Source organism: Megalobrama amblycephala, linkage group LG16 (genome assembly GCF_018812025.1).
Source record: "Megalobrama amblycephala isolate DHTTF-2021 linkage group LG16, ASM1881202v1, whole genome shotgun sequence".
Classification (NCBI taxonomy): domain Eukaryota; kingdom Metazoa; phylum Chordata; class Actinopteri; order Cypriniformes; family Xenocyprididae; genus Megalobrama; species Megalobrama amblycephala.
In genome coordinates this window covers 4259462-4331550 of record NC_063059.1, presented here as the reverse complement: position 1 = coordinate 4331550, position 72089 = coordinate 4259462, and the positions used below count along the sequence as shown (strand labels likewise).

General features: G+C 38.5%; 6 protein-coding genes across 6 annotated transcripts; all 6 read left to right on the top strand.

Moving 5' to 3' along the window:
* Positions 1 to 2445: 2445 nt before the first annotated feature.
* LOC125249515 (olfactory receptor 52K1-like) lies at positions 2446 to 3292 on the top strand. Its single transcript, XM_048161823.1, has 2 exons — positions 2446 to 3190; positions 3288 to 3292. The coding sequence occupies exons 1-2, from the start codon at positions 2605 to 2607 to the stop codon at positions 3290 to 3292; spliced, it is 591 nt and encodes a 196-aa protein (XP_048017780.1). The 5' UTR covers positions 2446 to 2604.
* A 14159-nt stretch (positions 3293 to 17451) lies between these two features.
* Positions 17452 to 19416, top strand: LOC125249050 (olfactory receptor 52K2-like). The gene is made up of 2 exons (XM_048161240.1): positions 17452 to 17647; positions 17821 to 19416. Exon 2 carries the CDS (start codon positions 17879 to 17881, stop codon positions 18806 to 18808), a length of 930 nt encoding a protein of 309 aa, XP_048017197.1. The 5' UTR covers positions 17452 to 17647; positions 17821 to 17878; the 3' UTR covers positions 18809 to 19416.
* A 15199-nt stretch (positions 19417 to 34615) lies between these two features.
* or55e1 (odorant receptor, family 55, subfamily E, member 1) lies at positions 34616 to 36492 on the top strand. Its single transcript, XM_048162046.1, has 2 exons — positions 34616 to 34669; positions 35266 to 36492. The coding sequence occupies exons 1-2, from the start codon at positions 34633 to 34635 to the stop codon at positions 36273 to 36275; spliced, it is 1047 nt and encodes a 348-aa protein (XP_048018003.1). The 5' UTR covers positions 34616 to 34632; the 3' UTR covers positions 36276 to 36492.
* A 3830-nt stretch (positions 36493 to 40322) lies between these two features.
* Positions 40323 to 42192, top strand: or55c1 (odorant receptor family 55, subfamily C, member 1). Its single transcript, XM_048162047.1, has 2 exons — positions 40323 to 40468; positions 40617 to 42192. The coding sequence occupies exon 2, from the start codon at positions 40644 to 40646 to the stop codon at positions 41586 to 41588; it is 945 nt and encodes a 314-aa protein (XP_048018004.1). The 5' UTR covers positions 40323 to 40468; positions 40617 to 40643; the 3' UTR covers positions 41589 to 42192.
* A 13382-nt stretch (positions 42193 to 55574) lies between these two features.
* On the top strand, positions 55575 to 56566 carry LOC125249513 (olfactory receptor 52K1-like). Its single transcript, XM_048161820.1, has 2 exons — positions 55575 to 55610; positions 55886 to 56566. The coding sequence occupies exons 1-2, from the start codon at positions 55575 to 55577 to the stop codon at positions 56564 to 56566; spliced, it is 717 nt and encodes a 238-aa protein (XP_048017777.1).
* Positions 56567 to 62394: 5828 nt separating this feature from the next.
* Positions 62395 to 64014, top strand: LOC125249060 (olfactory receptor 52K2-like). The gene has a single exon (XM_048161251.1). The coding sequence runs from the start codon at positions 62809 to 62811 to the stop codon at positions 63742 to 63744; it is 936 nt and encodes a 311-aa protein (XP_048017208.1). The 5' UTR covers positions 62395 to 62808; the 3' UTR covers positions 63745 to 64014.
* Positions 64015 to 72089: the final 8075 nt, after the last annotated feature.

The following is a 72089-nucleotide window of genomic DNA, read 5'->3' as shown; positions in this document are numbered from 1 at the left end:
GTTACATGTTACTCTCTGTGACACATTAGATCAGAGGGTTCTCTTCATCTGTTACTAATATCTTGGAGGCCCCTCCGAGCAACTCCTTATTGAACACCTTAAGGGGTGTGACGTCTTCACCCCTTATATTCATGGCACAAGATAAAACCCCTCTCTTCCTGTCTCCTGCTCTTCTTTTCTTTTAAGCAGAGGATGGTAAGAAGCTAGAAGCCACCCCAAGCTGGATAGTTCCATTCACCAAAGGATGCCATCGCCTTGAAACCTCCACAAATTGCGTATTCAACTTGAGAGACATGCAAGTCCTTAGTCAGGATACATTGCCTTACCCCTTTTAAAGTGCCTTTAAAACTACACTGATGGTTTGCCCGCTCAGTCCAACAATGTTGAGAGCCCACTCCAGTTAATAAAGTCCAGAGGGGTGGCCTCTTCCTGGGCGCTGGCTTTTAGAAGAATAAGATTGTTATTTCATGGCGAATTAATAAACCTCGGTTAATTGATTGTAATATTAATTTTATTACTGAATTTTATTAACAGATATTTTATTCATATTTATTTTGTAGAGCTGCGGGCTGGGCGACACCCAGCTTTGTTCTGTCCCACCGCGCTCTGCGTGTGTACGTGGACAGAACGCGAAGCTCGCTAGGTTTTACGGAGGCCAGCAGAAGGGAAAGGCTAGCCTACGTGTAGAGCCGGTATCTTCTTCCTGGGCGCTGGCTCACGTGTACTCGCTGCGGGCTGGGCGATCCACTAGTCGGTAGACGTGTTGTACCCACTCTAAGTGTCGGCTTGCAATGCCATTCCCGCCACTGGCCGGATACGTGCATACTTCTTACTCCAGTCGTGTTCCCCGCTTGGCGAACCCTGTCGAGCTCCTCCGCCTCCCCCTTCGGCTCGGACATTGCGGAGTGTCTGATGCCAGGCCTACATCCGTCGCTGACGCTGTCTGTTGGCTGGGGCCCATATGTCGTGACCCCTCTACGTGAGCGGTCCCATATGTGTATTTTCCACGGTTTAAAACTCCCTACGGGCCGAGTCCGTGTCTTTCCCTTAGCAGAGCCAGCTCTGCTGTCACCTGTCAGATGAGTCTCCCCCTAACCAGGTGGAGCCATCCCAGGGACTCCATATGCGTACTGCCCCCCGGGCCAGTCCATATGTGTATTCCCACGTAAACTCCTCCCCCATTGGGTAGGTAGTGGTCTCCGCAGCGTCCCTTCGGGTTCGCTTCCCCAGTGTGTCTAGTTTACTTAGTGGGTAGTGGTTAGACAGCAGTAGACTCTCTCGGTGTAAGCTCGCCCCCTTCACCGTTCCAGCCGGTGCTATGGGCGGCTGAGCTTGCGCTGGGCACTGGAAGGGGGTTCGTAACTGTGGCGCTTTAGTTGGGATCCCAATTCGTCGGTCACTACTGACGTACGTCGAACGTGACCGACTGAAAGGGAACGTCTCGGTTACGTATGTAACCCTCGTTCCCTGAAGGAGGGAACGGAGACGTACGTCCCGTCGCCACAGTTTCTGTACCCTCGCTGTAGCGCGGACACCAGTTGTCTCCTCAGCGAAAAACAGAGTGCGATTGCATCTGCTTCCTATTTATATACACCTGTCGGGGGCGGTGCGCATTATGCAAATATCGCACGCCAATTCCATTGGCTTGTTTTAGTTTACACGAAGCTGATAGGGCTCTCTAAGCGATATCCCAATTCGTCGGTCACTACTGACGTACGTCTCCGTTCCCTCCTTCAGGGAACGAGGGTTACATACGTAACCGAGACGTTACTAGTTTATTGTTCAGTTAACTTAATAGAATGGCACAGAAATATAATTACATCACTACACAAAAATAATATATGGTTTATTAAGTTGTAGATAATGACTAAAAGACATTTACTGTACATTCAGTTAATCATTAATTACTAGGTTATATTTGTTTATTTATAGCGTAAATGTTTCAAATATTTAATAAATTGTAAGTAATTGCTAATATGCCTTACTATATGTTAAATTAATCATTATCTACTATTGTGTCCATTCTTAACTAATGCATAATTGTGAACAAGTAAATCATTAATTACTAGTTTATTTATGCTTAACTAATGCATAATTCTGACCCTTACAATGTAAAGTTAATCATTAATTACTAGTGTGTTCATTCTTAACTAATGCTTAATTGTGAACAAGTTAATCATTAATTAATGCATAACTAATGCATTATTCTGGACCCTTAAAATAAAGTGTTACCTATTATTATTATTATCATCATCATCATCATCATCATCATTGTTATTGTTGCTGTAAAGTGCATTGTAATCCAATTACTTCTAAAATCATAGTGATAAATGACATCTGAAAATACCATTAGCTGTATTTAGCAATGATTGAACACAACACAGAGATGTATTTGTCTTATTAGAATTGTATGTTGTATGGTGTTTGTGTTGTTTACAGGGAAACCTGACCAACATAATTTAAACAGAATACTGTGAGTGCAAAGACATTTTTACAGCATGAAGGACCTTCCTGCAGAAAACGATTCATTCACAGACTTCAGAATGATTGGTTTCTACAGCCTAAGAGAATGGAGGCCTTTTTTTATTTATCCCTTTCTTTCTGATGTTTTTATTGGCTATCACAGCAAATACTATTCTCATATATTTAATCACCACTCAAAAATCTCTGCATTCTCCAATGTATGTACTAATTGGTCTTATGGCAGTTGTAGACTTGATATTGCCTATATTTTTTGTACCTAACATGCTTCTGAACTTTTTGTTTAATTGGAGTGGGATATCTTTAACAGGTTGTTTGATACAGATGTTTTGCCTTCATTTTGTTGCAACATTTCAGTCTACTTTGCTTTTGTGGATGGCACTGGATCGTTACTTTGCAATATGCAAACCTCTTAATTATCACAAATACATGGAAATCTCTAACTTTCTAAAGTTTGTTGTTATACCATTAATCAGAAATATATTCCTGGTGGTCACCACAGTCTCTCTGGCTGGAAAACTGTCATTTTGTTTAACAAATTTGATCGATCACTGTTTTTGTGAGCACATGGCATTAGTTCAGTTAGCATGTGGAGATACATCTATCAATAACATTGCAGGACTTTTGACTGCTTTCCTTATACCAACTGCAGATTTTATTCTTATCAACCTTTCTTACATTCTGATTTTTACCTCTGTGTTCAAATCTGGCAAAACTAAAATGAAGGCTTTAAACACCTGTATTACACACTTTATTGTTATGTCATTTACTTTGACTTTTGCCTTGATTGCATTTTTGTCGTACAGAATAAGAAATAATTTTTCTACTAGCAGCCGTGTATTTGTGAGCACAATGTACTTACTTTTTCCAAGTTGTTTTAACCCAATTATTTATGGAGTGAGAACAAAAGAAATAAGAGAAACATTTCTAAAGTTTGTAAAAACTGAAAAGGGGTTAGTCTTGTAAAGAATAAAATAAATATTGGTTGTTACTTTCAACATGGTAGTACACTGGAGAGGCAGATACTGTTTTGATAAAATAATAATAATGAGCATCAATAAACTGATAGAACACGGATAAAATTCACAGAAATTTTGACCCAGACAGTGAAAGCCTCTTCAGTGGCATTTCTACTTTTGGTAACACTTTATTTTACAGTGCCGTAGTTACACATTACTACATGTACTTACTATAATAAGTATAAATATAACAGTAAATTATGCAAAATTACAAGTAACTAACCCTAAACCAAACTCTAACCCTAACTGTTACTCTACAGTAAGTACATGTAGTTAATTAATATTACTCAGTACTTATTTGAGTTATTACAATGTAACTACGGCACTGTAAAAAAAGTGTAATCCTAGTTTTTTAAACATTTAGGTGGATATCATGAAATTCAAATATTTGTCATTTCATCCATTCAGCCAATTACCAGATGAATAAAATGTACATTTACTTTCATTGTACATTTACTTTTTAGTTTTATTTAGTAACATATTTATATACTTCCAGCCCCAGATCCAGATACACTTTTACACACACACACACACACGTTTGTTTTGCTATCAAAGTGAGGACATTCCATAGGCATGTTTTTATACTGTACAAACTATACATTCACCCTACACTACCCCTAAACCTATCCATCACAGAAAACATTCTGCATTTTTTTTTTTACATTTTCAATAAAACATTGTTAAGTATGTATTAAAGCTATTTTAAATAAGAGGACTCATGAAATGTCCTCATATTTCATGTTTACGTCGTAATACCAGTGTAATACACATTATACAAATTTGTGTCCTCATAAATAACAAAAACGCGCACAAACACACACACACACACACACATTTTGGGTTTTCACGTTTTATGGGGACTTTCCACTTTCCAAAAAAAAAAAAAAACTAAATGTAATTTCAGGAGGAGTGAACCCATATAATCTTTCAATTAATTGCTGGAGCATATAAGCAGCAGCCACTCACCTTTCTTCGGGATCAGCTGTTTTGGCATCCCTCCACCTCCTCAACATAATTTAGGCATCTTGCTACCATACTCATCTTCCAAGCATTAGTAGTCCCACTAGGGGGTACAGCTGTGGTCAGAATTATTGGCACCCTTGGTAAATATGAGCAAAGAAGCCTGTAAAAACAAATCTGCATTGTTAATCCTTTTGATCTTTTATTTAATTTTTTTTTTTTAAATCACAAAAAAATCTAACATTTCATTGAAGTAAAATAATTGAAAAGGTGGGCAAAATCTCTTTATGAAATAAATGTTCCCTTTCAAAAGCTACACTGCATTTTATTCAGTGCTATGGGAAATGTCTTTAATGGTGACCAGCTGTGAATATGTGTATAAAACGTCAATGAAATTGACCTAGATTTTTGATAGCCTTTATAGTGCTGTCATCAGAATGTGCCACGTCAGAAGCTATAATTAGATGAACCACATGTGCGTCTGCAGGTCTTTTGTCTTTTGTCTTCAGAGGCCATACTGTGAAGTGTGTGTGTGTGTGTGTGTGTGTGTGTGTGTGTGTGTGTGTGTGTGTGTGTGTGTGTGTGTGTGAAAACAGCTCTGTTTTTCTGTTCAAGTGATTTTATAGCTTTGTAAGAGAAGATGCTTTTTTGCTAAACCTGAAAAGTATTAAAAAGTAGCATTTAGAAGTTATATTAAACAATAATATAATTTTCTACCATACACAATTAAATGCACCTAGCTAACAACAACTTGCTTTGTTCTGGTTTCACCTCACTCCAGTCTAAACTAACTGATTTTATAGGTAGGCCTAATTTACTACACAATGTCATTTAAATAACCTGAAAATATTCTAGATTATTAAGGCTAATTTTACTAACCACTCTTGCTAAAGCACACTTATGTTCTCATTTCAGGGCTGTTCGAGTAAATGATTCATTATAGACCATGTGGACAGATCAGTTGTTGTCATGATTCATTAAAATGAATCTGTTCAAATGAGTCATTAGGTCGCGAATTGGACATTAGCGGACATTGACGCGTCGCGTGTGAATCGCGACTGTCATTAGGACATCGCAAAAGATTTGTCAACACAGAAAACACTTCACCATTGGATAGGATTTTCTTTTTGTTTACTGAAAGTGTGGTTTATGTGGTATATATATATATATATATATATATATATATATATAAGCAAATGGTGTGTTCCTCCGTGTCGTCCAGTCTCCAAATCGGACGCACACCAGTATTGCTTTGTTTGTTTGAGGGGAGAGCACACTGCCCTTGCGTTGGAACAGGGCGAGTGCAGGCATTGTGAACTGTTCACAGTTAAAATGCTTCATGCTCGTCTGCCATAGTTCCAAGGGCCAGCACCCACAGTACAATTGTGGGGCTCACGAATGGATTTGGCTGACGAGCGGGAGACGGGTCCTGCCCTTTGTCACCTGATCCATGCATCCCTTCACGTGATCTTGAAGCGCAGTCCGGTGCTTCTTCGGTTCACACGGGGGATGACAATTCTCTTTTCGAGCTTACTGCATGATACCTGTAACGAAGTGACGGGACTCAGGCAGAGATCCATTTGCAAGCTTTATTACAAAAGTAAGCGTGGTCGTACAGGCAGGGTCAAAGCAGGGGCAAACAGGGACAGCAAGGGACAGGCAGAATCGTGGTCAGGATACAGGCAGTAGATCAGGGCAGGCAGATATCGTTCACAGTCCAAATAACAATAACCAGTCCAAAGGCAGAAGGCAGAGAATCATAAACCGGAAACAGGCAGGATCAATAACAGACAGACAGACAGGATACAAACGCTCAGAATTGTCACAGAAGTAAACAAGACCTCGCAATGTGTGTGTGTGTGTGAGTGAGAGTCCTTTATAGTCCAGGTAAAGAGCTTCAGGAGTATGTGGCAATAGGTGATTGGTGGAGTGAGTGCATGTGATAGGCAAGGGAGGATTATGTGAAATGGAGTCCAGAGTGAACAGGAACGTGACAGAATGTCCCCCTCCCGGAAGGCACGTCCTCGCGCAGTAGATGATACAATCGGGGAGGGGGGGTGGGTGCCCTGGAGACCTACTGGCAGGTGATGCTGGATATGCAGACGGGTATCAAGGTGTCCAGGGCAGGTCCAGGAACTCTAGGCACCATGGCAAGTCAGGAGCCTCGGGCGGCCACGGCGGGTCAGGTGGCTCAAGCAGCCACGGCAGGTCAGGTGGCTTGGGCGGCCATGGCAGGTCAGGTGGCTAATGAAAATTAGCTTATCAATGCATATCTAAATTCGCGCCTAGCCACCTATGGTATTTTTTTAGAACTTAGAAAAAAGATGCTGCAGCCAATGAGCAGCCGGCGGGGGCTGGTTGCAGGACGACTCAACCTCCGCAGACAGTTTTTAATGTTTATCAGACAATAACTACTCAAGATTTTGCTTTAGTATAATTTTCGGGACAATTAGGGTTGGGGATCTGAGGACTGTCTTTATCTCCAAAAAGGCTGCATGAGGGCAGTCTCCTCTGGGGGGAAGTGGTTGACACCTCATTACACGGTGCTCATTTCCTTTCGGTGCCATCAGGGCGCCATTCTGCCATTCTCCCGCCACCTTGTGTGCTTCAGGAAGCAGTGGTCTCTGGTGAGCCTATATCTCAGTGTCCGTCCGGAAACATAGAGGCACTGGGATGCCTGCCCCCTCTGCGAAGGGTCTCACAGCAATCAATTTGCCTGTTTGCTGCTTCAGGGCACCAAATTGGTCACTTAACACTGTGAGGTCTGAGGTATCGCCGGCGATACTACCGCATTTTTTTTCTTACCAGTATGAAAGAGACTCAAAATACTCCGTCAATGTTGCACATACAATTAAGAGTTATACACCATTTTAATCTGTGGAATATCTTCTTTTATTTGTGTACATTCAGAGTAAAAACAAAATGTTGTGCTTTTCGCAAAATAAAGAAAACTAACATTATGCGTGATCTCTCGTCTCCCTCTGAAGGAAGTCCAATCTGATAGTTCTCAGAAAATGAACTGTAACTTAGTGAATACTAACGACACAAAAATGAGACTTATGTCTAAAAAAACATTGACATGTCAGGTTTTAAATTGTGCAAGTCAAATCGAAAACAAATATTCTCTGTTTATATAACCTGTATGAAAAGGGAGCCATGTCAGAAGTCCGTGATTCAGCTCATTATCTGCTAATACGGCCACGCCCACGGAGCCAGCGCTATTCTGACACAAATTCTGATTCTGATTTATTGTCTTGAAAAGTGTTTTGAATAGCCATAGTTATTGATCTCTGGCCTCTGTTAGTTCGGTTAGTTCCTGGATTGCCTATTCTTCTTTAGCAGGCATTTGTGGACTAAAGGTGTACAGAGCACCCTCCGGCTGCAAGTATGAATTGAAAACACAGTATCCAGCGCTCATAGTGATGACAATAAATACTGAATAAATATTACTCCTCTGTATAGAAAATTGACAAACATATGAGAATCCATCAATATTTCTCCAAATGTGCATGCTTTTAAGCTAAAAGCCTATATGAAATGCCATAGAGGTAACATAATTGTTCAGACACTTTGCATCACAGAAATACATTATATTTTAAAGTATATAATAGAATACCATTATTTTAAATTGTAATAATATTTCACAGTATTGCTGTTTATGATGAGGTGAGACATTATTACAGAGGGTTTTTTTCACAGCCTACCTGACTGAAAGGCCTCATTAATATGCAAGTCATTTCAGGTCATTATTATGTGATTCTTTTGTCTTCTCAGGTGTAAATGGCCCATTATTCATGCAGATTCATGCCTCCACGCATACTGTGTTTCTTGACAAAAAGTGTCTTACAAAAACTAAATCAATATATTGTTTTATATGAAGGAGTAGGCAGCATAATTTTTACATAATTCTGAAGCAAAACTCTAGTCTACAACCTCCAATACCCAAAAGTCTTGTGAACCCAGATTTAATATAATTTTTTTGGCCTTATTTCAGTGACTTAAGTTTTTTGTTTTTTCAATAACCACGCATAAACATTATTCCTTCAAAAATACAAACATGTACATACATGTTCCTCACATATTATTGTAGCCTAGTTTGTCCTGAATACAGTGTAATGACACTTTTGTCATTTATATGTTTATGAACAACTGAAAAAAGCACAAATGTCAGGGCATGTCAAAACTTCTCCAAGCCCCAAATCAGCCTCAGACTCCAGAGGGTTAAGCCCTGGTTCTGCCAACCACGCCACCTTGTATGCTTTGGGGCGCAGCGGTCTCCAGCGAGTTCTAGTTACGGTTGTTCCCTGCCAGTCATCCATTTCAGGGCACTGAACCGGCTACTCAGAAACTCTGGAGGCCAGTCTCGAGAGACTGGTTCCCTTAGTAGATTTTGACAGCATGGAAGACTGCCAATATATCTCAATGGGTCCTGCAATTGGGGGTTCCTGTCCTCAGTAGTAGGCCCTGAGCAGGCTCTGATTATGAAACAGGAGATAAAACTCTGCTGGGGAAGAGAATCATTAAAATGTGTTCCTCCTTCCGACAGAGTCGGGGTTTTACAGCCAGTATTTTATCGTTCCAAAAAAGGATGGGGTGGTTGAGTCCAGTTTTTGATCTGTGCGCTGAGGCGAATCGGGACATAATCAGGTCCGAGGACTGGTTTTTCACGATAGATCTTTTGGACGCATACTCCCATATTCCATCCTTCCTCAACTCAGGAAGTTCCTCAGGTTGCTTTTGGGGACAAAGCATACCAGTACTAGGTTCTTCCTTTCGGCCTAGTCTTGTCACCCTGTGTTTCTGGCTCAACCTGTGAGCAGATGGCGGATCGGCATTGTTACGTCCTCGGACGTATGTAATATTCTGCGATTAGTGTTTGTTTTTCTTTTTTTCTTTTTTTTCTTTCGAGTTTCCTTGTCATCTCTGCTCCAGGTTCCGGCTTCTAATTGTCTGGGAAAGTGGATTGGCTCCTCGCTGGTGATCGCATCCTTTAAAAGCGCGCTTCTGTGCAATGCAGGGGAGGCGCGGCTCTGTGTGTGTGTTCTGCGGGAGAACGCGTTGTTGTCAGCGTTTCTCCGGCCTGTTGTGAAATGATCTTTAATACTACAGCTTGTGTACGATATTGACCCACTGTTTTCCGACCATATCTTTCTTGGTTATTTTCTTATGTTGTTGGTATTAAAAGGTAATCTGTAAACGTCACCATCCAGTAGACGCTTATTTATTTGCTTAACGTGTGTCGGTATTAAAAGGTAATCTGTAAATAGAGTTATGCCACATTTTGTAGGGAGTGGGCACCTATTCTTATTTAGAGTTTTCTCCTGGTTTTGAGCAGATTTTTTTGTTAATTTTTTCTTTGTTAGGTTAAGGTAGATCATTAAAAATAGTTAGTTTCTGTTTTGTTTGTTGTTTTGGTTTATGCCCATTCCTGGACCTATTACTGGATGGATGATTAAGCTTCTACAATAAACAAAAAATCTCTCCTTACGTGACATTCTTCATTTATGTTGCTTCCCCACCCCTAGACTGGGACGTAACATAAATTGGGGGCTCGTCTAAAAGACTTATCATCATACTCGGTAAGTCTTCTCTCTTTTGTTTGTCGCCTGCTTTCTTTTTAACGTGAGAGGAAGGAGTATAGAGAATGGAGTTTGATTTGACCTCGTTTACGCTGTCCCCTTCTACGGAGGGGTTTAATCGCTGTAAGAAAGTTGATCTGATCAAAATAGCTGATTTCTTTAAAATATCTGTTTCACGTTATGCTACTAAAAAGGAAATTAAGGCCGTGTTGCATCGAAAATTGGTAGAATATCAGATATTGCCCGATGTAACTGTTTCAAGTGAATCCGAGGAAGAGGCGGTCCCGTTAGGTGAAGAAGAAAAACCTTCCCAAATTGCGCAGCCTTGCAGTCCTGTTTTTGTACCTCCTGATCCAATTTTAGCGGTTCATCTGAAAGAGTTGGAGTTAGAAGTAAGGCGGCAAGAGCATCAAAATAAACTGTTACGTTTAAGAGAGTTAGAAATGGAAATGGAGATGAGAAAACGGGGCATTGATATTCATGGGGATCCAATGGAAGATGTACATATGCAATCTCCGGGGTTACCTTCTTTCGCTTCTCTGCCAGCCGCGACTGGGGCAACTTCGAGTCCTGCAGCCCCTGTAGCAGGTTCTCATGCAGTTCCCGTTTTTGATGTAGGGAAACATGTTAAATTGGTACCACCTTTTAGAGAGGCTGAAGTAGACTCCTACTTTATTGCATTTGAACGAGTAGCAGCAGCCCTTCAGTGGCCAAAAGAAATGTGGGCTCTGGAGGTATGTGCATCCCTGCCTGTTGATACCAGTTTAGATTATGATGTAGTAAAAGCGGCTGTGTTGCGTGCATATGAGCTGGTCCCCGAGGCTTACAGACAAAAATTCCGAAACCATAAGAAAGCAGTCGCACAAACATTTGTTGAATTTTCAAGGGAAAAACAGGCTTTATTTGATAAGTGGTGTGCTGCCTTCAAAGTGAACACATTCCAGCAACTTCGTGAATTAATGTTGTTAGAAGATTTTAAAGGTTGTCTTTCTGATAATCTTGTAATTCATTTGAACGAGCAGAAAGTATCTTCGCTCGCAGAAGCCGCTGTCCTTGCTGATGAGTTTGTGTTAACTCATAGGGTGGTTTTCCCCCATGTTGTTCGGCACGAGAAAGTTGTGGGCTCGTCTGCTGCAGTGCCGGGGAAAGATGTTGTTGATGCTGTTAAAGTTGTACGCGGGAGAGCACAGGGAGGTCGGCGACCTTCACCAGTTAATACAGCACAAAAAAGAGTGTGTTTTTACTGTCTTGATTCGGGTCATCTCATTGCGGATTGTGAAGCATGGAAAAAGAAAAATCAGACTAAGTCTAAAAGTTTTGCTTTTGTAAAGTCCGTCTCAACCACACCTGCTGAATCGACTAAGTCGTCGATATATGAACCTTTTCTGTTTACTGGATCAGTAGCGTTATCTGATGACTCTGTTTTTAAGCCAATAACTATGCTCCGTGATACAGGATCCGCTCAGACGCTTATGTTGAGTACAGTGCTGCCGCTGTCTAATGAATCGTACACGGGAACTAATGTGTTGCTCCGAGGTGTGGAACTCGGCTGTATTAAGGTTCCCTTACATACTGTGTGTTTAAAATCTGAACTTGTTTCAGGATGTGTGCAGGTGGCCGTGCGATCTCAGCTTCCAGTGGATGGGGTTGACCTCATACTGGGCAACGATTTAGCTGGAGGTAAGGTTTTTTCGCAGCCTGTCGTTGTGGACACTCCCAGTGTGTTAGGTGAACTAACAGAAAAAGCTGAGCAATCCCCCAGTACATTCCCAGTCTGTGCCGTAACGCACGCTCAAGCTCGTAAGCTCCAGGATGTTGTTGATCTGTCAGATTCATTTTTAGCATCTGATGGTGAAAGAGTGGAAGCTAAAGTTGTCGTTCAGCCTGAAATGTCACCTGTAACTGAAAGTGTTCAGACAAAACAAGTCGCTCCAGATCGGGAAAAAGCAGTTGGCCACGTTGCAAAAATCTGATCCTTCACTAGGTGCATGTGTTGCAGCTGCAATTGACAAGAATATTCTTCCCGAGTCTGGAGTTGCATTTTATTGGGATAACGAAGTGCTTATGCGTAGATGGAAAAAGGATGACAGTTTTTGTCAAGTTGTTGTTCCCTCGGCGTATCGTGCACAAATACTTAAACTAGCTCATGATCATGTACTGTCTGGTCATTTAGGCATTAGGAAAACATACGAGCGAGTACTCCGCTACTTCTTTTGGCCAGGGTTGAAGTCCGATGTCTCCGCTTACTGCCGTTCGTGTCATGTATGCCAGCTGACCGGTAAGCCCAATCAGACCATACCACCTGCTCCTTTACATCCAATACCTGTGGTGGGAGAACCTTTTGAGCGTATTATTTTAGACTGCGTTGGCCCACTCCCAAAATCAAAAGCCGGGCATCAATACATTCTCACCTTGATGTGCGCTGCGACTCGCTATCCGGAGGCGATTCCGTTGCGCACAATCAAAGCGAAAAAGGTGGTCCAGGAATTGATTAAATTCTGCTCGGTTTTTGGGCTACCAAAAATTATACAAACCGATCAAGGATCGAATTTTACATCGAAAATATTCGCCCAAGTTACTCGCGAATTAAACGTGCAGCATATACTATCTAGCGCCTATTGCCCAGAAACTCAGGGAGCGCTAGAACGTTTCCATCAAACCCTGAAAACTCTACTGCGTAAGTTCTGTGTGGAAACAGGAAAAGAATGGGATGAGGGACTACCTATGCTGATGTTTGCAGTCCGTGAAACCACACAAGAATCCCTGGGATTTGCACCTGCTGATTTGGTGTTCGGGCATACTGTTCGCGGTCCTTTGAGAATGTTACGCGAACAGTTACTGGACGAATCTGTTTCCCCTATGCCTGTTCTAGATTATGTGAGCAAATTCCGTGATCGGTTACGACGAGCGTGTGCCATGGCAAAAGAGAATTTAGTCACGGCACAGAACAAAATGAAAGCTCACTTTGATAAAAAAAGTGTTAAACGAAACTTTCAGCCTGGAGACTCGGTGTTGGTCTTTCTTCCAGTCCAAGGTTCAACCTTGCAGGCGAAATTTGGTGGTCCATATGAAGTTGAGAGTCAGCTTAGTGAAACTGACTATGTGGTGCGTACTCCAGATCGTCGAAGAAAAACACGAGTCTGTCATGTGAATATGTTAAAGCCTTACTATATAAGAGCTAGTGCTGCTGAGGATGTCCCGTCTGTTGCCGTAGTAACACCTGTCGGCCACGTTGAAAATGATGCAGTTAACAGTTTTGAACGAACTGCTAGACTGAAAAATTCAGAAATGCTGTTAAACATTGAACAAATGTTGTCTTACCTTCCTGACCAGCAGCGTCAAGATATTATGGTGTTAATTAAAGAATATCCCTCTTTATTTGCAGATACTCCCTCTCAAACTACTGCAATAGTCCACGATATTGAAATTGAGAGATCAGCTCCCATACGTCAACATCCCTATCGTGTTAATCCTGTAAAACGGGAAATAATGAAAGAGGAGGTGAAGTATTTGCTTGATCAGGGGCTTGCTGTTCCCAGTTCCAGTCCGTGGAGCTCACCTTGTATTCTTGTGCCTAAGCCTGACGGAACATATAGATTTTGTACAGACTACCGTAAGGTTAATAGTGTCACAAAACCTGATTCTTTCCCTATGCCCCGTATGGAAGACTGCATAGATCGAGTAGGAGCGGCCCGCTTAGTCACGAAACTCGATCTTCTAAAAGGGTACTGGCAGGTGCCGCTGACTGCCCGTGCGTCTGAAATATCGGCCTTTGTGACGCCAGATAACTTTCTAAATTACACCGTAATGGCATTCGGGATGAGAAACGCTCCCACTACCTTTCAAAGGTTAATGCAGAAAGTATTGTCTGGAATTAAAAGTTGCGAAGCCTATTTGGATGACGTTGTTGTATATTCCAATAGCTGGGAAGAGCACATTAAGACCTTACGGGAGATCTTTACCCGGTTGAGTGAGGCTTCATTAACCATCAACCTAGCCAAATGTGAATTTTGCAAGGCTGTAGTAACATACCTTGGAAAGCAGGTAGGACATGGTCAAATTCGTCCGGTAGATGCGAAGGTTGCTGCCATCCTTCAGTATCCTGCACCTAAGACCAAACGAGAGTTGCGCCGTTTTCTCGGAATGGTGGGCTATTACAGAGCATTTTGCAAAAATTTTGCATCTGTTGTGGCTCCGCTTACTGACCTGTTGAGCTCCTCTAGAAACTTTATCTGGACTCCATCATGTGAAAACGCTTTTAAAGCGGCAAAAGATTTGTTGTGTTTTTCTCCAATTCTCGCTGCCCCTGAATTCACTCGCCCTTTTAAACTTGAGGTAGATGCTAGTGCTGTGGGAGCCGGAGCAGTGCTTTTACAGGAGGATGACCGTGGAGTTGACCACCCCCTGTGTTACTTCTCGAGGAAGTTTTTAAAGTCTCAACAGAACTACAGTACTATTGAAAAAGAAACCCTTGCTTTAATTTTTGCACTTCAACATTTTGAAGTCTATTTGGGCAGTAGTTCTCTCCCAATTGAAGTGTTCACAGATCACAATCCCCTGACTTTTCTGTCGCGCATGTCAAATCATAACCAGCGTCTGATGAGATGGTCATTAATTGTGCAGGAATTTAATTTAAAAATAAGGCACAAGAAAGGAACCGACAATGTTATCGCTGATGCTCTTTCCAGGTCAGTTGGTACATAATTTTTTATTGTTGGATATTACATTTCATTATTAAGTACTAGAGTTTATTTCTTATTGGTGGGGGTGTTACGTCCTCGGACGTATGTAATATTCTGCGATTAGTGTTTGTTTTTCTTTTTTTCTTTTTTTTCTTTCGAGTTTCCTTCTCATCTCTGCTCCAAGTTCCGGCTTCTAATTGTCTGGGAAAGTGGATTGGCTCCTCGCTGGTGATCGCATCCTTTAAAAGCGCGCTTCTGCGCAATGCAGGGGAGGCGCGGCTCTGTGTGTGTGCTCTGCGGGAGAACGCGTTGTTGTCAGCGTTTCTCCGGCCTGTTGTGAAATGATCTTTAATACTCCAGCTTGTGTACGATATTGACCCACTGTTTTCCGACCATATCTTTCTTGGTTATTTTCTTATGTTGTTGGTATTAAAAGGTAATCTGTAAACGTCACCATCCAGTAGACGCTTATTTATTTGCTTAACGTGTGTCGGTATTAAAAGGTAATCTGTAAATAGAGTTATGCCACATTTTGTAGGGAGTGGGCACCTATTCTTGTTTAGAGTTTTCTCCTGGTTTTGAGCAGATAGGGAGTCAGGGAAGTCTGATGTATTTTTGTTAATTTTTTCTTTGTTAGGTTAAGGTAGATCATTAAAAATAGTTAGTTTCTGTTTTGTTTGTTGTTTTGGTTTATGCCCATTCCTGGACCTATTACTGGATGGATGATTAAGCTTCTACAATAAACAAAAAATCTCTCCTTACGTGACATTCTTCATTTATGTTGCTTCCCCACCCCTAGACTGGGACGTAACAGCATCGATATGTCATCCTTGCCTGCATGAAAGTATGGGGGGTTATGGCTGGGTTGAGGCTGGCAGAAATCATCAGCGGGATCCAGTTACTGCCCAGCTGGAACAGTGCTGGAATTTCTGCAGAATCGATTCTCTGCAGGTTTATCCCCCTCCACTCTAAGGGTTTATGTGGCTGCCTAGCTGCTTACCATGCACCTTTGGGTGGTGTCTTTGGGGAGAAACCTATTGGTGTATGATCAGGAGTATGGTGGCATTGAAAGCCCTTTAATAGGGTATCCCTACAAGAGGTCTGTGATGCGGTGGGCTGGTCCTTTCCACACATTCGTCAGGTTTTACAACCTAGATTTGGGCTTCACCCCTGGGTCCCAGTTGCTTTGTCTTAGTTGTGCTTGCCTGATTTCACACAAGACAGGCACTGGTCAGTATGGCTGCGTGGGTATAAACGATCCCACAGCATCATTCTCGACGCAACGCGAGTTCCCTTGAAAGGGAACGTCTCAGTTATGACTGTAACCTTAGTTCCCTGAAGAGGAGGCGAGACATTTTCTGTCTATAAATATATCAAAATGTTCCCTTGTCTATTAAAACATGTAAATATTAAAGCATCTTTGGTGTTTCCATGGTTTCTACAAAATAAATCCGAGGGTAACGCGGGTATGACGCAATTGACAGGCAACTACTCGCACGTCCCAGAGCCTTGGCTAAAATTTATGCAATTTTCTCACTATTTAAAAATAGTTGCAAACATTTGGGATATTGTAAGTACTCAAGTGAACAAAATATATAACACTGGCCTAGTGGTTTTTGGATATTCTACTGCAAAATTCTTACATATTGCACCTTTAATGTTTACTACTTTTACACTCAAAGTACACTTAAATGTATACTTTTATATACAAAAAGTGGGCCAATTTAGTCTCAAGCAGTATTGAAACAGTACACTTATAAGTTTACTACTAGTACACGTTGATGTTAGTATACTTACTACATAAAGTATATTTAAAATATACTTGAACTTTACTTAAGTGTACTTTTTTTGCAAAGGTTAACTGTCTGTCAACTTTTGCAGCAAGAACATCGGCTGTCAATTCCAGTCTAGGGATAGTCATAGGAAATAAATGCACAGAAATAAAAAAGTATGCTGACATCATCTGTTTGAAAGAACATGACCTACAGTTCACCCTAGCAAAGATTGAGCTTCCTGTCTTCCCTGCCACTCCGATTGTACTGTAGAATTACACCATCCAGGTTCCTCAACAATAAATCCCATCAAATTTGGTCAGAAATACTGCAGTAATACTTGATGACCAGCTAACCTTCAAAGACCACATTGCAAGGATAGCACCATCATGCAGGTTTGCACTGCACAGCATCAGGAAGATCAGGGCTTTCCTAATAGAGCATGCTGCACAACTTCTCATCCAGGTCCTTGTCATTTCTTGGCTGAACTATTTGCAATGCTCTTCCATCATGTGCAATCAAACCTCTACAAATGATCCAGAACACGGCAGCATAACTGGTCTTCAATGAGCCCAAGAAAGCCTATAATCACACCTCTGTTTATCTCTCTGCACTGGCTACAGTTACAGCTTGCATCAAGTTCATGACATTGATGCATATATGATTAAATATTGTACGGAATAAACTGTGATGTTTGCACTGCTTTCTTTTTTAAGTACAAAAAAGAATTAAGGCAGGAGAAAGTATTTGCTGTTGTTGGGCATATAAACATCTGATGGACATATAAAAATCTGATGAATAAACAATAAAATCAAGTAAAATTCTTTTTTATTCCAATGAAGTCTCTCACATTGAGTAAAATACAATGTATATGTTTTAAAAGTTTGAAGCTGAGCTCTATGGGAATACAGTAGTGCACAGACTCTTGGGGACACAACATGGTGTATTTAGTGACCGTGATATGCGGCTACCTTTCATTTCACACTAAGATGTAAGACAAGGCATTAACTGAAAAATGATATTATGATTTCTATTATTACCATAGTATAAGAGGTAGCATGATAACTTATGAAAGTGTCTAGTTTGGCCCTTTTCTCTCTAAAAATCCCATTTGTGTAGATTATATCACAGTAAAACAAAGGCTCAGAAATAAGGTAAATTTATTGAATTTAAATTTATTGTTATTGTTGTAAAGTACATTGTAATTCTTCTAGAAGATCATAATGATAAATGACATCTGAAAATACCATTAGCTGTGAATGTACACAACACAGAGATGTATTTGTTCTAATTAGAAATGCATGTTGCATGTTTGTGTTGTTTACAGGGAAACCTGACCAACATAATTTAAACAGAATACTGTGAGTGCAAAGACTTTTTTCAGCATGAAGGACCTTCCTGCAGAAAACATTTCATTCACAGACTTCAAAATGATTGGTTTCTACAGCCTAAGAGAATGGAGGCCTTTTTTATTTATCCCTTTCTTCCTGATGTTTTTATTGGCTATCACAGCAAATTCTATTCTCATATATTTAATAACCACTCAAAAATCTCTGCATTCTCCAATGTATGTACTAATTGGTCTTATGGCAGTTGTAGACTTGATATTGCCTATATTTTTTGTACCTAACATGCTTCTTAACTTTTTGTTGAATTGGAGTGGGATATCTTTAACAGGTTGTTTGATACAAATGTTTTGCATTCATTTTGTTGCAACATTTCAGTCCACTTTGCTTTTGTGGATGGCACTGGATCGTTACTTTGCAATATGCAAACCTCTTAATTATCACAAATACATGGAAATCCCTAACTTTCTAAAGTATGTTGTTATACCATTAATCAGAAATGTATTCCTGGTGGTCACCATAGTCTCTCTGGCTGGAAAACTGTCATTTTGTTTAACAAATGTGATCGATCACTGTTTTTGTGAGCACATGGCATTAGTTCAGTTAGCATGTGGTGATATATCTGTTAATAATATTGTAGGACTTTTGTCTGCTTTCCTTATAGCAACTGCAGATTTTATTCTTATCAATGTTTCTTACATTCTGATTTTTACCTCTGTGTTCAAATCTGGCAAAACTAACATGAAGGCCTTAAACACCTGCATTACTCACATCATTGTTATGTCATTTACTTTGACTTTTGCCTTGATTGCATTTTTGTCATACAGAATAAGAAATAATTTTTCTCCCAGTAGTCGTGTATTTGTAAGCACAATGTACTTACTTTTTCCAAGTTGTTTTAACCCAATTATTTATGGAGTGAGAACAAAAGAAATAAGAGAAACATTTCTAAAATTTATAAAAAAGTGAAAAGGGTTTAGCCATGTAATGAATAAAATAAATATTGGTTGTTACTCTCAACATGGTAGTACACTGGAGAGGCAGATACTGTTTTGATAAAATAATAATGAAAAAAAGCCTATTATGTGGAGAAAACATATCTAACTCTAGATAAATTTCCAGAGCAAGATTTGTGATTGGGGTAAACAAACAGGTCACAAATTCATTTTTTTTTTATTTTGTTGCACTTATATTCAAAACAGTCATAGCATTTCTAGATAGATATATAGATGGACTCTAAAAGTCAACAATAAGCTACATATGAGCATCAATAACTCTGATAAATGCTGATAAAATTCACAGAACCATTTTGACCCAGACAGTGAAAGCCTCTTCAGTGGCATTTCTAGGTTTTAAGGGGCTGATGGGGGATAGGCGGATATCATGAAATTCAAATATGTCATTTCATCCATTCAGCCAATTACCAGTTGAATAAAATGTCCATTTACTTTCATTGTACATTTATTTTGTAGTTTGACTTACAGTTACGCGTTTACATCCTTCCACCCCCACATCCAGATACACTCACTCACTCACTCACACACACACATACACACACTATATTGCCAAAAGTATTGGGACACCCCTCCAAATAATTGAATTCAGGTGTTCCAGTCACTTCCATGGCCACAGGTGTATAAAATCAAGCACCTAGGCATACAGACTGCTTCTACAAACATTTGTGAATGAATGGGTCGCTCTCAGGAGCTCAGTGAATTCAAGCATGGATAGGTTGCCACCTGTGCGATAAGTCCATTCGTGAAATTTCCTCACTACTAAATATTCCATAGTCAACTGTTTGTCATAACAAAGTCAAAGCAATTGGGAACAACAGCAACTCAGCCACGAAGTGGTAGGCCACGTAAAATCACAGAGCAGGGTCAGCGCATGCTGAGACGCACAGTGCACAGAAGTCGCCAACTTTCTGCAGAGTCAATAGCTACAGACCTCCAAACTTCCTGTGGCCTTCAGATTAGCTCAAGAACAGTGTGTAAAGAGCTTCATGGAATTTGGTTCCATGGCCGAGCAGCTGCATCCAAGCCTTACATCACCAAGTGCAATGCAAAGCATCAGATGCAGTGGTGTAAAGCACGCCGCCAAGATGTTTCCTTGTTCATTCTGAAACCTGCAGATTAAGAGGTAAAAGCAACACGGACATTTGAATAAAGGGAGAGATTGAACTGAAACGCTTATTACACATCTGGAGTGCGTTTCCCAAAGCGAACTATGGTCGCAAGTTCCGTCGTTACCAATAGAGTTCAATGGGACTTACGACCATGGTTCACCAACGATGCTTTCGGGAAACGCACCCCAGAGCTGTTCTGTGATTGGACTGCATTAGATTTAAGAGAACTGAAATACAGAGAAAGCTTTGAGTTTTGAAAAATGTTCTTTTAAAGAAATACAGAAATGTTCATTTGACTGGGTGAAATTTGTTATGTGATTGTGTTAAAGAGATTTAATTTGATTTGAATGTGTTCTGAAATGTTGAAATACTTCCTTTAAGGGAATGTTTATTCTGAACTGTGAAAAGAAGTTGAATTAGCTCCAACTGTGTATACATTGTTTACTTAAAAGAGCCCAGGAGTTGGATCTTTGAAACGGTTGTTATTATTTTCTTTGTTTCTATTGGTTTATTCAGTGTCTAATTTCTCTGAATGATTTTTTTATTATTATTATTATTATTTTTTATACCTGTTTAAGCTGACTAAACCTTTATTTTTTATATGATTTCTAGAAATTAAATAGTTGATTCTGAGCCAGTGAAAAACTTTGTGAATGTTTTTCTGCCTGTTTCTGCTGGTATTTAGGATTTAAGCATTTGTTGGTTCTGGGGTAGGGGCGTTCCCGTCTATGCTGTAGGACATTGTGAGGTTGGGAAGATATTAGGTGGTTCAGGGCTCTCTCACATGTGTTATAAACTCCAGGTTGGGCCCGTGACAGAACATAAAGCCTGGAGCCCTCCTCATTTTAGCCCTAATAAGAAAAACAGAATAGTACGGAGCGTATTGAATTTGGAGGCAAGGACAAAGATCCATTGTCACCATTCATCCAGAGCCACAGGATATATAACCCCTATCAGACGGGCTTAAGTACCCGTTACATACAGATTAACAAAATGAAAGTGGTTATTTGTGGCACACTCCAAAGATCTAGAAAAGAAAACAGACATTCTGCTTGTTTTCGTTATTTGAGTGTCTTTTGTAAATGTATAAATTATGTCTTTCTTTTACCAGTATGACCATAAATTACGGATACAGTTTACAGTCTTATAGAAGGAAAACAAATCCAGTGGTCGCGCCGGCGCCTCACGTGCGTGCACACAAATTCTTGCATTGCTTACTTGATATCGCAGCTGTTAAATATTAAAATAAAATGCAATCAACCAAACGTTACACTGCTCAATTCAGTTCTGTAATACAGTCTGCCGTTTACCACCCGTGACCACCACCTGACAAAGCTAAGTACAAAGCTCATATAATAAATAAGTTTAGCATTCGTTTCAAGAATGAAGAGAGTTGGATTCGTGCCGAATGAGAAAGGTAGGCTACAGATTCACTTTAAAGGTGCCCTCGAATGAAAAATTGAATTTATCTTGGCATAGTTAAATAACAAGAGTTCAGTACATGGAAATGACATACAGTGAGTCTCAAACTCCATTGTTTCCTCCTTCTTATATAAATCTCATTTGTTTAAAAGACCTCCAAAGAACAGGCGAATCTCAACATAACACTGACTGTTACGTAACAGGGTGTACGCCCCCAATATTTGCATATGCCAGCCCACGTTTCCAACATTATAAAAGGCATTAGACAAGGGCAGCCAGTATTAACGTCTGGATGTGCACAACCAAATCATCAGACTAGGTAAGCAAGCAAGGACAATAGCGAAAAATGGCAGATGGAGCAATAATAACTGACATGATTCATGATAGCATGATATTTTTAGTGATATTTCTAAACTGTCTTTCTAAATGTTTTGTTAGCATGTTGCTAATGTACTGTTAAATGTGGTTAAAGTTACCAAAGGTTATTACTGTATTCACGGAGACAAGAGAGCCGTCGCTATTTTCATTTTTAAACACTTGCAGTCTGTATAATTCATAAACACAACTTCATTCTTTATAAATCTCTCCAACAGTGTAGCATTACCCGTTAGCCACGGAGCACTATCAAACTCATTCAAAATCAGAAGTAAACAATATAACAGTATACAATACTCACATAATCCGACGCATACATGCCGCATGCATGACGAACACTTTGTAAAGATCCATTTTGAGGGTTATATTAGCAGTGTAAACTTTGTTAAGGCACTGTTTAAGGCAAGCGCAAGCTCTGTGGGCGGAGAGCACGGGATTTAAAGGGGCCGCAGCATAAAATCGGCGCGTTTATAATGATGCCCCAAAATAGGCAGTTAAAAAAATTAATAAAAAAAAATCTATGGGGTATTTTGAGCTGAAACTTCACAGACACATTCAGGGGACACCTTAGACTTATATTTAAAAACATAATCTAGGGCACCTTTAAATTAATTAGTTTTGCATCTTATTTAGTTTTATTTCCAATAAATTAACCTGTTTCTCGCCTTGAATATAGCAATAGAAGCTGGAATGGCATTAAAAAATAAAAGATAATTATTTTTATTCATTTTGGCTTGACGTTTATATAGCCTGAATAGTCCAACTGTTAACTATAGAGGTTTTGTTGTGGAGTACATAAGTGGATAGGTAAAATAATATAGGGCAGTTTTGTTCATAATTTATGTTTACAAACATTATAAACAAAGCAAGGCTAGGCTATTTGTAAACATTTTACTTTATTTACTGATCACTTTATTATCATTATTTCTGAATGTAATAATAAAATGCGACGGATATGCGACTTAACTTTTTTCCTCTCAGGAATAGCGTCTGTATTTTAACCATGCAGCAAACATTAAAATATCTTGAAAAAATATTTATAAACCAGTGTTTTTCCTTTCGTTTAATAGGTTTAGGCTACATTTGGACAGAATCTTGCTATAAAGATAATTGTAGGCCTATTGGCTAAGACGGCAAATACACTCTCTTTGTTATTAAGTAGGCTTAATAACGTTATTAACCGTTATTTTTTTTCTTATAAAACCGGTTTCGGAATGTTTATAATACAAATGAACGATGGAACAGAAACGTTAAAATACCGATTCTGCTCGGAGTGGAACGATTGATTTTTTTTTTTTTTTTTCCGTTTTTAAGCCCTGGTGCCAATTGTAAAGTTTGGTGGAGGGGGATTATGGTGTGGGGTTGTGTTTTTAGCGGTTGGGCTTGGCCCCTTAGTTCCAGTGAAAGGAACTCCTTAATGCTTCAGCATACCAAGACATTTTGGACAATTTCATGCTCCCAACTTTGTGGGAACAATTTGCGGACCCGTTGTATTCAAGTTTGCATGTATGTATCCATATTATATAAGCTTAGCTATGACTGTAGTTGTTTTAGTTTCACTCTAAAGGGTATATTGAAGTATAAAACTGTATCTCTCCCTTAATGTCTTTGCCACCTAGCATGTTTAGTTTCGATTTAAACCTCTCCGAATGTTCTAATTAACAATGTATGTTACATCACTGTAAAGTGCATTTTTCTATTTTTTATAGTACTTTGAAGAAAATGTACTCAGATCTGACACTTCATATACTATGCAAATTAGGTCGTAAATGGAGACAAAGAAAAAGTTTGCCCACCAAAATTGCACCCTTGCCATTGGCCAGCGCATCCTTAAAAGACAACGACACGCGTCTCTTCGACACGTTTTCTTTTGTCAAGCCTTCCTCACCGTTGAGTCTTCTTCATCCGTCGCCGAAGTCTTCACTCTTCATCACCTACGAGACTCTTTCTTCTTTATTTTCCGGTTATCTTACTCTTAAGTTAAAACCTTGTTTGAAAATCCCGCCGAAGAACCCTTCCTCGGGAAAAGGACCAATCGCTCCAGATTGCACGCACTGAAAGATGAAGTAACCAGAGCACCTAAACCTATGCAAGTATAGAACCATTCCTTTAGACGTGTTTTAAGCTCCATGTGTAAGTTGGGTTTCCTTGCTAGCTCTCAAAGGCTTTGTAATTTTGCCACTTCTTTGATCACCTCTGTTTTCTTGACTTTACTTTCGTTTTATTCTATGTATGTTCTTTTGTTGTATTTTAGTCATATATTCGTAGTTCATATCTATTACATACATTATATTCATGCTCGATTGTTTCTGTTGCTCATTCAGAAAATCAAGTAACTTTTACATTACGATTTTGCAAACAGCTTTACACTTTAATGCTAGAATAGGAAGTTATTTCTCGTGGCCAGAGGAATAATCTCCATTTATAATAGTCGATAAGGAAAACTGATAGTTTGCTGGACAAACTAGACCAGTCTTTCTAAATTAACTATTAAACTAGAACTAATCCTGAACCTTATGGGGCGGTTTCCCAGACAGAGATTAAGCCTAGTCCTAGAATAAAATGGCCCTTTAAACCAGATTAACAGAAATCTGCTTTCTGTCATGGTTTAAAATAGTCCTAGACTTAGTGTAGTCCAGCGTTTAATAAACTGATTTTCGGAAGGAAGACTAGAGCTACTCCAGGACTAAATTGAGGCTTAAATTAAACCTACCAGAAGGCAGGTTTAACTTCAGATTAACTTTGTGTTTCAAAGAAGACTCATGTATTACTTGGATATATATATATTGATACTGATATACACTGTGTGTATGTGTGTGTGTGTGTGTATATATATATATATATATATATACAGACCACCTTAAATTTTTCACTCTTTTTTATATTGCAGCCATTTGCTAAAATCATTTAAGTTCATTTTTTTCCTCATTAATGTACACACAGCACCCCATATTGACAGAAAAACACAGAATTGTTGACATTTTTGCAGATTTATTAAAAAAGAAAAACTGAAATATCACATGGTCCTTAGACCCTAGTATTTAGTACTTAGACCCTTTGCTCAGTATTTAGTAGAAGCACCCTTTTGATCTAATACAGCCATGAGTCTTTTTGGGAAAGCTGCCAAAGTTTTTCACACCTGGATTTGGGGATCCTCTGCCATTCCTCCTTGCAGATCCTCTCCAGTTCTGTCAGGTTGGATGGTAATCGTTGATGGACAGCCATTTTTAGGTCTCTCCAGAGATGCTCAATTGGGTTTAAGTCAGGGCTCTGGCTGGGCCATTCAAGAACAGTCACGGAGTTGTTGTGAAGCCCCTCCTTCGTTATTTTAGCTGTGTGCTTAGGGTCATTGTCTTGTTGGAAGGTAAACCTCCGGCCCAGTCTGAGGTCCTGAGCACTCTGGAGAAGGTTTTCGTCCAGGATATCCCTGTACTTGGCCGCATTCATCTTTCCCTCAATTGCAACCAGTCGTCCTGTCCCTGCAGCTGAAAAACACCCCCACAGCATGATGCTGCCACTACCATGCTTCACTGTTGGGACTGTATTGGACAGGTGATGAGCAGTGCCTGGTTTTCTCCACCATCTTGAATTAAGAGTCCTTCAGGTCTTATTTCCCACCATCTTGTTTTTTAGCAAACTCCATGCGGGCTTTCATGTGTCTTGCACTGAGGAGAGGCTTCCGTCGGGCCACTCTGCCATAAAGCCCCGACTGGTGGAGGGCTGCAGTGATGGTTGCCTTTCTACAACTTTCTCCCATCTCCCGACTGCATCTCTGGAGCTCAGCCACAGTGATCTTTGGGTTCTTCTTTACCTCTCTCACCAAGGCTCTTCTCCTCCGATAGCTCAGTTTGGCCGGACGGCCAGCTCTAGGAAGGGTTCTGGTCGTCCCAAACGTCTTCCATTTAAGGATTATGGAGGCCACTGTGCTCTTAGGAACCTTAAGCGCAGCAGAATTTTTTTTGTAACCTTGGCCAGATCTGTGCCTTGCCACAATTCTGTCTCTGAGCTCTTCTGGCAGTTCCTTTGACCTCATGATTCTCATTTGCTCTGACATGCACTGTGAGCTGTAAGGTCTTATATAGACAGGTGTGTGGCTTTCCTAATCAAGTCCAATCAGTACAATCAAACACAGCTGGACTCAAATGTAGAACCATCTCAAGGATGATCAGAAGAAATGGACAGCACCTGAGTTAAATATATGAGTGTCACAGCAAAGGGTCTGAATACTTAGGACCATGTGATATTTCAGTTTTTCTTTTTTAATAAATCTGCAGAAATGTCAACAATTCTGTGTTTTTCTGTCAATATGGGGTGCTGTGTGTACATTAATGAGGGAAAAAAATGAACTTAAATGATTTTATTAGCAAATGGCTGCAATATAACACAGTGAAAAATGTAAGGTTTTTTTAAATTAAATTAAAAACTGTAAATTACTTTCCGTACCCACTGTGTATATATATATATATACATATATATATATATATATATATATTGTTTTTTTTTTCTTTTTCTTTTTTTTTTGATGCTGTTCACTTTATTTAAACAATTTATTTTGATTTAACACCATTGTTTTTGGTTCAAATGTGATTGCATCATGTTAAATTGACTTGAAATGGTTACTAGAACTCACTTGATGTTTTCACTTTTAAATAACATGTTTCAGTCAAGTAACCCAATCAAACACGACTTTCACTTCCCATCATGCTTTGCAGTGCCTGGTTTTCTCCACCATCTTGGAGTCCTTCAGGTGTTTTTTTTGGCAAACTCCATGCAGGCTTTCATGTGTCTTGCACTGAGGAGAGGCTTCCGTCGGGCCACTCTGCCATAAAGCCCCGACTGGTGGAGGGCTGCAGTGATGGTTGCCTTTCTACAACTTTCTCCCATCTCCTGACTGCATCTCTGGAGCTCAGCCACAGTGATCTTTGGGTTCTTCTTTACCTCTCTCACCAAGGCTCTTCTCCTCCGATGCTGGAGAACACCGGGCTGAAGTGGGAGAGTAAATGTTGAAAAAGTGTTATTTTATGCATTTTTTTAGAGAGATGAGAATAGGGAGAGACATTTTACTGTTTAATGTTCTATTATGTAAAAGTTTTTGATATGTTAGTGTTTTTTGGAGATTACCGTTGTGGTGAAGCTTGTGCTTGGGTTGAGGACCTGCTAGCAAGAATTGTCTTTTTGGTAACACTTTATAATAACTGCACACTATGAAGCATTAGTTAAGCATTAGTTAATAGTTATTTCATCACTTATAAAGCATTAATAGACATTAGTAAGTAGTTTATAAATACAGCTATAATTGCTTTATTCTTGATTTATAAGCATATCTATAATGTGTTTAATAATTGTATTTTCATACTTAATTAATAATCAATTTATCATTTCTAAATTAAGTATTACATTATTTACAAACCAGTTATTTAGGAGTTGTCAGTAGTTCATTTAGTAAGTGTAAGTAAATGATTAATAAACTATTTAAACATTCATTTATACATCTTATTATTTAGACACATAGTAATAGTTACTTAGTGTGTTAGTAAATGTTTTATCAACACATATTCCTACTGCAATTCATGATTAATTCAGGTAGTTATAAAACATTTAGAAGTAGTCCGTTAACTATTTTTGTGAGCTCATCTAAAGTGAGGACTATTTATGCTTTGTAAAGCTTTTATAAATGAGATTTAAAGGTTCAGTGACCTTCTGCACTGCTGTTCTCTAATGTTTTAATGTTAGTACCGAGGTAGTTTTGACACTAGGAATATGTTAATAAAGCATTTATTAACACACTGAGTAACTAATACTATATGTCTAAATAATAAGATGCATAAATGTACATTTAAATATTTTATTAATCATTTACTTACACTTCCTAAATGATCTCATGAACCACTGACAACTCCTAAATTACTGGTTTGTGAATAATGTAATACATAATTTAGAAATGATAAATTGATCATTAATAAAGTATGAAAATACAATTATTAAACTCATTATAGATATGCTTATAAATCAAGAACAAAGCATTTATAGCTGTATTTATAAATGGCTTACTAATGTCTATTAATGTTTTATAAATGATGAATTAACTATTTACTAATGCTTAACTAATGCTTCATAGCGTGAGTTATTCTAAAGTGTTACCGTCTTTTTTTATATAATGAAGTAATCACTATGATAATGCTTTGGATCAAACCAGTGTCATATCTAGACTGCCAACATTGATCATCACATGTGTAAAAAGTTATGTTTAGTTTGTTGCTATGTAAAGACAAAACAAAAGCATTAATAATCATAGGATTATTATATATATATAGAATTCATCTTTTAAAATAGAATTCATTAAAACAGATTTCCAGGCATTTCTTTTTTTTTCCACAGCTAATGTATTTTGCTTGCTTTAAAAAGAACTGTCTCTTGTTTAATAAAGTTTTTTTTTTTTTTTTTTTTTTTTTGCTGCCATTGTTTTCCTTGGATTTGATTCTCAGTTCCATGCAATTTTAAGCTTTTCTTGGTTCATTCCATGTTTTACAGGCAACCTCTCTCATGCTAATTCAGATTAGCACAGTTGGTTTTAAATTAATCTAGTTTATTTTAAAGGTGCCGTAGAACGTCTTTTTAAAAGATGTAATATAAGTCTAAGGTGTCCACTGAATGTGTCTGTGAAATTTCAGCTCAAAATACATATGCGCCGATTCTGCACGGCCCCTTTAAATTCTCCTGCTCCCCGCCCACGGAGCTCGCGCTTGCCTTTAACAGCATAAACAAAGTTCACACAGCTAATATAACCCTCAAAATGGATCTTTACAAAGTGTTTATCATGCAACATGTCTAATCACATAAGTATGGTATTTATTTGGATGTTTACATTTGATTCTGAATGAGTTTGATAGTATGCTCCGTGGCTAAAGCTAACATTACACACTGTTGGAGAGATTTATAAAGAATGAAGTTGTGTTTATGAATTATACAGACTGCAAGTGTTTAAAAAATGAAAATAATGACAGTCTTGTCTCCATGAATACAGTAATAAACGATGGTAACTTTAACCACATTTAACAGTACATTAGCAACATGCTAACGTGGGCTGGCATATGCAAATATTGGGGTCATACATATTAATGATCCCAACTGTTACGTATCAGTCGGTGTTATGTTGAGATTCGCCTGTTCGTCGTAGGTCTTTTAAACAAATGAGATTTATATAAGGAGGAGGAAACAATGGTTTTTGAGACTCACAGTATGTCATTTCCATGTACTGAACTCTTGTTATTTAACTATGCCAAGGTAAGTTCAATTTTTAATTCTAGTGCACCTTTAAGTCTGGACTCCATAGTCCAGGTTTTAGTAATCTGTACTTAAACTGTGTTTCAGAAAGCCATTTTTTAAACCACAATTAACTATTCTAGAGTAAGGCCTATCCTGACTTAATTTAAACCCTGTCCGGGAAACCACCCCTAATTAATTATAATCCGTTGTAATTAATTCACAATATATGTGCATAATTCCCCCTTTGGTCGATTTATATTATAATTGATCATAACGCATTATGATTTAATTATACATATATTTCACCCATAATTTGAGCTAATTAATTAATTAATTTGTTGTAATTCATTACAAGAAACATGACTGGCCTTTTCACAAATCACAAAACTTTTCGCAATATACTGTAGTGTATTTTGGGTTTTGACATCTGAAAATTGTATTCTCTTCCCCTTACTGAACTCCACTCCCACTTCCTTACCTGCCCTATCTAAATACTTTATGTAACCACAATAATATAATAAGGGTCTCAATTTGAAATTCCTATCATTTAGAACAATTACTCATACAAACACAAATAATATACAAATAATAATTATTAAACTAAAACTTGATTATATCCAGATTATTAGATCAGTCCATTAAGCAAGAATTTCATGAAGTAATTAGCGGGAGGTACTCACTAATCCATCGTTTCCAGAAAAAAAATATCACAGAAGTACTGCACTTGTTTCCATCTTCTTCTGGAATAAATGTCTTTCTTCTGAAAATGCCCAGGAGGCAAAATAGAAAATCCTTTCATCTGAAGCAAATGATTAGGGGTTAATGCTTCTGGATCTTTAGCATCCTCTGAAACTGTAGTGATTGGTCGATCATTAAGTACGGCTTCCACTTCACATATAGCAGTCTGTAGGTCTTCATCATCAAGAGTCTGCTGTCTCAGGATGGAATATAAGATCTTTTTTGAGGATTCGAATGATTCGTTCCCATACACATCCATGATGAGAAGAACCTGAGGATTAAAAGATGATGCACCAATACTAAATTTCTCTGCTGATATGATAGCCGATTATTCAGAATGATATCGGCCGATGCCGATAGTTTGATTTTTCTTAAGGAAAATAAATCTCTCCCAAATAATGCTGCGAACTATACAGGGAACCCTATAATTTGGTACACTATATTATTAGTGGTTACAATTAACAACAGAGAAAATATATTCAGCTGCTATTTATTTTCAGATATAATAATTACACTCAAATAAAAACTGAAATGTTTGTATACAACTCAGCTGCACATAAGGTAGTTTTCATAAGCACTTGTCTTCATGGCAAACTTATTCAAACATAAAATTAACAGTAAAAAGCTCCTCTCTAGTGTTTTTTATAGTCAACTAAGGAACTGTGAACATTGGACATTATGTGACATTGTTCTCAAGCTGTTTTATTGACGTCTTCTCGCGACTAAAACACAGATAAAGTGATTTCATGAGACATGATATATACCGGTAAGTTGTACTGTATCTTTCAACATACCTTTTGACGTTCATGCATTTTTTTTTTTTGAGATATAACTTTTATTAACGTGGAAGAAAAGACTAATTTAAGTGTAGGACTAAATCTTAAGTGTCAGACTTAGAGATGATTCACAACACTTTGCTGTGCCACAAACGGGATTTTGGATGAAAATATAGGCATGGACCAGTCATTGAATAGACTTCCTTATTTAAGAATATTCTCAGATAAATTTACATTGAATGGTGAAATTCCTAAGAGGAGTTTACATTTAACACACATTTGACAACGAATTTTCAAAAGAATACATTATGATATACACATTGGAAATGAAAGATAAACACGTTTTCCACCATGTCTTAACTGCAAATTTTAAAATGGTGTGCTGTTAACTGACCTGCCTATATATAGCCTAGATTTTATGATATAATCAGCCACCATGGATTCCACAAGAAAACTGAACTGGTTGGAGGAAGAAGCACTACTGCTCGCTGAATTAGTCGAACAGGTTTATAAACAACATTATTCAGCGCTAACAAAGGTGATGCCTGCTGTGTCCAAATGATACCATTTGATAATAAATTAATTAATCATCATTAGTTCATGTTTTTGTAATACCCAAACTAATCATTTAGTATCTTTATAGCCATTAGACTTTTAGGTGCTGTAACAACGTTTGTGTAAAGGGTGGTTAGTTCAGTTTGGCTAAATACTAGCTAAATGCTTGCTAAAGACATAACACACATTGTATTTTGTGTGCAAAACGTTATTATATTAGTGTATTACTGTATATCATTGAACAGGATATTCCTTGAATCATACATTAACAGGAGAAATCAAATCAAATTTTCAAGAAAATACTTTATCAAAACAATGTAATATAAGCAGATCAAACTGTGTTGCCTTATAGTAATTGAATTGACCCTGTACACCTCTGACTCCTTAACCAACCCTAAACCCTCCTATACCACCAAACCTATTCCTAACCTTACCCATATCATACCATAATAGTAGCAAATGTGTTGTGCATTAACAAAAGCTATTAATCAGTGTAAGTATTTTAATTTACATAAAATAATGATCTGTTAATCATTAGGTAATAAGCTTGTAGCGAATTAACTCAAATGGGAAATATTAATAATTATTCATAACTCATTATGATTATTATTTATGATTAATTATGAACATGTAAATCCGTTAATCGGATTAACTGGATGTAGCTACATTAAGATTAATATTACAATCAATTAACCTGTTCGTCCAGTGAACGCTCAGTGTTGATTGTTTATTAATTCTAAGAAGTGTTAATTTCCAGGTTATGGAAAAATAACATTCTTATTGTACCGTACTACTCAGAGCATGTAGTCAGGATCTTAATCACTTAAAGGTGCTAAAGAGGATGTTTTGTTTTATACATTTTTGCAATATTACTTGAAACTGTCTTTACTAACTGATAAAAGACTATTTATTAGGTGCACTGAAATGAATCATATTAATATACATCATCTGTGAACGAGGTAGGGCCTTAAAAACATCAGCCAATCTTTTACGCGATCATCGCGTAAACGATTGGCCCTCTGGCTTGTCAATCACTGCCATGACTTTCCTTGTGAGAGACGAGCGTGGCTGCGCACTCCAATAACTTTCCACACTCCACAGGCGCCGCATGCAATGTTTTTGTCAGGAGACAGGAGTAACAACTGCAGATTATGAGTTACCTGCGGTGAGTCCGACATAATGAATCCACTAACACGACACAGCGAATGCCGGTGGTAAACACTCGTGTTCCAATACTCGTGCACGAGTTTTGGGAGGCGTTCCCTTGAAATGAGCTGTGAAGGAGGGGGGTTGTTCTTATGCATGCGCTCATTTCAAAAACTCAGTAACAGTCTTTGGTTTCTCAGTCGACGAAAAGATCCTCTTTATCACCTTTAAGAGGCAATTTATTAGCAGACGGAGTCAGAACCAAACATTTATTGTGCACAATCTTTATTAACTAACTCACAAACACATAACTAAACTAACAAACACATAACATACAACGAAGGTCACACACATACGTAGGTAAGGATGAGCAATGATAGAGTTAGACCAGAAGTGGAACTATTGATAGAGCTATAGGAAAAAGTCAAAGGCAATCTGGAAAAGAATCAGTTTCCTCAGTAATAAAACACCTTTGCTGACAAAGGTAAGTTTTACAAATCAATACTAAATCGCTGTTTAGTGTTCAAATGTATGATACTTGCAAGATGCCTTTAGGCTGAGGAGCGTCGGATCTGCCATCTGAGGAGAAATCTTGAGGATTTAGTCCAAAGTTGTTGCCAGTATCTTCTGCGTTGGATGGATTACTATGAATCAACTTATAGATAAGCTCATGGCTTGGTTGTAGGCCGAGGCCGGCAGGCCTCCAGGCCTCAGCCTGGAGAGGCATGCAGCAAGGAGGTCCGTTCAGTCGTCCACGAAGCAAGGAAAGAGGGGGAGTGGCATTTTTCGCTGGCTTTTAACCTCTGGTCAAAGTCACACCTCTTAGTTGTTGACCGGACCAATGAAGATGTTGTATTTCCGGGTGACAACACACCCCCTTGTCTGAGCTTTTACGACCGAGCAGATTAACTGGCTGAGTTTTTGAAGAAGAACTATTAAAGATTCTTGTAATACTAATGTGTTGCACAGTTATGGACATACCGCATACACAAGCATTTAAATCTTCTCGACACGAACCCATAGACACTAAACATGGCATAGCTGAAGTTACCTTAAATGTCATAAAACTTAAAAATCATAAAACATGTAAATACAATGACTGCAATACAACCACAGTAATAATGGATACCATTTCCTGGGAATATGCATGTGAATTTGTAGAACAGTCTGTCTATAAATTAATGCAGGAAAGTCTGTGTTCTGTGTGGAAAATGCAGGTTTCCTTGTGTCTCTGCTTTTCCACGTGCAACACATACATTCTTCAGGGCAATATAACGAAGGCTGGTTTTCCCGGGGGATGGTGACAGACTCCAGAGTGAGCTTTAAAAAGTATTGGTTAACTATAACAAATAATTGTGTCTGATTTGTCTCAGTCGTTTCAAGCTCATTAGCAAACATTAACAAGCACATAATCTTGTGTTTCTAGCTATATTAATATGTATTAACTAATGATCTGTTTAGCATTACATGAATATTCATTAATGATTTATTAATGAAAGTTATTATAAAGTGTTACCAAGTTTATACACTTGCAGACACATGAAACAAACATCCATATAACCACATATGAAACTGAAGTATAGGTGGGCCACTTACGATGAACTCTGATTTATTATGTGTTGTACCACCTGTATTATCTTTGTGGTTATCAGTAAATTTTCAAGTAAAAAAGCTCATTTTGGCAGTTCAAGTATTAACGTTATATCATTAATGAAATTTACATTTTACATTGTGAAATATACAGGCACAGTCGTACCGATATGTAATCCTGTAATACCTGAAACATTGCCACTGTATTTTTTACAGTGAATTTCTGGCAAGCATATAGCTGCCGTTCAAAAAAAGTTAATGATTTCAGAATAACGTAATAGTTCCTATTCATTAAAGTTCTTTTCAGAACACATATGTGCCAACTGTATTCTTTTTTTCTTTCTCAAAATGTTTATTTAATTATTTTATTACTTCCTTGGTTGCAGGGAGATGCTACATTAAATCAATGATGTTGTCAATGATGTTGCAAGAGTTTACACTGCCTTACTGGACAATTAAAGAAAAATGAAATAACGTAAAACTTTGATGTAACACTCTTTGGCTAATTATTTTGTTGCACTTACACTATCTATGCTATAGCAACTAAAAACACAAACATGACCCCCCTCAGCAGAGCTAATTAACCCAGACAAAAATGATCAAGTAATTGGTTCAGTCTTCCTGGAAAAATATCTTCATCTGTGTTTGAGTGGATGCAATGAGGTCATTACAATATATACAAGGTCAGTGGCTGTATAGTTTGTTGTCTTATTCCTATGGGAGCAGAGATCAAACTCACTGTATATATGCTCCCATTCGAGTGGCTACAGGTCTTAATGGGCGTCCATGCTCTACAGTGAATGACCAAACGACAGAGAAACCAAGAAACTCGGACAGGTATGTTTCCATGCAGTTGAATCTGAGCAATTATGACCAAAGTAAACAGAAAAAACAGATTTTTTTATGTAAACGTAGGAATGAATGTATATTTCCATTGAAAATAAACTTGTATGACTAAGAATTCTCTTTGTTTTTAGGTAGTTACCAGAAATGTGATTGTTGTGATGTTGCGATTTTTGCCAGTTTTAACTTTCAAAAATACATTTTTATTTGTTTTGTTCACAGGTCTTTTATTAAAAAAAAAAAAAAAAAAAAGTACATTGTTGTAGTTACTACCTATGCAGGCAGGATGAGAAATAGCCTGGGTACAAAGTTGTGAAGTGCCCATAAGAATGTTCTTGAAAAAAACTTTAGGAAAGGCTGAGACAGGAGAATGTACCAGACAATTGGTGGATATTTTATAGATGATACATTTGCTGTAATTTGGAGTAATTGTTTCTAGTTTCCAATTCATGGAGTAGTTAAATATGTGATAATGGCCATTTAATATAGAGGTCACAATGTGTTGCTAAACTATATGTCTCATTTCATACATGATGTTTATTTAATTCCATCAAGTGATAAAAATAATCATTTTGTACCCTGTAAAATAGGTTGCGACGACCACATTCAGAGTGCCATGATTGAGGAACTCCAAGGAGCAAACATCTCGCATACAAAGTTCTTATTTATGGGATTTCCAGAGATCTACAAATACAGACGTCTGCTTTTTCTGCCATTTTTTCTAAGTTACATTTTAGTCATGCTGGGGAATTCTTTGTTGCTTTTTGTGATCAAAAATACAGAAAGTCTTCACAGTCCGATGTACATTCTAGTGTCTGCTTTGGCAGTTGTCGACATCATTGTACCCACTGCCATTATCCCAGCAATGCTTCTTGGTTTCCTCTTTGACTTGAATGAAATATCTTTAACTGGATGTTTGACACAAATGTTTGTTACTCATTTCTTTTCTTCTGTTGAATCCACCATACTTTTAGCTATGGCTTTAGATCGCTTTGCGGCCATTTGCAAGCCATTGCATTACACTGAAATCATGAACTCATCCATGTTTTTGAAACTGCTTATTTTTACATTGATCAGAAGCGGCGCTATAATGTTTACACTAGTTGTTTTGGCTTCAACTTTGTCTTTTTGTGGGTCTAATGTTATCCATCATTGCTACTGTGACCACATGGCTCTTGTAAGCCTGGCCTGTGATTCAATAAGCAAAAATAATGCAATGGGTTTAGTTGTGATCATCTGTTTTGTGGGGATTGACATATCTGTTATTTTCTTCTCTTATGTGAAAATCTTGCATGTTGTGTTGGGAGCTGCAGCCGGAGATGATCGTTGGAAAGCCTTTCATACCTGTGGTACACACTTAATGGTTATGATGTGTTTTTACTTTGTGGGTAGTATTACCTTTCTCTCACGAAATCTTCACATTCCAATCCCAATTGATGTTAATACCTTTCTGGGTGTTATGTATATAGTATTCCCTGCAAGTGTCAATCCAATCATTTATGGTGTGCGAACAAAAGAAATAAGGAGTGCTTTACTGAAAATGTTTAAAATAAATATTAATAGAGTTTCCATTGTGAAGGTTTCTACAATAAAGATTTAAGTGTCTGAGCAGTCATTGAATTTGACATTTTGTCTATAAACTGAAATAGAAATGTTTGTAATCCTATAAAGTGTTTTTCAAGTCAGAAATAGTGATCATAACCATGTTAAAGTCTGTAAGTTTCAGGTAAACATCTTGTCAATGGAGAAAACTTTTGGGAATCACCGATTCTGTTCATTATTGCATAAAGTACACTGTAATAAATGGATACTCTGTAATAAATGGATTTTTTTTTTCTATAAAATTGGAGATTCATTGAAAATGAAATTCAAAGAAATGGTAACAGTGTGCTTATAGCTTTAAGATTACATATCTGTCCTGCTAACAATCAAGTTGTTGCTTCACGCCTAAAATGGGGGGATCGGGAAGTAGAGTTAGATAACAAACAATCCAAAAACAATCCTGTTTTATTACAGTTAACTACATATGAACAATACAAAAATAATCCTGTATCAGTACAGTTAACTGCATACAAACAAACCTTCTCATCAGCTTTTTTTCACAAGTAAGATATGGTTTTGGCAAAATGTATTCAGTAGGTTAATTATATTTAGGTCCAGTAATTAATCATTACAACTAATTCCCTGAAAGACGCTTAATCCGCAGCTTTCTCCAGGATGACTACATTATATCTGCATTTGGTGTACTAAGTTTTGGATGAAAGCAGCCTCCTATAAACAATTTTGACCTCTAATATCTGTGCATATTCATTTCATAAGTCCCATGAAAACAATTACAAATTAAATTATCATGACACTTCCTATACATGTCACTATTTGTTTACATGAGCAGGCGCAGGTTGCTAATTTGCTCAAACTCATTATACTCATTATGCTAACTCCAATGAAAGGGCTCTAAATTAAGCAGTGCCAACAGATTAAATGAGCTCAGGGATCATCAGAAAATCCCACAGCGATCAAGTGTGCAAAGAAAGGGTCAATTATAACCACTCCAAAATTAATTAAACAACCATCTACTGGATTCATCTGCTCATAATTGGCCACTCATGACCATGTTTTCAAACTGAAAATGTTAATGAACATAAACAATTTACATGAATATCCCCATGTGTGCATATGTTTTCAGGTTTGCATGTCTGAAACAAAAATGTCAAATGGGAAGTTGTTTTTCCATGGTTAGTAACTATTGAAGAAACAGCCCTTAATCAATTAGTCGACATGCTGGAGCCTATCGCAGTGTCTCAAACTGTAGGTAGGGAAAAACCCTGGATGTCTTTGGATTATGGGGAAAACCCACAACCGACATCAACACAGGAAGAATATAGAAAACCTTCCTGCTATGACACTTCCACTTATTTGGAATATTACACAATTACACATGCAAAACACAAAAAGATATAGTTTGTGATACAGAATGCCCAGACAGAGAAGGTGGATGGAGACCAGGATTTTTTTAAACTTCATCATATCTGCTCTAGGAAGGAAACGTCTGCTCCTCTGTTTTTAACTCACTTGTACTTTGCACCTTATTGCACCATGCAATTGATATAATAAATTTTGTATTTTTCTAGACTTTAGTCTTTTTTTGGATTCAGTGTGCGGCCAGACACTTTTTTTTTCTGTTTTGCTCAAGTTTATCTTTTTTGGTTCTACGCACCTGAAGGAAAAAAATAATTTTTCAACTGAGAGCGCAACAACTTTCTTTGATTTATACTTTTTATGTGTATGCTGCTCTATTTATGACTGAAGATGTCGTCTTTTGCTGAGATCAACTTAATCACGGATTCCAAAGCAACAACCTTCACCTACAATCCTGAAGATTCTGAAGATATCCTTTTTCCTAGAGCTGAAATCAGTGTCCTGCATTCAGAAACGATTCAAAATTCTATGAATCAGTACAATCACCTCCTGGAGAAAGAGATCTGCTATACTTTGCATGGTTCAACTCTTAGTGAATACTGGAGAGCAAGTCGAATTCCCAGAGGTCTGAGAATCCAAAAGGCACCCTCGATTGGTGGAGGAGATCCTGAGTTCTGCAAGAAATGTTGTGAAATCATGAATAAAGCATAATTGGATCTCACTCTTTTTGTCATTGAATTCACACAGAAGGAACTCATAAAAGTGAGAGTAGATATTGAAGAAACCAAAGCCTCCATCGTGGCATCCCACAGTGAAGTTACCTTCAACAGACAAGTGGAATTGCTGAATACCTCCTTAGCAGAATTTAAACAAGACCTACAACAGAAGAAGATACGATTTTGCAGAGATACATTGGACTACAAAGATAACAGAGTCTATCTCTGGCTTAACCATAACCGTACGTTCACCAGACCCTCACGTAATGTCAGGTTTGAAGATGAGATTCCATTCACTTCTGCATCAAGTGGAGACAGTGATGTGGATTTTTTTATCCGATCACACAAGCGACACAGAAAATCATCGAAGAATGTCACGTCAATACCTACTTTGCAGAAGACCACTCGACGGGGGAGGCGTGGGGTAAGAGGAAATACTCGACAAACAGTTCGGAAGAGATGAACCCGCCTAAAGACAATCTCATCTTCAATCTTACAGGTCAAGAATTGCATCCACAAGAAGTAAGTCTGCTTAAAAAGGGCTTAAGTTCTGTTCCATATAAAGCCACAGACCCTTTTGTCACAAGATTGAACTTTTCAAGTTTTTTCGGACACTAAGACTTAAATGCTTCTATAAAAATGCTCCAGTAGATCAAAAATTGCACATGAGTGTAATGTCTGAGCTAAATTCAAACCTACCAGTACCTTTTGTCCATCTGTATCTAATTCCTCTATTGACACATATTGTAGGCTAGTGGAAAGGGATGTGACTAATTTATTTGATCAGTCATCGTCATCTCAGAACAAAAAGTCTAATTTGACACTTTCTGAAAAAGAGGCCCTTGATAAACTGTGTCATAATAAAGATATCATAATCAAACCTGCAGATAAAGTAGGTGGATTGGTGATCCTTCCTCAAGCTCTTTATATTCAGGAGGCTCTTCGTCAATTAGATAATACCAGCTATTATCAAGTCTTGCCATCAGATCCAACGGCCCAGTTCAGAGGGAGATTGAGATGTTTCTTCAGAAAGCACATGCTCATCTACTGATCTCTGACAAAGAGATGTGATACTTGTTCAATCGTTCTCCAAGTAAGCCAGTGTTCTACATCCTACCCAAGGTACATAAAAGCTTGATTGATACACCAGGACGGCCTATAGTAGCCGGTAACAATACTTTGACTGAACCACTCTTGAATTTTGTTGATTTTGTTCTGAGACCGTTAGTCACATCTCTTCCCAGTTATCTGAGAGATACAGCAGATTTCCTCCAACGTCTATCAACTATTCAATATGTTGAACAGGATGTTATACTGGCAAATATGGATGTGACTTCAATATATACCAATATTCCACATCATGAAGGCCTATTGGCCCTTAAACATTTTCTTGATTTACGTGTGGAAGACGATGCCCTTCCATCTAAATTTATCATTGAAATGGCTGAAATGGTTCTCACTAAGAATTATTTCCTATTTGAAAACCAGTATTATTTACAGATTGAGGGGACTGCCATGGGGGCCACTATGGCTCTTGACTATGCCAATTTATATCTGGGCTTTTTGGAGGATAGATATGTTTTTAATAACAATCCTTTTTTTGACAATATCATTCTGTTCATATCATTCATTTAGATTAATTTCAAACCATAATATACTCTTCTCAAATCAGTGTTGATTGGGTGTCCATTGTAACAGCTTACTCCATATAAAATGATGCAGTTTAATTAATTCACCTATGATTAGCATCCTGTTTTAAAAGAGAAATAGAGGCATAATAATGTCATTTATGTTCATTATCTCATTTAAATTTAAAATAAGTTCTATAGTTCATCAATATCAATCAAGAGTTATATTACTAAATATTTGAAGCAAGATAATACTTCCAAACAATCTTAAAAAAAAAAAAAAAAAAAAAACAGCATTTGCTGTGACTAACTTGTGTTCCAATTTAACAAGTCCCAAATCTCCATGCAATGCAGGGGGAGGGAAAGATAGAGTATTTAAGAGCAGGGAAGAGTTTGCTCAGTGGTAGGGAGAGACAGAACAGAAAACATATAAAATCAATGGAGTACAGGAGAGCTTTAAACTAAATATGAAAAACAATATTTAGCTCATTTCTTCTTGAAGATTTTGTATGCTTAATATGTTTGGATAGGTAATAACCATCTACTGTCTTTGTTTTGTTGAGCTATGCATTATATATATTTAAAATGTTTTGTGTATTTGAGATTAAACAGTTTACAAATTATGAGGAATAACTGCTGTTTATTTTTGCTGTTTTTTTTTTTTTTTTTTTTTTAAAGGTCTGTACTACAAATTTAAAGAGCAGAATGGGTGACCAATCAAACAACGTCTCTTTTAATGATTTCCAGTTAATTGGATTCACAGACCTTAAAGGGTACCGGCCATTACTCTTCATTCCTTTTTGCATCATATTAATCTATACATTATTTTCTAATGCCATTTTGATGATTGTCATTGCAAAACATAGTAAATTGCATGCTCCCATGTATATTTTAATTGGCCTGATCGCAACTTTGGGCTTTTTTGTGCCGATATACTTTATTCCAAGGATGTTGGTCAGTTTTTTGTGGGACTGGAATACAATTACACGACATGAATGTCTAATTCAAATGTTTTGTCTGCATTTTTCTGGTTGTTTTCAGTCCACCATCTTGCTTGGGATGGCTGTGGACAGATATTTTGCTATTATTTATCCTTTACGTTACAATGATTTTGTAAATTTGACAAACTCACTTATTTTCTCTGCAGCTTTTAGCATTCGAAACGCTGTTGTCATTATTGCCATGGTTGGCCTAGTTGTGCCACTTACTTTTTGTAGAACAAATATGGTTTACCACAGTTTCTGTGAGCATACATCAGTTGTCAATCTAGCTTGTAATGATATTTCAAAAAACTATTTAGCTCTTACAATAGCTTTTGGGTTAACATCCGCTGATTGTTTTGTGATATTCTGCTCTTATGTCATCATTTTTGTTGTTATATTTCGCTCTCCTTCTGGTGAATCCCGCCACAAAGCCATTCACACATGCACCACACACTTGATGACTATAGCAATAGCCTATATCAGTGTTACTGCTGCATTTGTTGGGTATAGAGTAGCTACAATACCCCGAGATATCCGTATCTTAACTAGCGCAATGTATCACCTTGTTCCTGCAATATGTAACCCTGTTATTTATGGTCTCAGAACCACAGAAATTAGAACACAAATTGTGAAATTTTTTAAATTTAATAAAGTTACTACATACTGATGGTCAAATACACTTGATGTAAGACATTTATAATAAGAGTTTTTTTTTTTAATAAGGTAATTATCTGTTGTAAAATTGTCTATTGTAGCTTCTTTTTTTCTTCATCCAGGATGTCAAATACAAGTCTGCAGAAAAGTTAGTCTCTAAATTTCTAAACAAATTCTTTTTTGCTATTTTGTTGTTCACCATTTGTGCCTGAGTTCATTCTACTCACAACTTACTCTCTATTAGTATTAAGACTGCTGTTAGTTCCATTGCACTAATTTTACAAAATTGTATCTAAAAAATAAAATATTTTCCAATTGACTGCTTTATTACTATGTTCATGCACTGTATACTGTAGTTAATTTTCTACCAAATTGAATAAACATGAATGCATTCATTAAATTGTCAAATTATTTTGAAAAACAATGGATTATTGTCATACATGCCTATAGACTTTTTAAACTATTAATTATGGTTGTGTATGTTTAACGACGGAAAAAGAGGAAAAAACTTGAATATACAAGCCACTTCTCTGCGATTAGAGTGACCAATGTCATTAACATTTAGACCAATGCAAACCATGTTTACAGCTTGATACGATAAAAATGACCTCAGCATATCCATTACCATAATCTTTTTATTCCCACAAAATGAACAGTATACTATTGATATGTATGTATTATGAGTATCATCAACTCAAGCAAATGAATTGCATTACTGAATGTTTTAGTTCTACTCATTTATACAATTTACAACAAATTTAATTTCCATGAATTAAACATTTGACTTCACAAAGCAATGATTTAACTTATTATAGCACAATGGTAGAATTATATATTGAACTGGAAGATACAACCACTATAATTAAGAAAGGGGGAGGAGGGGGAATCAAAGATATACTACAGGGGGCGTATTACAGAAAGATCTTAACTTTAGAATCCTATCTTATCTGTTTGGTAACCCTGGCAAATTCAGTTAGAACCCCATTTAGGACAAAAGCTATTACAGAATGATGTTTCTTATGCGCATGATCTTATCATAACTATGGACAGGAAAAGGGCATTACAGAAGCATTCTAACTCAACAAAAACTGTCTTCAACCCTCTGGAGTCTGAGGCTGATTTGGGGCCTGGAGAAGTTTTGACATACCCTGACATTTGTGCTTTTTTCAGTTGTTCATAAACATATAAATGACAAAAGTGTCATTACACTGTATTCAGCACAAACTAGGCTACAATAATATATGAGGAACATGTATGTACATGTTTGTGTTTTTGAAGGAATAATGTTTATGCGTGGTTACTGAAAAAACAAAAAACTTAAGTCACTGAAATAAGGCCAAAAAAAGTATAGTAAATCTGTGTTTACAATACTTTAGGGTATTGGAGGTTGTAAACTAGAGTTTTTGCTTCAAAATTATGTAAAAATTATGCTGCCTACTCCTTCATATAAAACAATATATTGATTTAGTTTTTGTAAGACACTTTTTGCCAAGAAACACAGTATGCGTGGAGGCGTGAATCACCACTGAATAATGGGCCATTCTCACCTGAGAAGACAAAATAATTGCATAGTAATGAGCTGAAATGACTTGCATATTAATGAGGCATTTCAGTCAGGTAGGCTGTGAAAAAAACCTTCTGTGATGTCTCAAGCTCATCATGATATATGAAACATACAGAAAAATATTATTACAATATAAAGTAATGGTTTTATATTATACTTTAAAATATAATGTATTTCTGTGATGCAAAGAGTCTGAATATAGGCTTTTAGTTTAAAAGCATGCACATTTGGAGAAATATTGGATTCTCATATGCTTATGTCAATTTTCTGTACAGAGGAGTTATATATATTTTATGAAAAGAGAGCCATGTCAGAAGTCCGTGATTCAGCTCATTATCTGCTAATGCGGCCACGGCCACGGAGCCAGCGCTATTCAGACGCAAATTCAGAGGCAATACATGCATTCTCAATCGTCTCAATCGTGTATTTATTATCTTGAAAAGTGTTTATCTGGATGTAAAAGTCATGGTTAGGGAGCTCTAGAAGACATGCAGTTAGTTCCTGTTTTCTTTTCTTCTACAGATGAATTTTAGATGAGTTTTTGTTTCTTTAGCGCCCTCCGGCTGCAGTATGAATTGGAAACTCCATTCATGGAATAGCCTCTTCTTCTTTTAGATGAATTTGTGGACTAAAAATGCACAGAGAGCGCCCTCCGACTTCAAGGATGAATTGAAAACACCAGCGCTCATAGTAATGACAATGAATATTAAATAAATATAACTTCTCTGTATAGAAAATTGACATAAGCATATGAGAATCCAATATTTCTCCAAATGTGCATGCTTTTAAACTAAAAGCCTATATTCAGACTCTTTGCATCACAGAAATACATTATATTTTAAAGTATAATATAACACCATTATTTTATATTGTAATAATATTTTTCTGTATGTTTCATATATCATGATGAGCTTGAGACATCACAGAAGGTTTTTTTCACAGCCTACCTGACTGAAATGCCTCATTAATATGCAAGTCATTTCAGCTCATTATCAGCTCATTATCCAATTCTTTTGTCTTCTCATGTGAGAATGGCCCATTTTTCAGTGGTGATTCACGCCTCCATGCATACTGTGTTTCTTGGCAAAAAGTGTCTTACAAAAACTAAATCAATATATTGTTTTATATGAAGGAGTAGGCAGCATAATTTTTACATAATTTTGAAGCAAAAACTCTAGTCTACAACCTCCAATACCCAAAAGTCTTGTGAACACAGATTTAATATACTTATTTTGGCCTTATTTCAGTGACTTAAGTTTTTTGTTTTTTCAGTAACCACGCATAAACATTATTCCTTCAAAAACACAAACATGTACATACATGTTCCTCACATATTATTGTAGCCTAGTTTGTGCTGAATACAGTGTAATGACACTTTTGTCATTTATATGTTTATGAACAACTGAAAAAAGCACAAATGTCAGGGCATGTCAAAACTTCTCCAAGCCCCAAATCAGCCTCAGACTCCAGAGGGTTAACAAAAGTTCTCTTTCTGCAGCACTTAAAGGGTTAGTTCACCCAAAAGTGAAAATAATGTCATTTATTACTCACCCTCATGTTGTTTTCAATGGACGCTTATGCAACGGATTGGATTAATCTCGCGATCGCTATTTCATTACAAAGGTATGGAGTCCTGTTTTGATTTTGCGTGTTATCATTTGCAAATTAAAATTACTGGTGCTGGAGCATCTATATCGTAAAAAGACACCATAGATAGTAAACCTTAGAACTTTTAAATTATATAACTTATCTTTATTAATATTTTAGATACTAAGATCGATATAGCTTCTTTAGCCTGCTAACATGGTCATGTCGAGCTAGGCAGGCGTGGTTTCAGCAACCAGGCACATCAGTTCCAACTACGTCCCGCCTCTTTGCCCATTTTCAGTTATCTGGGAGTGACGTGCGGTGACGTGCTGCTAAGATGGCAGCAGCCTCATTTTCACTTCAAAAATGCTCTTCAGAAATCTACGGGTGATGTCACGGACAGACTACAGTCTATGAATCATACACTGTGGCAATAGTGAAAAGCACATTTTGTTAATTAAAAAAAATTGATGTAACTAGTTACCTGATAACTTATTAGGGTTACAGTGTACCTTATAATAAACTTTATGATATTTTTTTTCATAAATAACCAGTGTAAATACAATTTGATATGGTTCACTCACAGTGAGTCAGTTTTGCTGATGCTTGTGGTGAAAACGTCTTAGGTTACGCATGTAACGTCTCGGTTCGATATTTGCATCAGATGCGCTGCCCCACAGCTTGGTTATTTAATGAGCAGCAGCTGCATCGCATACTTCACGGTTTTTGCAGCGACACAGCAGCTGTGGCGACGGGACGTATTGTCTCCATTCCCTCCTTCACGGAACGAGGCTTACATACATAATCAAGATGTTCCCTTTCAGTCGGTCACTCTCTGCGTCACGTCGGAAACAGAGGAATTGGGATCCCTACCTATGAATTGGGATCCCTACCTAAGTGCCACAGGTTCTGCCGCCATGCAGTGCCCTGTGTAAGACACCTAGGCCCACTCGTAGATGGAACAGAGCTTACCCAGAGAAATAAACACTGCCCACTCAATGAATTTGGATAACACTGGGAAAGCGTACCCTTTCTATAGGAATAGGAACACTACGGAAGCCACATCCTGCAAGAGGTCTAGTAGAGTATACACACATGGACTAACCCAGTAGGGCCGTCTACATACAGAGGTCTCTGAGTGGCTCTCACCCGGTTTGGGAGGATGCAACACATGGCAGAGACAGCAGAGTCGACTCTACCAAGGGAAAGACACTTCTGCTTAGGAGCTTACCATGGAAAATACACATATGGGATCCCCTCAGGGTTGTACATATGGACATCCAGCCTAGAACTGGTTCTCAAGGATGCATCAGATGCAGGCCTGCCGTCCGGCTGCCAGATCGGAGGACTCAACAGGGACAGCCTCGTAGGGACTCTCTGGAGAATTAAGCGCATGTATTAGCACAGTAAGCCGACACTAAGCTAGGGCCTCTCCGTGTCTCTGACCAGTTGAGGTGAGAACACAGGTGTCACCCAGCCTGCAGCTCTACAAATATATGTCAAAACACGTGCCAGCACCCAGGAGGATCCAACACTTCTAGTAGAGTGAGCTCGCAGCCTGAGCGGGCAGGGCATGCCTTGTGCTTGGTAAGGTATCCACTATCTAGTGGTATCCACTATCCAGTGGGCCATCCTCTGCTCGGAGACAGCCTTTCCCCTCTGCTTGCCTCTGTAACAGACAAAGAGCTGGTCTAAAGATTTGCGTCTGGTCCACATACATTCAAAATGCTCGGATGGGACAGAGCAAAGCTAGGGCTGGGTCTGCCTCCTCCGGGGGCAGCGCTTGCAGGTTCACTGCCAGTTCTTTGAAAGGAGTGGTAGGATCCTTGGGCACATAGCCAGGCTGAGGTCTCAGTACTAGTGCTGTAGAAAGAAGTGAGACTGAACTGCTGGACTCAGTCAAGTCAAGTCACCTTTATTTATATAGGGCTTTTTACTATGCAGATTGTGTCAAAGCAGCTTTACAACTGGTAAATAATTTTGTCTGCACAGCAGCTCTTAAAGAAAATGGTGTCAGTATCCATCTTAAGTAAATTCAGTACTGATTCATTCCGATGTAAGAAACAATAGTTATTAATTTAGTTAATTTATCTATATCAGCACTGGAGTAAACGGTGATGTCATCATCCATCTCAGTTCAGTTTGCATACAATGGTGTTGATGCAGGCAGATCAAAGCACTGTTGAATATAAAATGTCAAGTGTCCCCAACTAAGCAAGCCAAAGGCGACTGCGGCAAGGAACCCAAACTCCAACAGGTGACATCAGGTGGCTAACAGGTGTTAAAAATCGTGTCAAGGTCGCAGGTCCTCGATCTCACCTGGATATGGCCCAGATCGACTGACTACGGTAAACCTCGGAATAAACAGAGAGACTAATATTAGCATAGATGCCATTCTTCTTCTGATGTAACGAGTACATCTAGTGTTATAGGAAGTGTTTCCGGTTCCAGCTGATCTAATTTATGCAGCCTAACAATCCTTTAACGGATTTGAAAATATAAATTGATAATGTGTTATGTGTATGCCAGGTTAACCCTTTGAGTGGTACAGTCCCACATATGGGATTTTTATATCTCTATTATTCTTCCAGTTCACCAGCCACTTGCATATATTTCGGGAGAAACTGATGAATTCACCTGCTGTAAATCTGACTGACAGAACTGCAGTGCAAACTAAGATGGTGGCGTCCATCTTGAATTATAGATCAAGATAAACATCATTTATAAAGGTTTTAAAATGACAAAACACACTCACTTACACATATTTGAGAATCGGAATACCAGATAGTTGATGTAAGCAAGTTTGTGAATATTTTAAATAAAAAAGGAAAAACAAAATAATAGCGATCCATCTGTCATACAGTGTTATTGTGACTGCGTTCAGCGCATGTGACATGCATGGCGCGTCGCCATGGAAACAATAAAGGCAAATGTTCTAAAATAACGGTCACCTTAAAAAAAACTCACTCTGGGGGGTCAGTTAGAATATTTTAAACTCACGCTTGAAAGGGTTAAAGAGATGCATTTTTAGTCTAGATTTAAAATGACAGAGTGTGTCTGCCTCCCGAACAATGCTAGGAAGATTGTTCCAGAGTTTAGGTGCCAAATAGGAGAAAGATCTACCGCCTGCAGTTGATTTTGATATTCTAGGTATTATCAGCTGGCCTGAATTCTGAGAATCCTGAATTCTGAGAGAAAACTCACTCTGGGGGGGTCAGTTAGAATATTTTAAACTCACGCTTGAAATGGTTAAAGAGATGCATTTTTAGTCTAGATTTAAAATGACAGAGTGTGTCTGCCTCCAGAACAATGCTAGGAAGATTGTTCCAGAGTTTAGGTGCCAAATAGGAGAAAGATCTACCGCCTGCAGTTGATTTTGATATTCTAGGTATTATCAGCTGGCCTGAATTCTGAGATTGCAATAGACGTGAAGGACTATAATGCATTAAGAGGTTGTTGGGGATGAGTTATGGGTATAGGAGGGCCTGGGCTTAGTAAATGGTTGTAGTTTTGGGGCTTATGTTTTATCTCAGTAGTATCAGAATGTTGGGTTGTACTTGGATGAGAGAGAACACACTTCGGGGATTGATCACCTTGGCAGGCAGTCTCAGAGGAGGGTGTCTGGTGTTTAAAGAGCTGAAACACCCAATAATCCTGAGGTACATCACTGATGACGTGTCCTTTGGATAGATAAGTTAATTTTTGGACCTGGGATATACCAACACATATTTAAACCTAACCATCACAGAAGAAATTATTTTGAAGATAATTGGGCTATCCCTGGACCTGTGACTTACCTAAACCCTAGCACTCACAGGAAACTCCAATATCTTCACCCATTTATTAATTCATTTATTTGAAAATCATATTATTACAATTATTTCCTAATTTTTTTTAAATTTCATAAATCCTTTTTCTTCAGCCAATCCTCATGTTCAGGCCCTTCGGAAACCACGTGCCCAACCACTTGATCCAAAATCTTTCCATCCTCAACCTGTCCTTCTTATTCCACTCCGGGTTGTGCTCCAGCCCACAGACTTTCAAATTCTGTATCTCATGCCTTTTAAAATGATGCACTATGTGCCCCTTCCGTGATGTCCCCTTCCTCACCCCGTGCCGGTGCCCCCACATCCTTGTGAGGATTGAGTTCTTGGTTTCCCCCACATACCTTTTGCCACACAAGGAGCACCTGATGAGATTCTTTCGATTAAGGGGAATAGCCTGGTTCATCTTATAGACCCCTGATCGTCCCCCTCTCACCAAGGTGCCCCCTGTCCTCTCCTTGCTCTTCCCGTTGACTGGGCCCAGTTTACTATGCACCAGCATATCACATAGGTTCTTACCCCTCCTATAAGCTGCCACCATCAAATATTGAGCCCCCAGTGCCTCATCCTGGGTTAACCTATTAAAATTCCTCCCAATCCCCCAGGCCAGGCCTCTGGCAGTCCTAGAGAATTGGACCACCAGTGGAAGTATTCTTTTTTGTTGCAAGGTGCGGCCCCCATCCCGCACTACTGCCTCCTCCTTTGCCACGGCCCTCAGGAATCGCCTGGAGTAAACCTCTCCTCCTCAGTGCCCAAAAACAATATCTTAACCACCTCCACCTTCAGCCTTCTTTTTATTTACACTGGTTATTTCAGCCTTCACTATGCCTTTAAAAACGTGCGAATGATGGTGACTGTCCCGGTGAAGCAAAGTGTGTGTGTCAGTGCTCATAAAATATACCCTTGAGTCCAGCCGCCCAGAGTCCTGGAACCCAGGCCCTTTAAAAATGGTTGTGTCCAGGAAATTGATCTCATCCTCCCTTTTTTCCACCTTCACCCGGATGGATGGGTGGTGCTTATTCAGGGTCCCCACAAAGTCATTGAAGCCCTCCTCAGTGTCCTCCCAGATACCCCATATGTCATCCAAATACCTCCAATAATGACTGGGCCTGCTCTTGCATTTCAGGAAAACTGACTCTTCCCAGTCCGCCATGTAAATGTTTGCATATGCAGGGGCAAACCTTTTCCCCATGGCCGTACCCTTCACCTGCAGAAAGTGACGCCCATTGAACCCAAAGTCATTCCTCCTAAGGCTTAACTCCAGCAGCCTTAGAATACTCTGACCCGGCCTACCCCCCTCTGGAAATTTGCATAGGCATTTTGTGACCGCCTCCAGTCCCCTCTCTATCTCTATGTTGGTGTACAGGCTTTCCACATCCATAGAGAAGAGACTGGCGCCAAGACCTATTCTTATTCCCTGTACCTTTTCCAGAAAATCATAAGTGTCTCTAACATAGCTGGCATATCTAGTGGAGAGCGGACCCAGGTGACACAGTCCGTCACTATCGGGAGTGTACTGCACGTACTGCACCTGCTTAGCACTCAAGAAATCCCCCTCCCACAACCGCCCCAGCTCTTCTCTAATCAACCCCACTTACTCAGGAAAAATAGGCTCCTGCAACTCTTTATAAAACTCCTTATCCTCCAACTGCCTCATAGACTCCCTAACATACTGTTCTCAATTCATTATTACAACCATACTCCCCTTATCTGCCGGCTTAATAATCAATGAGTGGCCTGAGTACCTTCAGAGCCTCCCACTCCCCTCTCGACAAGTTACTATTCTCCCGAACCTCCCTCATACCCCTCATAATTTTTTATATCCTTCTCAATTATCCTCCACACCAATTCCCCCACCTGGCATATCTGCGGCTCCCACTCAGACGCACATGTGAAGTGAACCCTCTGCCCTTCCCCTTCCCCTTCCTCCCCCTCAAAAAAGTCGGCCAGCTTCAGCCTCCTATGATATGCTGTAAGGCCTGCCTCCACCTCCAACCTATTCCAGCTGGTCCTCCCCATATCCTTAGGAATAAAGGACAACCCCCTCTGCAAGACTGCCAACTCCATTTTATTAAAAACTCTAGTTCAGGAGAGGTTCACCACGGTCCCCAAGCTTTGGTTGACCGGGTGCCTGTCATCCCAGTCCAGTGGGTAAAATCCTGTTCCATCTTTAAGTGTTCATACGGTAAGGCCTCTAGTGCCCTGCCCATGCTGGTGATGTGTGCGTTTATGCAATTCAGCATGCTGCACTGCTCCTTTGGAAGATGCCTGTTGAACCCAGGTGAAAAAAAAGTACACTTCTATAATGTACTTAAAGTGCTCTATTTCCGTGCACTAATTTTGTACTTAATATACTAAAAATTCGGTAACACTTTATAATAACGTTCAGTTTTAAGTCATTTATGAATTATTAGTTAATGATTAACAAATCATTTACAAAACATGAATAAACATTTATAAATGATTGATAAGTGATATACTAATATTTTATGAATGTTTTATAAATTCAGTTATAAGTCATTTATAAATTATTTGTTAATTATGAACAAATAATTTACAAAACATGGCTATACATTCATAAATGATTAATAAATGATTTGTTAACATTTTATGAATGTTTTATTAGTTCAGTTATGAGACATAAGTTATTAGTTAATGATGAATGAATCATTTACAAAACATTACAATATACGTTCATAAATGAATAACAAGTGTTATGCTAACAATTTACAAATGTGTTGTAAGTTATCTTAATTAAATAAATCAAACATATCATTAGTAGATGGTTTATAAGTTATTAGTCAAGACATTATTTATCACTTATAATAACTGATGTATTTATGACAAAATTGTTTTAGTATCATTATCTCAATAAACAATTGTTAATCATGAACAAATGAAGAACAAACCATTAGTAAATGCTCAGTATATGATTTATTGATGAAGTTGTAAGCTGGTCTGTGTTCAAAAGCACAAACATGCAGGTATGCTAAAGCACTATTTTTAAGAAGAGTAATTTATTTGTTTTGAAGTGGATAAACATTTATAAATGCCTTACAGTCAGGTGATTCCAGTGGATTATATTAAATCCTTTCACTCATCGGCACAGACTTGTGTTCTGTGTGGAGTGTGTGGGGTCTAGTGATGAGGTCATCCTCTGATCCGGATTTACCTTCCACTGAAGCTCACATCAGATGCACAGAGTTAAACACTCCATGTGTGTCAGAGAAGACAGCTGTCTATACCCTCACCAGTCAGCACTTACACTGCAGTACACACTACAAAGTGTTCAACACCTGTTATAGATGATGTGTAAACGCATGGATAAATCATTTACAAAGCTTTCTGCATACCCTATTGTAAAGTGTAAACTATTCATCACTTATAAATGTGTTACATATCATTTGCAGATCTTCTTTATAAATTATGTACAAACTGCAATTTGTAAATTTACCATTTATTTGCCATATGCAAAGTATATCTTTCAGTTACAGGATATAAAAATCAATATGAATCCCGATATTAATATTATATATTTTCATATAAAAATTATAATATTTTTATGCAAGTATATTTTACTATTATATAGATATCTTTGAGCCCCTAACTCACCCCTTATACCTAAACATGACCACTTTTTAGCCACTTCACAAAAATAAAAACGCAATATAGATATATTAACAGTGACTGTTATCTTAGTTGATATACTGTTGTATAAAAAGAATAATTTTAAGCTCCCTACTCCACCCTATAACCTTAAGCATAACCATTTTGACAATATACGTAGTGTAACAGGCAGATAAATGTACATTAGTCACAATAATTTATTTAAAACATTACAAAAAGCAGTATACAGAACAGACAAAACGACGCGTGTGCTACATTACCAGCGAAATGACAGCAAATCATAATTTTGTGTGAGTAACAGAATGAAATTAAAGTGTTAAATCGCTGCAAACATTCCTCCGATCTGCATTTCCATCCTTTCAAGCGTTGCGTTGAATCTAACACAGTAACTTAAATTCGCCATGTCGCAAACACTCTATGGTAGTCGCAAATCATATGTGACAGCCAATAAGGAGTGAGGTTTGACGTCATTGCCGCAAACCTGTGTCGTTTTGTTAGACGCGCCAATTTTAATTTGAAAGTTATGAAACGGCAGATTGATACGATTATTAATGTATAATGGTTATATTACGTTATAAGAATATTTTCCTCACATGATGGCATCGTACGACTTCTGAAGACTTGAAAATAATGCACGAAATAATGGATTACGTTTATTATCATTTTATGGTGCATTTTCATGTTATGGTGAGGAGCTGTTCCATGAAAAACAAGATAAAAATTAAATGATTAAGTGCTGGTTAAACAGATTTTGCTTCAGGCATCTTATTTGGAAGCACTGCAGTCACATGAAGTGGTGTCTGGATGTGGCCTAGTCTTCAGAGCTGATTACGAGAGTCAAACTTACTACTGCAAATGGCTTTAATGATAGTAACTTTGGTGTGCAGTTGAAGGTGCTTGTTTTGAAAGACCTTTCGTCTGAGATTGCCAAAGGTTGCACAGATTAGTTTTATCAGGTTGTGATTGACATTGCAGTCCTCTGATGGGATGCTGCCTAGTTTTTATGGTTAAAGCAGACGTAATGGGTGGTTTTGCTGGACCTCCATTGGCATGCTATATCACCTCCATATTACAAGAGTTGACTGACAGGCAGAGTCTGCTGTAAGTCTTCACAGCAGCAGCAAGGATAGCCTGAAGTCTAGAGCGATCCAACTACTTCTTTCAGGCTTGCCATGATGAAGCTTTGTAACACATTGGAGGAAGATGTGTACCAACACAGACTCTTGTCATGCATTGAATGTACAGTATTATACTACTTTTAAAAACTAATGCCTTTCACTCAACCAAACTGTGTTATATTATGTATGTTGTTTATTTTTTGATGAACTAGAGACTTAAAATGATTGTCAATGTTGTAATCAACATTGTGTAACCTGATGTGTTTTTAAATAAAATGGATCAAGTTAAAAGTAAACAATCAGCAGCTGACCACTGATGCAATATAAACCTGGTGTTTTCCTTTTGTCAATACACAGGTATGATATCTCTTGTGATAAGTGGTCAGAGTCTAATTAACACAAAAATAAGATAATTGGACTCTTGGTGATGTCAACTGTACCTCATGGTTCAATTTAACCTTAAGCCTCCCCTTGAGTGCTACTTAGTGTGTATTTACTGCCAAGTTGTAAGTTTGACCCTTATTATAGTAACAAAAACATAGAGGACCCTTGAGATAGGTCTAGCTAAACAAAGTCCAGTAATGAGTGATGAATTAAACTTTGTGTAACTTTGCCCCCTTATGACAGTAGTTAGGGAACTCTTAGAAAGCTCTATCACCATGACTCTTAAATGTCAGTTAGACCTTATAATAATAATTATAATAAATTAAAAAATGATAACAATTGTAAAAAATGAAAGCAGAAAAAAAAGTTTATTGGCTATTCACCCATGGTGTTTCCCTGTCAAAGGCCAGAGACGCTGGGATAGGCTCCAACATCCCTACGGCCCTACATAGGACAAACAGATTGGATGGATGGATGGAAAAATCACCATATGCACATTTAAAGAGCCTGATCAAATTTAGAATTTTAATTTTGAAATGTTGCCTTTCCACAACTTTTTATATAAGTTGTTTAACTGATAACACCAGTGACAAGAAATCAAGGGACAATGATTTATATTTGAAATATAGAATATTTGTTTATATGTCACCTGCAAAACCTGAAAGTACAAACCTTTCAGCATTGATGGTGCCTTTCCAGATGTGTAAGCTGCCCATGCCACACGCACTCATGCAACCCCCTACCATCAGAGATGCAGGCTTCTGAACTGAGAGCTGATAACAACTTGGGTCGTCCTTGTCCTCTTTAGTCCGGATGACATGGCATCCCAGTTTTCCAAAAAGAACTTAAAATTTTGATTCGTCTGACCACAGAACAGTTTTGCACTTTGCCACAGTCCATTTTAAATGAGCCTTGGCCCAGAGAAAACGGCTGCACTTCTGGATCATGTTTAGATATGGCTTCTTTTTTGACCTATAGAGTTTTAGCCGGCAACGGCGAATGGCACAGTGGATTGTGTTCATCGACAATGTTTTCTGGAAGTATTCCTGAGCCCATGTTGTGATTTCCATTACAGTAGCATTCCTGTATGTGATGCAGTGCCGTCTAAGGCCCGAAGATCACGGGCATCCAGTATGGTTTTCCGGCCTTGACCCTTTCGCACAGAGATTGTTCCAGATTCTCTGAATCTTTGGATGATATTATGCACTGTAGATGATGATAACTTCAAACTCTTTGCAATTTTTCTCTAAGAAACTCCTTTTTGATATTGCTCCACTATTTTTTGCCACACCATTGGGGGAATTGGTGATCCTCTGCCCATCTTGACTTCTGAAAGACACTGCCACTCTGAGAGGCTCTTTTTATACCCAATCTTGTTGCCAATTGACCTAATAAGTTGCAAATTGGTCCTCCAGCTGTTCCTTATTTGTACATTTAACTTTTTCGGCCTCTTATTGCTACCTGTCCCAACTTTTTTGGAATGTGTAGCTCTAATGAAATCCAAAATGAGTCAATATTTGGCATGACATTTCAAAATGTCTCACTTTCAACATTTGATATGTTATCTATATTCTATTGTGAATAAAAAATAATTTTATGAGATTTGTAAATTACTGCATTCCTAATTTATTCACAATTTGTACAGTGTCCCAACTTTTTTGGAATCGTGGTTTATATATTGACGGAATGCTACTTTTTAGTTGCCAACAACAAAAAGGGCCCATATGATGACATCCACTAGAATGGGCAATGCTAACCATCCAAACCTTAAACAACATGTTGTTTTTTGTTGTTGTTGTTGTTGTTGTTGTTGTTTTGTTTAATTTTTTTCCATCTTGTTACATAATTAATTATTTTACAGACTCATGGGAACACGCATGGTTTATTTAGAGACCATGATTTCATTTCAAGCTTTCATTTCACTCAAACATGTGAGAACGAGCAAAGATTTCAGTTCATCAGTGTAATGGGAAGAGCACATGATTAATGCATGAAAGGCCTAAATAATAAGTATAACTTTACATCTAGTTAACTAAAGTTATTTGTGAATTTTCTGCTGTTTATATGATGAAACATTCATTGAACATTTAACTTGTAAAAGTCAGCTGGATTTTTTTTTCTTCACAGCAGCACAGTATAACAAAGAGGCTTTTATTCATATAGTGAAAGTGAAATCACAGAATCACATGATTGTGTGCAATAATAGTATTTTTTATTTATCACTCTCAAATGTATATCTCTAGTTGGTTGTTTAATACAAATGTTTTGCATTCATTATGTTGGAGCATTTCAATCTACTTTGCTTTTGTGGATGGCACTGGACCGTTACTTTGCAATTTGCAAACCTCTTTACTATCACAAATACACGGAAATCCCTAACTTTCTAAAGTTTGTTGTTGTGCCATTAATCAGAAATGGACTCCTGGTAGTCACCATGGTCACTCTGGCTGGAAAATTGTCATTTTGTTCAACAAATGTGATCGATCACTGTTTTTGTGAACACATGGCATTGGTTCAGTTAGCATGTGGAGATATATCTATTAATAACTTGGTTGGACTTTTGACTGCTTTCCTTATACCAACTGCAGATTGCATTCTCATTACTGCTTCCTACATTGTGATTTTTGCCTCTGTGTTTAAATCTGGTAAGGCCCAAATAAAGCCCATAAACACCTGCATTACTCACATCATTGTTATGTTTTTTACTTTGACTTTTGCCCTGATTGCATTCTTGTCATACAGAATAAGAAATAATTTTTCTCCCAGTAGTCGTGTATTTGTGAGCACAATGTACTTACTTTTTCCAAGTTGTTTTAACCCAATTATTTATGGAGTGAGAACAAAAGAAATAAGACAAAGGTTTCTTCAGTTTATTAAAAAGGTATAAAAGTCTGTCCTTTGTAAAGAAATCTAAAAGAGGTAAATATGCAATACTGTGACATTTAAATAAGGATTTGTTGTTTTGTTAAAGCTATAGTTTAAAACGGCTATTATGTAGGCCCTATTTGAAAATATGAGACTGAAAATATGTTAATAATGGACATACTGTAAACAATGATGGTAATTAAGAAGAATGATATCATTGTGCACAATTTTTGTATACAGAAATGGAGGTAATAAAGGCAAGGCAAGGCAAGGCAAGGCAATTTTATTTGTATAGCACATTTCATACACAATGGTAATTCAAAGTGCTTTACATAAAGAATAATAATAAAAATAGAACATAAGGAATAGAAATAACAGTAAAAACAGAGAATTTTACCGCAATATTTAAAATGCTTTAAAAGTCAGAATCAAGATGATAAAATACATTAAAAATGAAATAAAAACAGGAAAAGGAATTTAAAGAATAAAAAGATAATACGTATAAAATAAAGTGCAAACAGTTCGGACATAGCACAGTGCTCAATCAGCAAATGCATAGATAAAAAGATGTGTTTTGAGTCTGGATTTGAATGTGGCTACTGTAGGAGCACACCTGATCTCTTCTGGAAGCTGGTTCCAGCTGCGGCTGGCGTAACAGCTAAAAGCAGACTCTCCCTGCTTTGAGTGAACCCTTGGTATTTTTAAGTGTGTTGATCCTGATGATCTGAGTGATCTGTTAGGTTTATATTCTATGAGCATATCTGCAATGTATTGAGGTCCTAGGCCATTGAGTGATTTATAAACGAGTAACAGTACTTTAAAATCAATTCTAAATGCAACTGGAAGCCAGTGCAAGGACCTGAGGACTGGTGTGATGTGTTCATGTTTTCGGGTTCTGCTCAGTATCCTGGCAGCAGCGTTCTGTACGAGCTGCAGTTGTCTTATGGTCTTTTTGGGAAGGCCAGTGAGGAGCCCATTACAGTAATCCACCCTGCTGGTGATGAAAGCATGAACAAGTTTCTCTAAGTCTTGACTGGAGACAAAGCATCTAATTCTTGCTATATTTTTGAGATGATAATATGCTGATTTAGTTATTGTCTTTACATGGCTACTGAAACTCAGGTCTGACTCCAGAATCACAGCAAGATTCCTGACTTGATTTTTAGTTGTTTGACCCCTAGAGTGAAGGTACGTGTTCACTTTGAGAACTTCGTCTTTGTTTCCAAATGCAATGACTTCAGTTTTGTCTTTGTTTAACTGAAGGAAGTTTAGGCACATCCAATTTTTAATTTCATCAATGCATTGGCACAGGGAGTCAATGGGGCTGTAGTCGTTAGGTGAGAGGGCTAGGTAAATCTGGGTGTCATCTGCATAGCTGTGATATGCAGTTTGGTTCTTTCTCATTATTTGGCTCAGTGGCAGCATATATAGGTTGAACAGGAGGGGTGCAAGTATTGAACCTTGAGGGACTCCGCATGTCATGGATGTCCACTCAGACTTATAGTCACCGATACTCACATAATAACCTCTCCCTTCTAAGTATGACCTGAACCATTTAAGGACCATCCCAGAAAGCCCAACCCAGTTTTCGAGCCTGTCAAGAAGAATGTTGTGATCAACAGTGTCAAACGCAGCACTGAGGTCAAGTAAAACCAGCACTGATAATTTACCTGAATCTGTGTTTAGGCGAATATCATTTATTATCTTTATGAGTGCTGTCTCTGTGCTGTGATGCGGTCGGAAACCAGATTGAAAGTTGTCAAAGTATCCATTCAAGCTTAAGAACTTGTTCAGCTGATTGAAAACAACTTTTTCAATGATCTTGCCTATGAAAGGAAGATTTGAGATTGGCCTGTAGTTGCTCAATATGGTGTTATCCAGATTGCTCTTTTTCAGGAGGGGCTTAACAACTGCAGTTTTCAGGGATTTTGGAAAAGTCCCAGAGAGAAGTGAGGCATTTACCACTTCTAGGAGATCTGCTTCTAAACAGTTAAACACTCTTTTGAAAAAAGATGTGGGAAGTGTGTCAAGGGCGCAGGTTGATGTTTTAAGGTGCTGTACTGTTTCTTCCAAAATTTTACCATCAATTGCTTCGAAATCAGACATAATAGCTACTTTCTGAGGTTGTGATCTGATCTGTTTTACCCCAGTGCAGCTCAAGGATGTGCTGATCGCCTTTCTGATATTATTAATTTTCTCAGAGAAGAAGGAAGCAAACTCACAACATTTGCTGTCTGAGAGCATTTCACTAGGAATCTGACTTGGGGGGTTTGTTAGTCTCTCTACAGTAGCAAAAAGAGTGCGGGTGTTGTTTAAGTTTCTGTTTATTATATTTGAGAAGAAGGTCTGTCTAGCTTTGCCTAATTCCACATTGAAAGCATGAAGAATATCTTTATAGATGTTATAATGAATTTCAAGTTTTGTCTTTCGCCACATGCGCTCAGCTTTTCTGCATTGTCTTTTCATATTTTGCACTGCTGTTGAGTTTCTCCACGGTGCTTTTTGTCTGCCACTTTTCTTCCTGACTTTCACAGGAGCAATGTTATCAATAACATTCTGTACTTTTGAGTTAAAAGAATCAAGGAGAAAATCAACAGAGTCTGCAGATATGCTTGGTGTTAAAGATATAGCCTTCATAAACAGTGCACTAGTATTCTCATTTAAGCATCGCTTTTTGCCCGAGACAGATCTAGCTTCAACAGTCGGACAGATCAATATTTCAAAGAAAATACAGAAATGATCAGATAGCACTACATCCTTAATGACAATGGATGAAATGTTTAGACCCTTACTAATAATTAAATCTAGAGTGTGTCCACGATTGTGTGTAGGTCCATGTACATGCTGAGTCAGATCAAAAGTATTCAGAACAGTTATGATTTCTTTTGCCATATTGGATTCTGCATTGTCTATGTGGATGTTAAAGTCCCCAGTAATAACAAAACAGTCAAACTCTGAGGAAATTGCTGATAACAGTTCTGTAAAATCCTCCACAAAGGCTGGAGAGTATTTTGGAGGCCTGTAAATAACTATAAGTAGAATGCGAGAAGCACCTTTTAACACAATACCTAAATATTCGAAAGACAAGTAATCCCCAAATGACACTTGCTTGCATTGATAGACATCTTTAAATAGAGCAGCAACACCTCCACCTCTCCTAACAGCTCTGCAGACACTCATAAAAGTAAAGTTAGGAGGGGCTGTTTCATTCAGGATTGTTGCACTGCAGCTGTCTTCAAGCCATGTTTCATTTAGAAGCATAAAATCTAGGTTGTTTGTGGTTATTAAATCATTGACTAGAAGTGATTTATTTTTAAGTGAGCGGATGTTTAAAAGTGCTAACTTAACAGTCTTACTTTCTGTCTCTACAGTAATCTTAGTTTGACGTGTAATAGGTAGCAGATTAAATGGGTTTGCCAAACGGTTTGAAAAGGCCTTAGGCTTTCTATAACGTAATAAAACAGAAATAGAGAAAGCTACAGGCACACTGGGTTCCCGCTTGTTCTGTAAACAATTGATAAAGTCACTGTTATCGTAGCGGGGACCCGACACACATCACTGAGAGCTGTTATCGGTTGTTTTTGATTCACCTAGAACAGATGGAGGAGGGTGAGGGCCCTGGCGTTGTGGCAGGGGCCGAAGAGCTCTCACAGGAGGAGGGGGTGGCCGAGCTGGGCCCACAGGCTTTGGTGGTTTCGGGGCTTGACGCTTTTTTGTTGATATCTGGGGGCTCGCAGCAAAAGAGTGGGAGAGTTTGGTTCCAGCATACACCAGTTCCTCCATTTTCTCTGAAAAGCACAGAAGAGGGGATGCTGGAGAGAGGGATAACGTGTCCGGTGAGAGGGGCTGTTGCTCTGGTGTTACCGGAGGCTGTAATATGCTGTCCTGGCTTCCCTGGCTGTTTTCCCAAAAGTCGTCCTTGGGTGCTGAATCTTGGAGCAGTTCTAACACGTCACTGTCTCTCGGTGAGCTCTGTGGGCAGGGCTCAGTTAGGATTGTGTTCGTGAGCAGTGGTTGTTGTGGCTGCGTGGTGTTATCATTGACCTTGTGGGAAGTGTCAACCGCATGTCCATTCAGCTGCTGAAGTGAAGTCCTGTGGTCAGTTGTACTCTGTCCAGGTGTGTTTGTGCCATTCAGGTTGAGTGGATTTGCACACACTGCTGAAGGATGATGGAGGCAGAAGTAGATATTGTCCTTTAGCACTCTTGAGCCCAGTTTATTTGGGTGCAGGCCATCATGAGTGAACAATTGTCTCTGACTCCAGAACAGATTGAAGTTGTCGATGAAGTTCAGTCCTTTTAAGTTGCAGGTTTTTTGCAGCCATGTGTTAAGTCCAAGCAACCGTGTGAATCTATTTGTTCCTCTTGCTGGGAGTGGTCCACTGATGAACAACTGAACTTTTAGTCTTTTAAGCATTTCAAAAAGTTCATTGAAATACCTCTTAAGGAGTTCTGACTGCTCCTTCCGAATATCATTCTTCCCCACATGAATGATTAGTCGATTTGCAGTCTTATATTTCATCAGAATGCTCTTAAGTTCCCTGTTTACATCAGAAACTGTTGCTTGTGGAAGGCAGCATGTAGTTGTATCCCTGCTGCTAATGTTTCTGATAATAGAGTCACCCACTATCAGAGTCCTGGGCTCGGCTGCTCTAAGAGCTGAGTGCCGCTGACTGTTCAACCTTGAGCGGCAGTTAGCATCGGTGTTAGCTGCTGGCTGATTTGATCGGTGTCCGATCATGTTTGGGGATTCCTCACCCACATTCATCAAGTCTGGAGATTCCTCACCCACATTCATTAACACTTCAAATCTGTTCTCCAGATGTATTGGCGGTGGTAGGGAGCTAGTGTTTGGGGTAGAGGATGCTACTGCATTAATATGTGATACTCGTGACAATCTAATGTCTCGAGTGCCTTTGGGTCTCGCTCCCTGTGTGTGCCATCGATTAATGTGCTGATCAGTTCCGGCACTCAGTACGGTCTGTTTAGGGGCATTAGATTCATGGGACTCACCGGCTTTGTGCTGAGGACGTCCATGACGAAGCTCTGTTTTGTGTTCCTTCTGGTTTGGTAGTCCCGCAAGTAACTTTGTTTCAAGAACTGCAATCCTTTGTAGAAGTCTGTGGCAGTTTGTGCAGCAGATAGATTCTTCAACCAGAAGAGGCATATTATTTCGTGAGGCATATTTTTTTTTTCGTGCTTACTGATAAAGAAAAAAAAAAGAAGAAAACAACAATAATACACAGCATTCTCCATTAGCTACAATTGTTCTCGTTCCTGCTCAAAAAAAACCCTACAAAATACAAAATAGAAGAACATCCTTTTACTCCATTTATCCTACTCTCCTTTTTATAGAAATACAACCAACTGCCTGTATATTTTCTATTCGTGCTTACTGATATATATACACCTTTAAAAGAAACCAATTTCTATGGAGCAAACAAAACTTTAAAAAATATTGAAACTCTTTTTCATCACTGAAAATTCTAGGGGCACGTTTTTTGCATGTCATGTCTACACCATAAAAGAAATCTTGTAAAATGTACTCTAATATAATACAATATTTGAAATATGGATATTTGTTTATATGCCACTTGCAAAAAGTATATTGTCAGAATGCTATTTTTTTAGTAGCCAAAAAACAAAAAGGGCCCATATGGTGACATCCACTAGAATGGGCAATGCTAACCATCCAAACCTTGAACAACACGAACAACACGTTTTTTTTGTTGTTTTGTTTTTTTTCATCTTGTTACATAATTAATTATTTTACAGACTCATGGGAACACGCATGGTGTATTTAGAGACCATGATTTCATTTCAAGATTTCATTTCACTCAAACATGTAAGAACGAGCATTATCATAGTAAAACAAATGAGCAAAGATTTCAGTTCATCAATGTAATGGGAAGAGCACATGTTAATGCATGAAAGGCCTAAATAATAAGTATAACTTTACATCTAGTTTACTACAGTTATTTGTGAATTTTTTGCTGTTTATATGATGAAACATTCATTGAACATTTAACTTGTAAAAGTCAGCTGGATTTTTTTTCTTCACAACAGCACAGTATAACAAAGAGGCTTTTATTCATATAGTGAAAGTGAAATCACAGAATCACATGATTGTGTGCAATAATAGTATTTTTTTATTTATCACTCTCAAATGTAGCATAGCCTACTATACATACATGGAAAAATGTTTGTTATCTTTAGGCTTTAATCCTTATTTACCAAAACCCTGTTTGTAAAGGGATTGAACAGCATGAAGAATCTTTCTGCACCAAATATTTCATTCACAGACTTCATGTTAAATGGTTTTTATAGCCTAGGGGAATGGAGGCCCTTTTTATTTATTCCTTTCTTTCTGATGTTTTTATTGGCTATCACAGCAAATTCTATTCTCATATATTTAATTATATCTCAAAAGTCTCTGCATTCTCCTATGTATGTACTAATAGGTGTTATGGCAGTGTTAGACTTGATCGGGCCTATATCTTCTGTACCCAGCATGCTTCTTAGCTTGTTATTTAACTGGAGTGGGATATCTCTAGTTGGTTGTTTAATACAAATGTTTTGCATTCATTATGTTGGATCATTTCAGTCCACTTTGCTTTTGTGGATGGCACTGGACCGTTACTTTGCAATTTGCAAACCTCTTTACTATCACAAATACATGGAAATTCCTAACTTTCTAAAGTATGTTGTTGTGCCATTAATCAGAAATGGAATCCTGAATGTCACCATAGTCTCTCTGGCTGGAAAATTGTCATTTTGTTCAACAAATGTTATCGATCACTGTTTTTGTGAACACATGGCATTGGTTCAGTTAGCATGTGGAGATATATCAATTAATAACTTGGTTGGACTTTTGTCTACTTTCCTTATACCAACTGCAGATTTTATTATCATTACTGCTTCCTACATTGTGATTTTTGCCTCTGTGTTTAAATCTGGTAAGGCCCAAATAAAGGCCATAAACACCTGCATTACTCACATCATTGTTATGTTATTTACTTTGATTTTTGCCCTGATTGCATTCTTGTCATACAGAGCAAAAAATAATAATTTTTCTCCCAATAGTCGTGTATTTGTGAGCGCAATGTACTTACTTTTTCCAAGTTGTTTTAACCCAATTATTTATGGAGTGAGAACAAAAGAAATAAGACAAAGGTTTCTTCAGTTTATTAGAAAGGTATAAGTCTGTCCTTTGTACAGAAATCTAAAAGAAGTAAATATGCAATAATGTGCCATTTAAATAAGGATTTGTTGTTTTGTTAAAGCTATAGTTTAAAACGCTTATTATGTAGGCCATATTTGAAAATATGAGACTGAAAATATGTTAATAATGGACATACTGTAAACAATGATGGTAATTTAGAAGAATGATATCATTGTGCACAATTTTTGTATACACAAATGGAGTTAATAAAGCAAAAAATAAATAAATAAATAAATACACAGCATTCTCCATCAGCTACAATTGTTCTCGTGCCTGCTCAAAAAAAACCTACAAAATAGAAGAACATCCTTTTACTCCATTTATACTACTCTCCTTGTAAGAGAAATACAACCAATTGCCTATATATGTTCTATTCGTGCTTACTGATGTGTGATATATATATATTATAAAGAATTTCTATGGAGCAAACAAATTATTTACTTCTCCAGCAGTACTGATTGCTACCAGGAGAGGGAGACAACAATGTATTGAGGAAATTGAAGAAAGAAATAACATGAACTTGCATATCTTTTTTAATACTACTTTATTATTTCACTTAACACTTATGTTTTATTATTATTATTAATATATACCAGAAATATGCTTTCTAGCAAAGCACTGGCCATGGCAATCATTATCCAAAACAATTTCCTAATGTGTTATTTCGTATAATGCCCTCTGTCATTATTTTTTATTTTTTATTTTTAATATAATTTCTTTAAACACTACATTTTTGGATTTTTAATAATATTTTTCTGATAACATTTCAAAAATTCTATTCTATTTTATGCTTGTGCTTAGATGCTTAAATATAATTTAACTCATAAACTCAAATGTAGTGTTGGAGTGCTCATTGCCACCCACTCCAGCTAGTGGTGGCCTTGGAAAGTTTACATAACTCACAAAAATACAAACAAACACAATAAACAAACAATAGCAACCCACAGGGCTAAGACTCCCCACGTAGGAGTTATCACCAAAATGATTTATCCAAAAAATTTAGACAAAAAAGTTCCACCACCACAGGAAGACAAGAGATCATTCCACACATGGGACCCCAGCTCATGAAATAAATCACAAATAAGTACATAGATGATCAAGACTTAAATGATTCACAATTAGATAGTTGGGTTCATAGAGCTCACAATCAACAAAGCATACAGTGCTCAGCATAAATAAGTACACCTCCTTTGAAAAGTAACATTTTAAACAATCTCAAAGAACACAAAAACAAGTTTTATATAACATCTGTTTAACTTATAACATGAAAGTAAGATTTCCCGAGCTTCCCGAGGAGCTACGCGGTGGAGAACTTCGCACAACAGTTCTCCGCCGCACAGAAGCAGGCTGAGGCTATCAAACACGTCATGCCCCGGCGGTCCGCTGCTGCCTCCACCCTACTGCCGGTGGCTCAGCCTCAGTCCGCTCATCGCCGAGGGCACCCACCCGCGTCGTCCTCCGCCCCTGCTAAGTCGGCAAAGCAGCAGCCAATATGTTCCCAAAGTTCCTACAATTCCCTTCAGAGATCAGGTAGTGAACCTGCAAGCACTGCTTTCGGAGGTGGCAGACCCAGCCCTAGCTTTGCTCTGTCCCGTCCGCGCTCTGCGTGTGTACATAGACAGAATACGAAGCTGTAGGACCTCAGACCAGCTCTTTGTCTGTTATGAAGGCCAGCAGAAGGGAAAGGCTGTCTCCAAGCAGAGAATGGCCTACTGGATAGTGGATGCCATCACTCTGGCGTACGACTCCCAGGGCGTGCCTCGCCCGATTGGGTCAGATATCTGTAGAGCTGCAGGCTGTGCGACACCTAACACGTTCGCTAGGTTCTATAGCCTACGTGTAGAGCCGGTATCTTCCCGTGTACTCGCTTCTACTAGCCAGTAGATGCGTTGAACCCGCTCTAAGTGTCGGCTTGCAATGCCACTCCCGCCCCCTGGGCCGGATACGTGCATCTTTGACTCCAGTCGCGTTCCCCGCTTGGTGAACCCTGTCGAGTTCCTCCGCCTCCCCCTTCAGCTCGGACATTGCGGAGTGTCTGATGCCAGGCCAACATCCGTCTCTGACGTTGTCTGTTGGCTGGGTTCCAATATGTGTAATTGTCCACGGTCTAAAACTCCCTATGGTGAGCCTGTGTCTTTCCCTTAGCAGAGCCAGCTCTGCTGTCACCTGTCAGATGAGTCTCCCCCTACCCAGGTGGAGCCATCCCAGGGACTCCATATGCGTACTGCCCCACGGGCCAGTCCATATGTGTACTCTCCACGTAAACTCCTCCCCATAGGGTAGGTTGTGGCCTCCGCAGCGTCCCCTACGGGTTCGCTTCCCCAGTGTAGTCTAGTTCACTTAGTGGGTATTTCGGTAATAGCAGTAGACTCTCTTGGCGTAAGCTCGCCCCCTTCACCGTCCCAGTTGGTGTGACGGGTGGCTAGAGCTTGAGCTGGGCACTGGAAGGGGTTTCGTAACTGTGGCGCTTTATTGGGGATCCCAATTCGTCGGTCACTACTGACGTACGTTGAACGTGACCGACTGAAAGGGAATGTCTCGGTATGTATGTAGCCCTCGTTCCCTGAAGGAGGGAACAGAGACATATGTCCTGTCGCCACAGGTTCTGTACCCTCGCTGCAGTGCGGACACCAGTTGTCTCCTCAGCAAAAAACAGAGTGCGGTTGCATCTGCTTCCTATTTATATACACCTGTCGGAGGCGGTGCGCATTATGCAAATATCGCACGCCAATTTCATTGGCCTGTTTTAGTTTACTCGAAGCTGATAGGGCTCTCTAGCGATATCCCAATTCGTCGGTCACTACTGACGTACGTCTCCGTTCCCTCCTTCAGGGAACGAGGGTTACATATGTAACCGAGACGTTATCTAAAGAAGTAGAAAGCCAAACTGGGGTGACTATTTCCCGTGACAATACGCCGTTCACTGCAGAGGAATGGCATGCATGGGTGCCATCCACGAAAGAAGCCTCTCCTAAAGCCCAGGCACAAAAGAGCCCGTCTAGATTTTGCTAGGGCCCATGCTGACAAAGATGAAGACTACTAGGACTCTATACTCTGGAGTAATGAGACCAAGATAAATGTTTTTTGGTGGCTTCAAAACTGTATTGCGTCACAAAGGTGAGGAATACAAAGAAAAATCCATGGTGCCTACAGTGAAACATGGTGGTGGCAGTGTCCTTATGTGGGGCTCCATGAGTGCTGCTAGTGTCGGGGAGCTGCATTTCATTGATGGCATCATGAATTCACAGATGTACTGCTCTATACTGAAAGAGAAGATGCTACCATCACTCTGTGCCCTTGGTCGTCGTGCACTTTTCCAACATGATAATGATCCTAAACACACATCTAAGGATACTGTTGGATTTCTGAAGAAGAAGAGGGTGAAAGTGATTCACTGGCTCCTGATCTGAACCCAATCGAACACCTATGGGGAATTCTAAAGAGACAAGTTGTGACACTGGCACATAAAAGACATGTTTTACCGCTCTATTACAATGATTTTAATTGGTTTACATGTTTTTTTGCCCATTTTATCTATTTTAATGTGTATAATAATAATAATAATAATACCTAGAATGTACATTTCCTGAAGAAAATGTGAATGTTGCTTGCAGTGGCAAAACTCTGCACTCGGTTGCTAGGGTGTTGCTAGGCAGTTGCTAAGGTTCTTGGGGTGATTGCTACTGTGTTGCTAGGCAGTTACTAAGGTGTTCTGGGTGGTACCTAGGCATTTGATATGGTAACTTGGGTGGTTGCTATGATGTTACTAGGTGGTTGGTAGTTGTCACAGGTGGTTACTATGGAGTTTTTATAGAGTTCTTGGCATGTTCTTAGCCCACTTTAGCACTTAGCTAATCACTATTAGCATGTAGCTATTCACTGCTAGCATTTGCAGCATGTTGGAAGTTCAGTTTGCTAGCATGAGTTAAAAGAGCCAACCACCATGTCTACTCTGATGCAGAGATATAGGTCTTGCTAAACGGTTGCTAGGGTACGTTGTTTGGTTGCCAGGGAGTGGCTTGGCATCTGCCAGTGATGATACACCAAAGGCTGCTTGCCAATATAGGCCAACCACCATGTCTCTATGATGCTATGATGCAGAGATATAGGCCCTTGCTAAACGGTTGCTAGGGTACTTTGTTTGGTTGTTAGAGAGTGGCTTGGCATCTGCCAGTGATAATACACCAAAGGCTGCTTGCCAATATAAGCCAACCACCATGTCTCTACAATGCTCTGATGCAGAGATATAGGTCTTGCTAAACGGTTGCTAGGGTTCTTTGTTTGGTTGCTAGGGAGTGGCTTGGCATCTGCCAGTGATGATACACCAAAGGCTTCTTGCCAATATAAGCCAACCCCCATGTCTCTATGATGTTCTGATGCAGAGATATAGATCTTGCAAAATAGTTGCTAGGGTACACTGTTTGGTTGCTAGGGTGTGGCTTGGCAGCTGCCAATGATGATACTCCAAAGACTGTTTGCCAGTATGAATGATATAAACCAACCCCCATGCCGCTATGATATTCAGATTTGAAGAAATCACTCTTTGGATTTGGGTTGCTAGGGTGCTCTAAATGGTTGCTAGGGTGTGGCTATGAAGTGTTGAAGATGATTCGTGATTGGCCATTTGCTGCCCCGAGTCAAACGAGCCCACCCTCATGTTTCTATGACACTTTTATCCAAAGATATTCCTTTGATCTTTTTCAGTGGAAGTCTATGGAACTTGTTGCTATGGTGCTCTATATGGTTGCTAGGGCGTGACATGATAGCTTCACAATGTTCCTGAGAGACTGATTGGTCATATGAGTGAAATGAGCCCATCCCCTTGTCTCTATGACATTGTGATCCAGAGTTATGTTCCATAAAAAATCCCTATGTAATTTCCCATAGTAGGAAAAACACACTGTTTCATGGGCATGGCTTCACCAAAGTATGTCTATGGGGCAAATTTGGGCAGCTCTTGCACCCCAGGGGTACCACTCACACCCCATTTTGAGGTATGGTCTGACAGAGCATGCCAGCCTCTTCAAACATGTTAACCCACATGTTTCTACAAAATCCTCGCTCAGAGCTATGACTTGTCAAAGTTTGTCGCAAAGTCTATGGGATTTTTCGCCCGATTTTTCGACCGCCAGGCGAACATCGTACACCCGATCACTTATAAAAGTCATAGCACACCATTCCACAATAATCCACACTATTTGACACCTCATTCATGGGTCTATGACAAACGGTGCAGGAAGAGTTACGCGCCAAAGTTTTGTGTGGAAGAAGAATAATAAGTATGTGAGAACAATAATGATGCTTTGCCTTTGGCAAGCAGGCCCAAACGGCCTGTCCTGATTATAGGGGATTCTAATATGGGAAGGCTGCCAGCAATCTTCGATGATAAGGTACAGGTGGAGTGCTATCCTGGGGCGCATTGGTTCCATGCCTATGAGATACTCAGGAACAGGACCCCTACCACGGACTGTGTCACGGCGGTGATTTTGTGACACTGCCACAGTAAAGTCCTGCATGATGCTCACTTAAGCAAAAAAGTCTTTGCTTATGTATACGTACTACATCTGTATATTTATAGTTTTTTTCTTAATTTGTGTTGATTTTGAACATTTACACATGCATTTTTTGAGGAGGACTTTTGTTGGCCTCCTAAGGACTCTTATTATGGTGGGCCAACCAATAAGGAAGAAATGGCGGCCATTTTAAAAAGGACGTTTTTTTGTGTTTGGTGAGGTGCTTGTTTTTGGTTAACCTGGCTCGATGTAATTGTCCAAAGTGATCTCTGGGAAGAGACATTTGTATATTAGACTTTGGAGCCTTTTCATATGGGCAAACTCTGGTCTGGGATATACGTTTTGGACTATACTCTGGGGACTTTATACAGCTGGAGGATAACGTCTCAGGTTATGACTATAACCATAGTTCCCTGAGAGAGGGAACGAGACACTGCGTCCCGAAGGGGGCGCTATGGGAACGCCCCCTTCGGGACGCAGTGCGAGTTCCCTCGAAAGGGAACGTCTCAGGTTATGACTATAACCATAGTTCCCTGAGAGAGGGAACGAGACACTGCGTCCCGAAGGGGGCGTTCCCATAGCGCCCCCTTCGGGACGCAGTGCGAGTTCCCTCGAAAGGGAACCTGTTTTTTGTCACGCCGGCGATACCACCTCGCTTTTTTTCTTACCAGTATGAAAGAGACTCAAAATACTCTGTCAATGTTGCACATACAATTAAGAGTTATGCACCATTTTAATCTGTTGAATATCTTCTTTTAGTTGTGTACACTCAGAGTAAAAACAAAATGTTGTGCTTTTTGCAAAATAAAGAAACCTAACATGATGCGAGATCTCTCGTCTTCCTCTGAACAAAGTCCAATCTGATAGTTCTCAGAAAATGAACTGTAACTTAGTGAATACTAATCACAAAAAAATGAGACTTATGTCTAAAGAAACGTTGAAATGTCAGGTTTTAAATCGTTTAAGTCAAATCAAAAATAAAAATTCTGTGTTTATGTAATCTGTACGAAAAGAGACACATGTCAGACTCCCGTGATTCAGCTCATTATCCGCAAATGCGGCCGTGCCCACGGAACGAGCGCTATTCAGACGCAAATTCTGAGGCAATACATGGATACTTCGTCTCAATCGTGTATTTATTGTCTTGAAAAGTGTTTATCTGTTTGTTAAAGCCATAGTTACCGACCTCTGGAAGCCTTTGTTAGTTACTGGAATTTCCTGTTCTTCTTTAGATTTATTTGTGGACTAAATGTGTACAGAGTGCCCTCCGGCTGCAAGTATGAATTGAAAACACCAGCGCTCAGTGATGACAATAAATATTAAATAAATATTACTCCTCTGTATAAAAAATTGACAAACATATGAGAATCCATCAATATTTCTCCAAATGTGCATGCTTTTAAGCTATATGCTTAAAAAGCCTATATGAAATGCCATAGAGGTAACATGAATTTTCAGACACTTTGCATCAAAGAAATACATTATATTTTAAAGTATATAATAGAATACCATTATTTTAAATTGTAATAATATTTCACAGTATTGTTGTTTTTTCTGTATGTTTGATATACACCATGATGAGCTTGAGACATGATCACAGAGGGTTTTTTCACAGCCTACCTGACAGAAAGGCCTCATTATTATGCAAGTCATTACAGCTCATTATGCGATTCTTTTGTCTTCTCAGGTGTAAATGACCCATTATTCATGATGATTCATGCCTCCATGCATACTGTGTTTCTTGACAAAAAGTGTCTTACAAAAACTAAATCAATATATTGTTTTATATGAACAAGTAGGCAGGATAATTTTTAGATAATTTTGAAGCAAAAACTCTAGTCTACAACCTCCAATACACAGAAGTCTTATGAACACAGATTTAATATATATATTTTTTGGCTTTATTTCAGTGACTTAAGTTTTTTGTTTTTTCAATAACCACACATAAACGTTATTCCTTTAAAAACACAAACATGTACATACATGTTCCTCACATATTATTGTAGCCTAGATTGTGCTGAATACAGTGTAATGACATGTTTTCCATTAATATGTTTATGAACAACTGAAAAAAACACAAATGTCAGGGCATGTCAAAACTTCTCCAGGGCTCCGAAAATCCTCAGACCCCAGAGGGTTAAATTACCTACTTACCCCAAAGCAGAAAAGGACTGTTGAGTATCATCTTTATTATTACTTTTTTTGCTTGGAAGTAGAGGTGGGCGATATATCGTTTAGACTATAATATCCAAATTGTTGTCTGGATGAAATGCACAATTGGGATATCATATATTTCATAATTTGTACAATCTGACCCCCCAAACATGAAAAGAGCTGAAGGAAGTTAAAGAGAAAACAAATAACGCACACTATAACCTTCTAAACAATTATATGTAGCGATTTTAATAATGTAGGGTTTTTTTTGACTGTATTTTGTTTGTTTGTTTTTTTTGTACAAAATCACGATCGTTCCTCAATTGCACGAGAGTAAGCTGCTACTAATTTGCAATACAACTACAGAGTTCTTACCTGTGTGTTATGACGTTTCTTAGGTTGAAGCAACAATCCAAAAACATAAAGAGTAAAGCCGATGTATGATTAATAAAATAGCTGCTAGAAAAGCAAAATATGCATTGTTTGCGGAAAACTGAAGTCTGAAGTTAAAAAGTTTTTCTTAAAAGTCTGTGGCGTCCTTAAATGGTGAGCTTCGTGATTGCATCATTAGAAAATTGCGTTGTATAATGATGAATCCAAAAGATGGAATACATTTTCCCAAGAGATCCACCGGAATAGCCTCCGAACACGAACAGG

Excerpts from the sequence above, each read along its gene's own strand:
- LOC125249515 (XM_048161823.1), top strand. The coding sequence starts at position 2,605 with ATGTTTTTATTGGCTATCACAGCAAATACTATTCTCATATATTTAATC.
- LOC125249050 (XM_048161240.1), top strand. The coding sequence starts at position 17,879 with ATGAAGGACCTTCCTGCAGAAAACATTTCATTCACAGACTTCAAAATG.
- or55e1 (XM_048162046.1), top strand. The coding sequence starts at position 34,633 with ATGACCAAACGACAGAGAAACCAAGAAACTCGGACAG. Across the intron at positions 34,670-35,265 it reads AAACCAAGAAACTCGGACAG|GTTGCGACGACCACATTCAG; the intron begins GTATGTTTCCAT and ends CCTGTAAAATAG.
- or55c1 (XM_048162047.1), top strand. The coding sequence starts at position 40,644 with ATGGGTGACCAATCAAACAACGTCTCTTTTAATGATTTCCAGTTAATT.
- LOC125249513 (XM_048161820.1), top strand. The coding sequence starts at position 55,575 with ATGATTTCATTTCAAGCTTTCATTTCACTCAAACAT. Across the intron at positions 55,611-55,885 it reads CTTTCATTTCACTCAAACAT|TATTTTTTATTTATCACTCT; the intron begins GTGAGAACGAGC and ends GTGCAATAATAG.
- LOC125249060 (XM_048161251.1), top strand. The coding sequence starts at position 62,809 with ATGAAGAATCTTTCTGCACCAAATATTTCATTCACAGACTTCATGTTA.